Source organism: Coffea eugenioides, chromosome 2, assembly GCF_003713205.1.
Source record: "Coffea eugenioides isolate CCC68of chromosome 2, Ceug_1.0, whole genome shotgun sequence".
NCBI classification, from domain to species: domain Eukaryota; kingdom Viridiplantae; phylum Streptophyta; class Magnoliopsida; order Gentianales; family Rubiaceae; genus Coffea; species Coffea eugenioides.
The window spans coordinates 68,535,359-68,598,699 of NC_040036.1; the positions used below are offsets into that span (position 1 = coordinate 68,535,359).

Sequence of the window (63,341 nt, forward strand, 5' to 3'; positions counted from 1 at the left end):
TAGTAAAGTTAATATAGCAATTTAAATCTCAAATTTATCAAAAGACAGAGAGACAGAATTTTTTTATTAGAAGACAGAGAAATTATAGAAAGATTATAAAGTTGATACATGATAAAAAGCGACAAAGAGTACCTATTTTCATGAAAAAAAATCATGGTGGAATAAGGTATCTCCACCCCATTCATCGCGCCGTTCCCCATCTCTATAAGAGATATATACAAAAATATAGGTTAATTTCTACTTGTCAATACCCTATGTAACTGAATTTTAGTTAGTGTTTAGTTTGGTTGTGGTTGTAAATGAACAATATTTATGGCCTTGGTTTCAACCTTAGAAGTTCTATTTGATTGCTCTTGAATTTAGAGCTACAAACCAATTGAGTCTCTCACAAGCAGTTTGACTCCGAGTTCGAGTCAAATTCGATCAACATCGAGATCCAACTCGAGTTTAAGCTAATCAAGTCGAATTCGAGATAAAAAAAAATACCTGACTCATTAGTTTGCGAGCCTGCTCGATTATATATGTTTATTTTGTATTTTTATTTCTAATAGTAAAATTATATATATATTCTTAATATTTTATTATTTGTTAAAACATTAATATTTTATTTATTTTTTTAAAAATAAAATAATTATTTTTTTTTGTTCTTTTTAACTGGAACTTTACATTGAGAGTTCGAATTCGAGTTTCATAAAACTAAATTGAGACTCGGCTCTGCTTGGCCAAAATTCGACTCGTTTATACCCCTACTCTTGATTACCTCGTGTTGGTGCTGGTACCACTAGCAAGAAGGCATTACATGTACTTTATAGGTGGCAAATAAATCCATTTAGCTAATTTTACCTATACTTGTCCATGAATAGTTGGATATGGGTATATTAAGTTTTTACATATGGATATAAAATGGGTTACCCAACAAGTAGGATTTTGCCCATGCCTTAGCACGGACTTTTTTATTTATTTATTGTGAATTTATACAAATATAAATAATTTAAATATAAAAATTAACAACATTTCTACATGTTCATTCATATTAATTTTAAAAAATTACTGAAATTTAAATGTACAATTATTTACTAATTTTTAAAAATTTTTTATTCATTGTGAATTTATACAAATACCAATAATTTAAATATAAAAATTAACAATAATTTGACCTATTCATTCATATTAATTTTAAAAAATTTTAAAATTAATGTATATTAAATGTTCAATTATTTACTAATTTTTAAAAATTTGTTTACATGCTTTTACTATAATATGATAGTATACATCAAATAATATACCACATATCAAAAACTTGGTAGATATTCTTTTTTTTTAATAAATGTTCTTTTAGATAATTTAAATTTTTATAATGACCATAAACCTAGAACTATGTATTCATAAAAAGATCTAGCAATCCATTTTTCTTTGTCAATAAATATTTAGTTTTCAATAATATTGATAAATCTATCAATGTAACAGTTAATTCTTTTTTTACACTAAATTAATTCAAAATTAAGAGAAAAGATGATGAGCAATTTGAATACTAATCAATGATATAGTGATGAAATGAAGTAATTTATGGGATATGTAAGATTTCAATAATTGTGATTTAGAAAGGTTTTACTATACTTCTATGTAATAATTTGGTAGAAATAAGATTATGGTGGTGCAAGAAAGTAATTTTTTGGGATGTAAGGTTTCAATAATTGTGATTTAAAAAGGTTTTACTATACTTTTTTTTTAATAATAAATAGAATAATATTATTAATCATGAGATCAAATCTGCAACAAGTGCAGAACTAATAAAAGGTGGAGGAGAGTTTTTCCATATATACAATCTAAAAGATTAACAGCTTATTTGGCAAGGTTGTGAGTAGGAATATTAAAAGATCTAGGAATTCATGAACCTTCCCAACACATGAAATTTTGACATAAGATAATGGCATCATGAATCAACAAACCACATGATGAATCATCAAATTCCAAATGGTCCAGCATTTTAATGACCTTTTGTGAATCTCCTTCCAAAACAATCTTATTGAAACTGAAATCATGTAGTAATTGAAGAGCATGTTTGGCCGCATATGGTTCAACTACATTTGGCTCCAATATCCCGAGAATTTTTTTGGAAAGTCCAGCAATGAAACTTCCTTTATCATCTCGGATAATAACACCGACCCTTGATGATTTATCATCCATAAATGCAGATCCATCAAAGGTTTTACTATACTTGTATGTAATAATTTGACAAAAAGTAGATATCATTAAGATAAGATTAGTTATTTTTTAAAGTTATTTTAAAATTAAAGATAAATTTTAAACATATAATATAATCATTGTAATAATTTGATGGAAAACAGCAATCATTAAGATAAGATTAGTTAAGATTGTTGGTTTTTAAAGTTATTTTAAAATTAGAGATAATTTTTAAACACATAATATAATCCAAATAGAATTAGTATGGGTAAAATCCAAATGACCCGTAACCCGTTAATTCTTTTCAATTAAACATGCCACGTAGGAGTGAGAAATACTGTGATTAAAATAACTATTTTTACACATACACACACACACGTAGATATCCACTAAATCCAATTAACTAATTTAAAATTATTTTTAGCATGCTTGTTCAAGTAATTTTGCTAAAAATTCCATGTCCCACCCCGCGCCCCGATGCCATTCCTACTCAGGTCCCACAGATATCAAACTTATTGTCACTTGATCAAACAATAATGGGTAGATAATTACTACAAGAGAAGCTATGATCTATAATAACCATTATGCAAGGCAATTGGGGCTGATGCCCGGTGGATATATGCCCGTAGTCCGTACTAGGGATGTTTATGAGCCGAGCTACTCGCGAGTAGCTCGGTCAACAACTCGACTCGAACTCGGTCAACCCGAGTTCGAGTCGAGTTTCGAGTAGCTCGACTACAAATCGAGTCGAGTTTCGAGTCGCATTTTCCGAGCTCGGAGTTATTTAAATAAAATATTTATAATTGAAATAATATATATTTATTATAATTATAAAATGACCATTATGGGTATAAGTTATATGGAATTTACAATATACCCTTCTTTATAATAAAATCCTATAATGGCAAAAAAGTAATAACATAATTGTAAAAAACACTAAAAAGAAAAAATGTCTAAAAAAAAGGAAGAAAAGACTTTCTTCCTTCTCTGTTCGACTTTCTTCTCTGTTCGAAGAAAGCCTAGCAAAAAAATTCACTTTACCAGCCGGCAGCCACTGACTCTGACTGATTTAGATCTACACCCTCACTCCGTTCGTCGCCGACGCCGTTGCTCGCCGCATATGTGAGACTCCATCGCCATCGCCATCGCCATCGCCATCGCCTTAACAAGTCCCAAGTCCCAAATCGAAGCTGCTCTCTGCCTCTCCGGCCTCCGCCAGTCCGCCGCGCTCTACGTCTCCTGTCGGCTGTGTCCTGCCGTGCTGGTTCATCGCTGCCGAGTGTCGAAGACGAAGCACCAAGATCTCACTAGTTCATCGCTGTTTCATCACTGCTCATCTCTGGCTCACTTAGGTAAGTGCTCCTCTGTTTTTGGCTCTGTGTCTCTGGCATTAAAATGGGCCAAGATCGACTAGGAAACTTGTTATCCTGAATTGATAAGGGGGCGAAATCTGAGCTTCCAATTGCAAACTCTAACTGTTGTAGTAGTTTAGATTAGGTGTGATATAACATAAGCTTTGTATTTTATACACAAGAAGCTCTCTCCAGTTGTGCAGCCTTTAAAAGTTAAGGCCTTGGGGAAAAATTCCACCTTTTACCCGTTAGAAAGATTCATTCATTCTGTTCTTCCTATGGTGGTGGCATTTTTTTTCTTTTTTTTCTTTTAAAGTCAAAAAGGCACACTTGTGAACGAAGGAGCATGGTAGCATAGCTTATGCCGTAAACCATGCAAACCACGCTGCTTAAAGTTAAGAGCATTGATTATTTTTGCTTTGATAGTTGTGAGTGTTAACACAACAGTGAGATGGATGCTGATCTTGAAATGGCTAGGCATGTTGTATATGTCCACCAGAACAAAGAGTCTCCTGCTCTTGGATTTACTCCACTTGAACCATCTGTCCTGCGGTAACATTAAACCTTGTACTTTTGGTTTAAAACTGGACATTTTGGGATGGGATTTCCTAGTTTAGCCTGGTCATAACGTACTGAATGAAAAATATGAGAGACCATTTTTCTAACTTCAACATGATTTTTTTTCTGAACCAGGAACATATTTTTCTGACATGTTCTTGTTTAAAGCAGCTTTCTTTAGTTAGTAATTAGTGATATTTGTGGGGAAAAGGAATTTCTGGATAGATCTTGGCATTGGTTTCTGAATTGAGCTTGTGGTAGTTGGGATATTGTGGCTGTTTGAGATAATTGTTTGTCTCTCAATTTGGTGGCTCAGCTCATGTTTTGCTGAGTTTTGAAATTTTGTGGGGAATTTTGGTTAGTTTGGGTACTTTTGCAGCACACTTAGGAACTATGATCCGAGGAATTAGAATCATCCATATTTTCTGCTCTTGTGGGCACCTACCGTTGGTGGGTAATTGCTGAATTTGAAAGTTTCATGTCAAGCAATCCAGCAAGTGGGAATTTCCCTTTTTTCTTCTCTATTCTTCTTTGTGGTGAATCTGATTTTTAGGGGTGTTAAAGATGCTAACTGTGGGAGGTAGAATGTGGATACTTTTGGTTGTATTTGTATTGATGAATCATGGATTTTATGCCTCGTTTACTCCAGCTGATAGCTACTTGCTTGCCTTTGAATCTTCCCAAAACGTCACCTTTGATCTGGTTTTTTGGTCAAATCGAGTCAAAAAGCTTGATAAGACTCGACTTGATAAGGCTCGATTAAAGATCGAGCTTTATCGAGTCGAGTCTCGAGCCTAAAGGAAATTCTTCGAGTCGAGCTTCTGTTTGTATGAGTCGAGTCGAGCTCGAGTATAGCGATACTCGAGCTCGACTTGGCTCGATTACATCCCTAGTCCGTACTCTTAAATGCAATATTAAGTATACTTCCGAGAGAGACGATTATCCCATAGTGGATATATACCTTATGCCACGCTGGGCCAATATCATATGCCGGACCTTGGAATGGATAAATTCCACTAGTGCTAAATTTTTGAATAACCCATAGGGTGCGTTTGGGTTGTCAATTTTTAGTAAACTGTTTTTGTCCTTCAAAAACACCAAATGTTGTAGGTCTACTACATTTAAGTCTACAGTTAAATTTTACTAAAACTGTGTCGTTTTTACGTAGTGCCCAAAAGAGAGTTTTTAGCCACCCATTCGTTCGGACAGTTTCAACCCTAAACTACTTTCTCAAACCCGTCGAAAAGTGTGAACGCAGCAGAAAAGTGTAGCACCAGAGTAAGCTCAGAAGGCTGCAAAATGCTCCGGATTTGTTAACAAGTGACGAAGATCGAGTTAATTTACGCCGCGATACTACGTCGTTTCCTACGATCGACGCACTAAATCGCAACCAGTCTTCAGCTCCCGCAACGCGTGACAGTTCTAGCCTCTTCGCTGTGCGAGTCGAATAAGGTATGTTGCTGCTGATTTCCCTGCTTAATCTACCGTATTCTCAGCTGATTATGTGAGGTTTAAAGGGTGGGAGTGTTGAAGTTTTGCGGTGGGGAAGCTTCAGAATGAACATGGCTATTTTTTGTCTTGCCAGTTCCACGTGAGAATTATTGCCAACCCATACGTTATATTTCGAGCAGGAATGAGTAATAATCGAACGGATTGTGCGTACATTTTGCTGTCCGAAGTGGCTAATTGTAATAATTGAGCAGGTTGTATTTTGACTAATTGTATGAGGTTAATTACGGTCCCTATTTGGCTAGATATAGAGTGAAATTTTTAAAAAATGAATAGTGGTGTTTTGGTAAAACACTCCCAAAAACAGCTAATCCAAACGCAGCGATAAGTTTAGGGGTTATGTGAAATAAATTATTACCTCAATTATGAATTTTAAGATGACAAAATGATTAAAAAAATAGGAAAACAAAGATTAAAATGCATATTTTGCCCTTCTCTCTCTGTCTTTCTGTCCCGCCACCACCATATGCGCTTTGCTGTGCTTTTGCCATTTGTGCTTTGTCGTGCTTGTGCCAACTGCCTCAAATCACATCTTTTCTGAAAATTTTTTCTGCTGTGACTCTCTTTATATCTTTCAGTGCCGCCACCACCATACCAGCCCCACCGGCAAGGGTCCACCACCTTTATTTTGCCCAGAATTCCGGCAGGTGGTTAACTCAAGTGAGCTTCATCTTCCCCCTTTTTATTACTTCTATCATTTTCTGTAATTTCTTGACTTATACCAAATATGTGGCTGCTTCCATTGCACCTCTCTGCCTGACTCGTGTTAGTCCAACAACCTGCCTTCAATCCCATTTTCTTGACATGAAGGAAAAAGGGATATTTTATTTCTTCATTTTGGTGTAAAATATTGTTGGTTTTTTTTTTTTTGGTTTTTCTTCAATTTTATCTGAATATTGAAGTCAAAAGACAATTGTTCATATGGTATGGTAAAATGGCTTCAGTACATCACGGTTGCTGAATTCGGCGTGTACCTAATAGTAGCCATTCTTGCTTCTTAACTATCTACTATCTAACTTTCCTATTGTGCCATAGATTTAGAACTCCCCCCTATTGTTTTAATGTTACATCCTCAAAAAAAAAAAAAAAGAACAGATAAGGTTGCTTTGCAAGTCAGAAGCTTGATTAAGCACGTAAACAACTTCTGATGCTGCTGGCTGAAAAGAGAGAGAGAAAGTGAAGACTCAGAGTCTTTCTTGTGCCTCCTTTGTCCATTTTTTATGCTAGTTCAGTGTTGCAAAATAGTCCTAAAGCGAATTGACCTTGTTTTTTGGTCTCAGAAATTGAAGGGAAACAGAGGAGTAAAAAAAAATAAAAATAAAAAAACAGCTGGTTTGGTTTAATTTGATAGAAAAAGGCATTTTATCGCAGAACTGAAGGTCTTGTTTGGGACCCTCCTTGCGTTTCCCAGACCCTCTAAAGCAGAGAAATATTCTCTAACTCTTCTTAGTTTTTCTCTTTTATTAAATTTATCTGCTTTCAAATAATGTGAAGATTGCAACTGTTAAAAAAAGAAGGAAACTTTAATAGGTTGCATTCAGAGTTCTTATTATGATGATTATTGGATGATGGGCTTTTCATACTAATCTGCTATGGGTGTTCTCTCAGAATGCTTTGTTTGAGATTTACTCCGGTTAGTTTTACTAAATGGTGGGAACCGGTTCAATTTCACCGCATGAATAAAAATGTTGTGGTAAGTTTCTCCATTCCCTGCAGTACATATTTATTACTCTTTATTGGGTTTAGTAGTTTTCTAGGTGTCAGTTGTCTGTGACATTCTGGATAATGTATAGTACTATATAGGACAGTGCTTTTAAGTATCTGACTTTCAACAGTTTAAGATTTCTATCTAGATGTTTTCAAGCACTGTATTAGGACCTTTTCCATAATGCTAACAGTAGGACTTATTTATTGACAACTGCAGTACTTCTTTGCTTCATTATTTGGTCAGGTGTTAGAATTGGCTCAATGATTAATTTTCCTGCTTTTGTATATTCAAGGAACTTCAAATTATTGACAGAGATTGATTCATATGGTTTTCCTACTTCACAATTGGAATAAAGTTATCCACTATAGTTACCTGCTTATCCTAGGAATATGGTTTGTAGGGTGAGTAAGAAGTTGACTCGATTGAGTCATAACTCAGATGGTCGTTAATGTTCGCAGTCTGACAGATTATTTGCAAAATACTAGATGGACCTGTCTTTCTTTGTTCTCCCCTACTGTGACCAAAATCTTAGGTGTTACTCTGTCACTAACGGGTAATTCAGAACTTGTTTGTTGCATAAAATGTTATATGATTTTAGTCAAAGCTGTAGATTTTTAGTATCCTAATGGAACACTTCTTTCTTCCATATTTTGTTTGGAACCTTATCTCCATGGCACAATATGTTACTGCTCAGATGAAACTGACCTGGATATCATTAACTTGCAGATAAATACTTATGGACCTTAATAAGATTTTTACTCAAGGAATAATTAAAATTTTGGTTCAGAAGGGCCCAAGATATTAATTCAGTCGATCTTTACAAGCATTGTAAGTTAATTTCAATTTCTCAGATTGGGGATTTATATACATCACCTGTTTGATATCATATGGCACTTCTCTTGTTGAGTTTGCTGAATTTAAAGCTTAAAAGCTGTTATTAAACTAATGATCTATAATCTCTTATTTATCTTTTCTCATAAGCTATCCTATAGCGTAGCCTTGTACATGGCAAAATATGTTTGTTGTTGGATACTGTTCTAGTAAGCTACAACCTTTGTGTGGTAGTGGTCAACTGTATGGTACACCTGACTCATAATGTTCCCTCTCATGATCATAAAAAATATAAGTATATATCTATCTATCGCATTAGACAAAACTGGCGTCTCGTATGTCTTTATTCAGATTATATATAGGCACATGTCAGTCAACATCATCTGCATCGCTTTTGGAAATTTAATTATAATTTGGCTGGAATATGTACAGAGACAATGATCAAACTGAAACTTGCAAGTGAAAAAGGTTATGATGGTAGATGAGTTGATTCTAGTTTTTGTCATTGTGAGAACTTTGTATTTTTCTGTCTTCTGCTTAATACAGTTTAATATACCTCAGGTATGTGCTGCTAAAGGTCCTCGACCAAGGTATCCCAGAGTTTGGAAAACCAGAAGGAAAATAGGGACTATCTCCAAGTCTATAAAACTTGTTGAATGTGTAAGTTCTCTTTGCCTCTCTAGAATGTGATTTAGGTACTCTTTTATTGCATACCACTTTTGAGTTTTGTTGGACTGTTGCATATGGAAGAAGCTAACGGTTTACCTTTTTTTTTTTTTGTCAAAAATATGATAGCTATGACTAAGATTCGTAACAGCTTCAGAAACTATAATTTTCATACCTGAGCTAGCCATTCCATTTTGAGGCTGACCGGAAAACCGGAAAACAGAAAGAAGTTTTTAATGCATATTGAAAGGAAAACCATCATCTGTAGTCTTGTTCTGTGCGCAATGCATGGAACTTTGATGCTAGTCCAGCTAGGACAGTTTTGAGCGTGAATATAAAATTCCATACATTTTGACTGGAAAATCCCTAATGATTCTGTCTTGGAATAGGCTCAAATTAAATTTTAGGGAATTCTATCTTAGATAATTGGTATTGGTTCTATGGTATTCCAAGTTTACCTATGTAATTAATCACACATCCATGATTTCTTCTAGGGACTTACTGAAACTAAATGACTTATACTGTAATTCAGTATTGGAGAAAGGAAAAGACTATTTTATTGACAGGATAGTATATCAAACTGGAAGATATGATGTATCTTTGTGCTCGAATTAAATGAAATCTTTATAGTCTAGAATGTTCCTCAGCTTTCATGAGGTTCCCTTCATGGTTTTGCAAAGTCACCAGAATGCTTCTTGTGTTATGGCTTGTGATTCCTTTTTTTTTTTTTTTCAGCTGAAGCCAGAATTGAACCACTTCAAACTTATTTTGTTAACAATCCTTGTAGATAAAGGGATTATCGAACGTCAAGGAAGAAGTTTACGGTGCTCTCGATTCATTTATTGCCTGGGAACTGGAGTTCCCTCTAATTACAGTTAAGAAAGCTTTAAAGACCCTTGAAAATGAAAAGGAATGGAAGAGAATAATTCAGGTATTATGAATCCAGTGGCCCTTGCTGCTGTTTCAAGGGTTTTTGGTGTCCTTATCTTATTAACAAATTAATAGGACCCCTTTGATTGCAGGTCACAAAGTGGATGCTAAGCAAAGGTCAAGGAAGGACCATGGGAACCTATTACACGTTGCTTAATGCTTTGGCTGAGGATGGGAGGCTTGATGAGGCTGAAGAACTCTGGACTAAGTTATTCTCCGAAAATCTGGAAAGCATGCCTCGTCTTTTCTTTGAGAAAATGGTATCCATATACTATCGCAGGGAAATGCATGACAAGATGTTTGAGGTACCATTTTTGCTTTTTTCATTTGCATTCATCATTTGGTGCCTTTTTTCCTTTTTAGTTCAGTGGAATCTCCTCCTCTCTCTCTCCGCCCCCTGCCCCCTGCCCCCCCTCCAATAAAAAAAACCACCACCACACTCACACATGTTTTTCACATTTATTCAACTCATTTTGCATTTGGCCTGTGAAAGCGTATAGACCTGGCATTGAAACCAACAAATATAGTTAGTTCAGTTCCTAAATCTGCATGAGCTTGAAACTGGGAACATTACTTAGAAGTCAACATCCATTTCTAGTTCATGTAATGGACCAACTTTATTTGGCAAACATACAAGGTTAGACATACTATTGTATCATTTAACTTATGTCACTTTATACTTCATTGCTAATATTTTGATACCCTTAATATAACCTTTCACTCAGAAGATCTTTGGATGCCATTTGCTTTGCTTGAGTTGCTGTCTTGCATTCCTTTCTGAAAATATTTGCTTCGTGGAGTTCTCCAGTTCCTAATTACATCTAAAAGGGATTTGGCCTTTACGAGCTCCTGTATTAAACATAGGTATTCGCTGACATGGAAGAGCTTGGAGTAACACCTACTAGGTCAATTGTGAAAATGATTGGAGATGTGTTTCAGAAGCTTGGTATGATGGACAAGTGCCTAAAGCTGAACAAGAAATATCCACCACCAAAGTGGGTATATAGATATATCAAGGGAAAGCGTGTCAGAATTAAAGCCACAGATCTTTATGATTCTGATGATAGAAATTCTGTAGGTGATTCTGATGATGATGCTAACAGCGCTTCATCGGGGTCAACTGAAAATACTGATATTCAGATGGATGAGCAGGGTGAGGTTGACCATCATCAGAATCAAGCTACTGATGTACGTTCTTTGGAATCTGTTAAACCAATTGAATCTAAAGTCTTCTGAGCCCTTTTGTACAGTTAAAGTTATTTGATTATTCCAAAAGTCATGCTCAACATATGTATATTTTTTTGCCTGGAGAAAGTGTTGACTTGAACTCCACCCCATGTATGAGCCTGGAGGGAGAAAGGGAGAAATTTACATGGCTTCAGCATGCGTAGCTCTTCCTTTCCCTTGGTGCATGCAAAACTTACCAGAGTGAAAATATTTGAAGTTTTTATTACTAGAATGCACGCGGATTGATTATAAAACCCCAAACTTTTTATAGGCTGCAACACTAACTCTTTTTTTTTTTTTGGCTAAACAAAGGGAAAAGTTCACTTTTCGTCCTTTAACTTTGAGTTAGGGACAAATTTTGTTCCCAAATTTTTAGATGCACCATATTTAGTACATAAATTAACTATTTTGGATTACATTTAGTCCAAAAAGGATAAAATATTCAATTTGGACGGAAAAAGCTGACATGGCCGATGATTTTGATCGAGAAATTGTTTTTACTTAACAGGTATGTGTTAAACACGTGATTTTCTCCATTTGTATTAAGTAATTTACCATTTTTGGATAAAATGCGGCAAAAAATAATTAATTCATATATCAAATGTAATGCGTCTAGAAGTTTGGAGACGAAATGTATCCTTACCTTAAAGTTTAAGAACTAAAAGTGGATTTTCCCGGATAAACAAAAAGTTCAGGCGGATAGGCTTGATTAACAGTAGGCTATAGGTCGAACATAGGCTAGCTTCAGAATGAGCTACTACAAACAAGATTCCGGGGCATTTGAGAAAGGACAAAGCGTTTGTGTGAACACCCAGAAAATGAAAATTAGACTGATGGATTGATATCTGTAGAAAGGAAGCTGTAAACAACCAAGTCGCATAAATTCCCCTTGAGATAGCTATACTTTCTCAATGTGCCCTCCTTCAGAAACCCAGCTTTCTCCAGTACCCTTTGCGAGGCTATATTTTCCGCAGCAGCATAAGCCTGGAGCCTTAAAACTTCAGGGAAGTCCTTGAACACCTGAGGAACAGCCAACTTTAAAGCCTCAGTAGTGATGCCTTGGCCCCAATATTCAACTGCTAAAGCATATCCTATGTCTGCTCTGCATCTCTCATCCCCTGATCCAGGGAAAACTGATACAAAGCCCTTCGAAAGATCGTCGACACAGATCGAACGACGCCAAGGATGGGGTATACAGACTTCCCCGATGAAGGTCAATGCCTCCTCTTTTGATGCCAGAGTCTTCCATCTGATGGACCGAGTCACTCGATCATCACCTGCCCACAGAAGTAAATCATCCGCGTCCGACAGCCTGAATGGACGGAGCGTGATGCGTGAAAGGTCCATAACAATGTGAAAATGGAGGAAATGATTGCAGAACAAAGAGTGGTTAAAGAAAGGTCTCCCAAGGAATATACTAACCTTTTAAGTCTAATGGAACGTTATATATTGTTGTACAACTCAGTACTGCCATACATAAACAAATAATCAATCAATCAATCAAATTTATAGATAATGTGTCTCTGCTGTGCACTGCAAGAACACTTGTCAAGTCCAGCCTTATTTTACATCATCATGATTTGGGAAAAATGCACTTTTCATCCTCACTGTTTAGGGTGTTGGACAATTTTGCACTTAAAATTTCAGTCAAAACACATTTCATCCTCATAATTTTATAATTTTGATCAATTTCGTCCCTAAAATTTTATGCAAACACATTTCATTCTAATAGTTTCATAAATTTGACTAATTAAGGACAATTGATAGATTGTCAATCAATTTGAATGGAACATCATCACTTGACCATAGCATGTCGATTAGTAAAATACAGCAAAACATTGGATCAACAAAAACCTCAAAAATAATTTTTTAATTCACTTTATTATTTAAAAAACAATTTTAGCTACTATTACTCTCTTCTTAATCACAAATTGTACAAAAGTTTGAGAGGAAACAACATCATGGGGAAGAAACAACCCTATTATAGCCAATTGAAGAAAATTTTCAAATAATTCCATTGCAACCAATTGGAGAAAAATATTAATGTGAAAGAAAGAATTGTTTAGATTGTCATTTATTGCAAAATTTTGTTTTGTTGCATCATATACGTGTTTTTCAAATTGTTTACCTATCATCCAATCTATTTTTTATCTCACATACATCATATCGCAAATTTTAAAAAAACAAAATCTCTTTTCTGAACACGCTCAATATTATTTATGTAATTTAATAAATAACCGAATTAGGTATTAACAATACAATTATTAACAGGATATACTAGTCATGTGATGATATTCTATTCAAATTGGTTAACAATCATTTGATTGTCCTCAATTGATCAAATTTATGAAAATATGAGGATGAAATGTGTTTCATGAAACTTTAGGAATGAAATTTATCAAAATTATAAAATTATGAGGATACATTTGACTGAAACTTTAGGGACGAAATTGTTCAACACCTCATACACTGGGGATGAAAAATGCATTTTTTCCATCATGATTTCATTTAGACGAGTGGTGCATGCGTGACCATCACAATTAGCTAGCTAACAGTACTGATTAACACACTATCTCTATGAAGTACCGTGTTTAAATCCTTCATATACTAGCAGTATCAAATAGAGGTAATTATGTATAGGGGTGTAAACGAATCTAATAAAATCAAACATGCTGGTGTTCAAAGTTGTTTGATTATTTTAACGAGTTTAAAATTTTGTTTAAACTTGCTTTGTTTAGTCGCTGAATGAAATTTGAATGAATTTTTTTTTTATCAAATTTGAATGTTATTTAACATAAAATATTGTTCAAACTTGATTTGACTAATTGGCAATCCAAGTTCGAACAAATTCTTATCAAATTAGGGCTATCAACAGTTCGGGGTTACGGACCCAATAGTTTTTTCTGGGTATGAGTTGAGAAACAAATCTATTACCAAGACCTGGATTTGTTTACTCTAACAACAAAAAAGATCGGATACAGAATATAGGATTCTGACCCATATACGACCCTAACCCGGACAATATTTTAATAATTATAAAATATAAATATTTCTAAATACAATAATAATTCTTTTACCAAATTAACAAATCCTATTCTTGTTGTGGCCTTATTTCTAAATACAATAATATAAATATTTCTAAATACAATAATATTTTTAAATACATTTATTTTTGTTGGCCTTATTTTTTCGAGGCAGACCCGGGACCCATCGGACTTGGTTCCGGGACCCTAAGCACAAGACCCGTCGAGTATGCGGATCGGATCCGAAACTGGTACATTATAATGGGTTAGGGTTCGAAATTTTCAATTTCGTCCTAAACTCAACCCGTTGACAAGCCTATATCAAATCGAACTCGATTAGAGTATCGAATAGTTTGGTTCATCTTTCAATTTTAATTATGCACTTGATCAGTAATCCAATAGAAAAAGGGAAAAAAGGGTTATTAGAGTCTATGCTTTGATTCTCTTTTCAATTTTATCTTTCCATAGAAGGGGTGGAGGAGACCAAAGAGAGTGGCGGAGACCATTTCGATAAGTTCATCATTAGTGTGTTCATTAGGCCAAGCTCATCATTAATTTGTTCATTAGGCCCTAAGTTGTATCCATAATCCACTATCCCTCTGAATCACCGGTCTAGTCGAACTAACACAACCATTAATCAACCAAATCCAAATGGAGATATCCAAACTCTCAATCTTCCAACTTCTTGCTTGTGATGGGAGTTACATTTAAATGTTTAATATAGGTCAAAACCATTTTAGTTGATGTCATTGGTATAAAAAAAAAAAATTCTATACGTCATATATGCTGTATATTATATAAAAGTAAAAGATAGTTTGTTATTTTTATGAATATATCTATCAGATATAGAAATTTTTAATCTATCTCATAATTTATTTTCAGTTGTTTCTTACAGGCAAATTTAAAAACCTTTAAATTCTATTTGACGGTGAATGGAGAACACAATTAAAATAATAATGTATCAATTAAAATATATTTATCAATTAAAATAATAAAATTTCCACACATTTTTATAGTCAGGGGTCCACCTAAGACTTTTACCGGGTTTTTGCCCAATTGTAGTGGGTTGTATAATCCACATTTCTATAGGCTCTCCCGCTTTCTTCTCGCTCTCGGCATTGGCTCTAACAAGATCATAGCTTGTAAACTAAAGCCAATTCCCAATTCTTAGCATCATCGACGATCTAGGGTTTGTGCTTTAATCTCAAGCTTTTAAGGTAATAGTCCCTCTGCTTTTAATATTTTGCCAATTCAACACATTTCAGGAGAATATTGCATATTATTTTGGATTTTCTCTGCCTTTTTTTGTGCTGATTTTCACTGCTAAAATGGTGATATAAATTAGTATGAATTTTAGTAACAACAATAAACAATATTAAAAGAAACTATGGGGTGAGAAAAGGAACATGATTTTACTTGGGTTGGAAATTTTAACAGTGCAACTAGCATCTCTAAAGAAGAATTTTGTGTTCTAGTTAGTTATTTTCTGTGTCTCTGCAGTCTGGGTTCTGTGAATTATTAGAAACGGGATTATTAATGTATCTGAATAAATTTTCATTTTCAATTGATAGAAGTTTTGTCTGAATATTCGAGCATTCAGTGAAGGTGCTGATTCTTGCAATTTTCTTGGTACTTAGTTTTTTTTTTTTCAGTTACTTATTTTTTGTGGTTTTGATTTGCCAGTGCAGTGAATTTTACATTTTAAGCTAACCTGTTGGAGAACTGATATGGAGAATGAGGTGATGGACTACGATATAGGTTTGGGAGGTTCAGGAGGTGGAGGTGAAGATGATGGCCTGTATATTGAACAGGAAGAGGATGACCCAGTGGTTGATGGTTCTCCCACTGCTGCCGGTAGTAGTGCTGGTGCTGGTGCTATGGGTGGCTTCCAGGGCAGTGCCTCTTTAGAAACTTATATTCCTGAGGCAGACCCTGATCTAGAACCTTACGAGGGGATGGAATTCGAATCAGAGGAGGCTGCTAAGGCTTTCTACAATTCATATGCCCGGCGTGTTGGCTTCAGTACCCGCGTCAGCTCCTCCCGTCGCTCCAGGAAGGATGGGGCCATCATCCAGAGGTCCTTTGTTTGTGCTAAAGAAGGGTTCCGCAACTTGAATGAGAAGCGCACCAAGGACCGAGAAATCAAGCGTCCCCGGACCATCACCCGTGTGGGTTGCAAGGCCTCTTTATCTGTCAAGATACAGGACTCTGGTAAATGGCTTGTGTCCAACTTTGTCAGAGAGCATAATCACCAGCTGGTCCCCCCAGACCAAGTCCATTGCCTCCGTTCTCATCGCCAAATCTCTGGTCCTGCCAAGACCTTGATTGATACCCTTCAGGCTGCTGGCATGGGCCCCCGCAGAATTATGTCTGCTCTCATTAAGGAGTATGGCGGTATTAGCAAGGTTGGATTCACGGAGGTCGATTGCAGAAATTACATGCGAAATAATCGTCAGAGGAGTCTCGAAGGAGATATTCAGCTGCTTCTGGATTATCTGAGGCAAATGCAGGCTGAGAACCCCAATTTCTTCTATGCAGTTCAGGGAGAAGAGGATCACGCTACTGGCAATGTCTTCTGGGCTGATCCTAAGGCCAGGGCCAACTATACTTACTTTGGGGATATTGTCACGTTTGACACGACTTACAGGTCCAACAGGTACAGATTACCCTTTGCACCGTTTACTGGGGTAAACCATCATGGACAGCCTGTTCTGTTTGGTTGTGCTTTCCTGATAAATGAGTCAGAAGCATCATTCGTATGGCTTTTCAAGACCTGGCTTGCGGCTATGTCTGGTTGTCCTCCAGTGTCCATCACCACTGATCATGATTCTGTAATTCAGTCAGCTGTCATGCAGGTTCTTCCTGACACTCGTCACCGTTTTTGCGAGTGGCATATATTCAAGAAATGCCAGGAGAAATTGTCCCACGTATTTCTTAAACATCCAAATTTTGAAGCAGACCTCCAAAAGTGTGTAAACTTGACAGAGTCCATTGACGAGTTTGAGTCCTGTTGGTTCTCTCTTCTTGATAAATTTGAACTTAGGGATCATGAGTGGCTTCAGGCACTTTATAGTGCTCGCAGTCAGTGGGTCCCTGTCTACCTGCGTGATACATTTTTTGCAGAAATGTCTATTACCCAGCGTAGTGACAGTATGAACTCATATTTTGACGGTTATGTGAATGCATCAACAAATTTGAATCAGTTCTTTAGATTGTATGAAAAAGCATTGGAAAGTCGCAATGAGAAAGAAGTTAAAGCAGATTATGATACAATGAATACTTCACCAACTTTAAGAACCCCGTCTCCTATGGAGAAACAAGCATCTGAGCTTTACACAAGGAAACTGTTTACGAGATTTCAGGAGGAGTTAGTAGGCACTTTGACTTTTATGGCATCCAAAGCAGAGGATGATGGAGATGTCACTACGTATCAGGTCGCGAAATTTGGGGAGGACCACAGAGATTACTGTGTCAGATTTAATGTTTTAGAGATGAAAGCTTTTTGTAGCTGCCGAATGTTTGAGTTTTCTGGCCTTCTTTGTAGACATGTATTGGCAGTCTTTAGGGTGACAAACGTTCTTACTCTTCCATCACATTACATCTTGAAGCGATGGACGAGAAATGCCAAGAGCAGTGTTCTATTAGAAGAACATATTAGTGATGTATTTAGCAGCTACCTGGAGTCACATACTGTTCGATATAACACTTTACGGCATGAAGCCTTAAAATTTGTAGATGAAGGAGCAGAATCTGTTGACTTGTACAATGTGGCAATGGCAGCTCTGGCAGAGGCTTCTGAGAAAGTTGACCTGGAGACAAAAAATGAGGGGAGGATTTCTGCAAATAATGGACGTTTTAGGGATGACTCTAGGAGGAATGGGATCCAGGCAAATCATAAAAACCGGGATCAAAATAAAGGCAGCTTTGCCCAACAACTTTCTGAGGTTAGCCGTTAATTGTTTTTTTTTTTTTGTTGAATTTTCTTTCTATTGGAATCACTTTTACCTCTTGCTCCAAGCAAGAGGCATCCCATGCTTTTTCAGACCTTGCTGGAATCTCCTTTTTTCTGTTTCCATAATATAATAAAGCGATTTAGATCAGGCTTTTAAAAATTAAAGATATTAATGTAGGTTAACTGAGTTGAATCCTGATTTATATCTCTAGTGATGCCGTGGTTTTGACTGGGATTTGAAAATTCAAGAGGTTCAGATTGCTGCAAAGTTTGATAAGATGATAGCCTTCTGTTCTTAATGATGTTGTGGTGGTCTTTGTTCATGAATTTTGGTGCAACTTCTACAGTATTTAACTCATCTAACAATTTGTTGCTTGGTTTAACTTACTCTTCCCAAGACAAGGTTCCTTACTTTTCCCTTCTTACTTTTTGATTCTTTAAGAATGTCTATATGTATCATTCCAGATTTTATATCAGCTTCATGATGTACTTCTCAAACTATGTTCTGCGGATATTTTGGCTTACAATTTTCTGCAAGCTGTTATGCTTATGAGATCATGGATTTTTTTTCTGCATCTTTTTATTCAGCTATTTTGAGGAAATGCTTGTAATTTGGCTATATTAAGGATTCTTATTTCCCAAGTTTCTCTTTATCAGTTCAAGCTGTGAGCTGTAATTTGTATTTATTGACCACTTAACCTTGTTTAGTAATTGTATTTATTGATCACTCAACCTTATTTCTGGATATCTTGTTTTGGTATGAGTGTAGATCACTCAACCTTTTTTCTGGATATCCTGTTTTGGTATGAGTGTAGATTGTTTCTTTGGTTTTACTTTATTGTTTTGCATTTTTTCCCTTTTTTACTTGATACCTGTACTTATACATGATTGGAAATAATCTCCATTTTCTGTGGACTTTTTTTTTTTTTGATTAAATGTTTAAGTTGTCCTCATTGACAGGTTTAAAATCAGCATAAAATTGATTTGCAAAATATTCTTGGGCTTTTGAATACATGGAGAACTACCTTTGAACATTGAATGGTTGGAGATTAAAAATAGAATATTGAAGCTCAATAAAATAGAAAACATATGTTTTGCAGTATTTTCCCCACTTCGTGTCTAGTAGAAGTTGTTATACATTCCAAATTATGCATCCATAGTAAAATGTTGTATTCTGTATTTTGATTAGAAAAATATCTGTGCTTAATAAATTTCTTCACAATATTGTAGGAAGACATGGATACGAAAATTCATGAACTTATGCAAGAGGTGGAATCTGCTAATCGAAGATGTGAAGTTTATCGTGGAAATCTTCTCTCGGTTTTGAAGGATATAGAGGAACATAAGCAGCTACTGTCCATTAAAGTCCAGAATGTCAAACTTAGCATGCGGGATGGTCCTCAAAAGGTGAATTTACACCTTACAGAATGTGATTGCTTGATCTAAATATTTGTGTGTGCAAATTTGTGTTGATGTAGGCTCTTCCAAGGAAGTCCCTCCTATTCTGCTTCAATTCTTCGATTTGCCACGGCTGATATTCTTGGTTTATAGTTGTGCAAATAATTTTTTTTTTGGGCTGTAGATGTGTAAGTATATAAATAGAAGACTTGTTCTAGTTGTTTGAAGTTTCACTATGCACTTTTTTTTTTCATTTCTTTTTCTCCACAGTTTAAGGACTTATTCTAAGGCATAACGCATAAACCTTAAAAGTGGAATTTTTTTTTGGAATGCTGAACGCCCAGTACATTTTCATATCCCCCTTCTTTTCTTAATTTTCTTATGATTTCACAATTTTTTATCTTCTTGTTTCTTCTATAGTTAATTTTCTTTCTTGGGCTAAAATGAAATGGAGATTGTGGAAGTGGGAGTGGTTGAGAATCATGGGTTAAATCGTTTGGGTTGGTTTTAAAATATTTCTGCCTTTGTTGTAAAAATGCTTGAGAGGAAAAAAAAAAATCCAATTTCTACTGTTTTGCTTGTGAAATATCAACAACTGATGATGTTTCTCTGAGTTTCTCAAAGCTTTAGTGGTTGTTTTGGATGAAAATCTTTGATTTTGGAGACAAGAAACTACACCTTTATGCCTGGGTTTTTCTTGGTTGACCTGATTCGGTCCCTTCCTTTCAGGCTATTTTGTCTGAGTCTGTCTGGAAAACTAGGATGCTGAAGGCATAAAGATTGCTTATCGTGATTCATTTGGGTGCTGACCCCATGTACGTTAAGATTTAGGGGCTTTGGATATTCTGATTTAGAGCTTCAGTTCATGTTCTTCTCCTTGTTATAGTTGATTGTCCTGAGATTTACATTCTGTTTGTTTAAATAAACATCTTGACTTAAATTATGCTTGATTGGGAGAAAACTCTCCAATATTGCCCTTGTCGTGGGCGATTTTGTGTGGTTTCTCTGTTTTGATAAGTTTAGGGTCAAAATTGAGATTTACTCGAAAATTTGAGTGGGGTGTATGTTTTTGGGTAAAACCCATCTTTCAAAGTTGGTGACCCTTGGTGGTGCCATTGCCAACAGTGTGGCTGCTGCTAACACCAGTGGCAGCTATGGCTGTTTAGTCTATAACTACCTGCACATATGGTATTTGAACTACCACCTCAAATAAGAGGCCATGGTGTTTCATACTTGCAAGAATCTTCTCTTCTCCTGGTTTGTGCTTGACATTTTCACTCTGACATGTTGACTGGTTATCTTCTCATCTTTGTATTGAAGAACTAGTTTCGAAATTTTGTTTTTATACCTCTTAAGTCTTGAAAACTCATATTATGTTTTTTGGGTGCTCAAAGAAATTTATTATAAAGTTTACAATAATCTTTTGTTTGCTGTGCAGTTTTGGCATATAATTGTTCATTCAGTCCCTGCTTCAGAGGTGTAATGATATCTTAGACACTAATTTCATAGATATGGTTACTTAGCTGACATCTGAACCCTTATATGTGCAGATACTGGAAGCTTTGTCTGTTGCTTCCTGCCAGGACTTTTGATGTGGAAGAGTGAAGCTATTGGGTGGTGCTTATATGAAAGGGTTGTTAGTCAATCTCTGTTTCTCAAGTATCCCCAGAAACATGAAGGTTACTCACTTAGATGTGGCAGCAAATTTTCATCAACAGGGTGATGCTTAAGTATGCATTTTTGGTTTGGGGCTTAATGGCTTAAGCCAAGCATTTAAGCAGATGGGTTTGCTCCATCTATGTTAGCCTCTCCAGGACGCTGCCCTTCCTTGAAAAGGACTCAAAGGAAGGTGAACCATTGTTATTTGATCCCCTAATTTTGCATGACGAGAATAGGGCAGCTAAAACTATCAAAATGATGATGTGCATCAAGATGAAGAGTTGAAGGTGGTGAGCCGGAAAATGATTCAAGGTTATAGAGATTTCTCTAGCAAAATGCTGGCAGCTGTTAGGTGGAAAATTCAGCAGCGAATTGGATTGGCATAGATGCAGATGTTGATCTGAAGTAGAATGAGCATCCTGATAGGTCCAGATTGGTCCAGAGAATGTTGTGAGGTGTATCAACTTTGATTTGCTGGAAACTGCTTTGCGCATCAAATTATCAGTTGGAGAAAGAGATGTCAGCTGCAGGCTTAGGAACCTCCAGTTTAAAGCCACTGGCTTGCAGTTGGCTTTGGCTACTTTAAAAGCCTATGTTGATGGTGTTCTCGTGGGATCAGCTCAGAATCATCGGAAGAAAATGGCACAGATTGGCTGCCCAAAACGCCCTTGTTACGCTAAATGAGAAGGCAGCTGAAGCGAAGAACAACTCTGATGATGGGGAGAAGAAAATTATAAAAAAAAAAAAAAAAGGAATGGCAGCCAATTTGCCTTTTAAAAGGTAATTGTTTTGGAAAGATTGGCCAATCCCTTTTTTCGGACAAGGAAATGAGTTGCCAATCATGTTTTTGTAGTGTGAAGTGAAATTCTTTGCTTTAGTTGTAAATTCAATTTCTTATGGTATTTTGACTTAGGTCCTATCTTCCATTCCATTATTTGTAAATTTTCTTTTCCTTGTACTTTCTCTCATTAGTCCTTCAAGGAGGTATCCTCTTCTGATCCATTATTCGTAAATTTTCTTTTCTTCCTTAAACTTTCTCAAACTAGTTCTTCAAGGAGATATCCTAGAACCTTTTGTACAATAATAGATAGAATACCACAAGTACCATAAGTATACTGGTTTGGAATAAACTGGACCAGTTGAGAGTAAAACTTATCAATTTGCAGCACTTGCTTTTGCCGCTGTCAACGCTTGCTGTACTTTTAACAGCAGGTGTGACAAGAAGCACTAGCAGAAAGCAGAAAAACTTCAAAAATACAAGTTTGAATTATCAATGTTGGATTAGGATGTAACTACAAACCCATGACCTGAGACTTTCATGGTCTCCAAAACCATATATTAATCAGTAATACAACAAGCGAAAGAGAATGAAGTAAAAGGTCTTGAAAATCTGGCTGAGAGAGTCCTTAAATCCACATGCTGTTTTATTGAGTTTAATGAAATCATATGTGAAACCTGCTGGATATAGAGGATTTCTTGTTCATAATATGAGCCCACAAACTCTGATTCAGTGCTCTGGCGCTAGGTCTTCCACCATATCAAGTTCTCTTTCAGACAAAGGACAACCTTGGTAGGAATTATTGTCCTTGCAGTACCACAAAAGCTTATGCCAATAAAAATCCTGCAACAGAAAAGCAACCAATATGATCTATGCAAAACCCAAAAAAGCTTATGCCTATAAAGATCCTGCAACAGAAAAGCAACCAATATGATCTATGTACAACTTACTGGCATTACAAAGTTGGGTTTACGTCAGGCGGTGCAATTTGTTCATATGTCATACAGCTCAAGAAACTCAATATGTTGAACATAACATGTAGTACCTGTTTTGGAAGTTTAGCTGACCTTTTTCTTGTTTATATGCAGCACTCTATGAAGAAGAAGGCTTTTAGGATGAAATGAAAACATGGCAGGAATACTACACAAACTGAAGATGTGGTTTTATGTGATTAATTTATTTACTTACTCTCTGCGTTAGCTAAGATCAGAAATTTCTCAAAGTCAGGAGAATAGCATGCTAAGGTTGCTTTAGCATATATGTGTCAAGAGCAGTGGCAAATTTTCCTAGAGCCAGACGTTTTTTCTGATGACAAATTCTACGGGATAAGGATCAAAATAAAACAAACCATGCAGAAATCAAAATGATCTTTTACCAGTTATGTGCCTCGGAATCAATTGGGGGATTGAGGTGATTATACAAACATAATTTAACGAGTCGATTTATGTCCTATGCATTTTCCAAAAGCAAAGGCATAAAAAAGAATAGGGCAACTGATACACAAGCACAAGATGTGGTTCATAAGTTGATTAGATATAAGAGTACAAATATATTCTCTGGCTTTTCTACTCCCAAGATCTCTAAATAGTCCATAAATCTGTATATCTTTGTCAGTCAACAGTCCTGGAGCAGGCACAAAATTCAGACAGACAGACACAAACAGAAATGTATGACTTTGTAAGTGAACTAAAGTATCTCCTGCATGGAGGCATTATATATGTAGTTGGACCATAAGTGCTAATACCATGTTTCTTTTTGGCTTTTAGATTTTAACAGCTGGTAAAACTCACATGAAGCTGCATTAGACACAATAGTTGGATATCCGTTTTTTGAGGTTCTTAAAGTTGGAGAACTGCGAATTATATCTATTGCCTCTTCTTGAAATCTCTAAGCAAGAAATTAGAATTCCACCTAAATTCTAGCTGATCACAAGACTGACATAGAAACAAGTACATCACATCCAGGTTAACTGATAGTGGTGCTCTGTTGTTTCTTAAGGCATTTTTCGCCAGACGGTATCAGCAGAAGGGAACCCTAAATGTATGCAGAAAAGGACAGACCAGACACTCGGCATGATTTCCTTGGCTTTGATGACCAGAGACTAGTCAAATGTTTGATTTTTAACACATCTGACACCATCAATGTTATGCACATTATCCAAAGGCATGAGAGTATAACAAAAATGTAAGAACTAGTAGAAGTACAGATGAAGCAATTGAAAAAAGAATGAGGAAGTCTAATCTAACATTAGTACCTTACTGATAATGTGTGGATTGCCCACTATGACAAGCAATGATTTTGCACGTGTAAGTGCAACATTAAACCTTCTAGGATTAGTAAGGAATCCAAGGCTGAACGTTTTGTCATGCTCGTTGTGTCTGCTAGTTGACCGGACTGTAGAGATAATTATAACTTCTTTCTCTTGTCCCTGAAACTGCTCAACACTCCCAACTTTAATGCCAAATATATCTTCTGATTCAAGTACATTGACAATCTTAACCACTTGTTGACGGTAAGGTGTTATTACACCAATGTCTCCTTCTCTTAGATCTGACAAGGCTCTCAGCTTTATGATCAAGTTAACCACCTTGCTTGCCTCAATCCTGTTAAACCATGAGGGGTTGAACCCTTCTCTCTCATCACATCCCTGAATGCCAACAAAGAGAATAGGAAACTCTTCATGAGGAAGAATACCTAGCCAAGACTTTGCCGAAGAAGTATCTTCTTTGCATGCAAGCAACTCCCCTTCATAGAATAGTTTTGAGGGGAGATGAAGAATTGCAGGATGACATCTATAATTACTAACTAATGTCGTGATGAAATTTGGATCCCCACGTGAATAGTAGTTACATTCAAAAAGTCTTTCTAAGTAAGATTTTCCCAAGCCATAAGTCATTGCATTTCTGGAAAATACAACAGGGCCTAATTGCTTGGGGTCTCCTGCAAGAACAACAACAGTTTCCCTTTGACAAAGGTTGGACATAGGTACCATGGTTTCTGGTTCTGAAACTTGACCAGCTTCATCTAAGAATATATGGGAGAAGTGACCACAACTTATACCTTCTGCATAAAGGAGAGATGAACTCATATAAGTAGAGATGATGATCCTGTAACACATTAAGGCCTCCAAAGGAGGACATTTGAAAATAGAGTCCTCAAAATAGCAAAACCGAATGCAATCTGGCCGAACATCTTCATATTGACGGCTGGTGGCATTGAGCCTGAAGATCTCTTTATCTTTTACTTCAACAATTCCATTCATAACAAGTTTCTCTAAAATGTAGTCGGCTGCACTGTTTGAAGCAGCACAAACAAGAATGCGGGTATTCTTTCTTGTTGTATAAAGTTGTAGGATTGCTTCTACCAAAGTCACTGTTTTGCCAGTACCTGGAGGTCCATGGATGACATAAGGAGGTGCCCCTTCAGAACTAAGGATCTTCTCAACAGCTTGCAGCTGCTGCTGATTGAGACTTGTAAAAGGCGTGACTGGCATCCCATTACTTGACTGTTCTTTAAGTTGGGAGGGGAACAGGAAATCTATGTCCAGGTATTGTGCAGATTCAACTGCTTGATGTAATCTCTGCAAGTTTATCCTATTGAAAGTAAACCAAATATTGTAAAAACTCCCTGGGTGATTTTGCATGTGAAAGTCCTTGCCAAATTTCAAAAGAACTTCATCAGCCTCAATCCGGTAGATGGAACCCTGAAAGTATACATAAATCATATTTTGATCTAATTTCTTATCTAATGCTTTAAAGAGAAGAATACGATCTTGCATATGGTGCTTACCTAATTTTGATACTCCCTATGAATTGCAGCTGAAGGCACAAGACATAAATGAAGGCATAAAAAGGAGGATGACAGATACCAAGCAAACTGGATAATTTACTAATAAATATAGTAGCCCACCAAGAAGATTAATGAAACATTTTCATGTTATCAAATTCATGATAGGATTTCCAAATTAGTAGTTTTAACTTCATCTAATGATAGAATCTTTGCTTTTTATTTAGAGTTTCTCCTTTGAATAAAAGCTCAAGAATATTCTTTGCACAAATAGGAAAATTTATCTACCCCTGGGCTTCTAATGTAATCAAAGAAACTCTACAACAGCTATTAAGAGATGAATTATGACAAAGGAGATCAGTGCTTTGCGAGCTAGTTTCTGGAAAAATATCATCTAAAGCACGAACTTTTTCAAGAAGCAAGGTTCAGGAGCTTATGAAGCTAGGATCATAATTAACTACATGAACCCAAATATAATCACTATATATTATGCCAACCAAATACTGACTTTGGCAAAAACAGTGGTACGGTTCTAGAAACGTATCATCTGTTACACCAAATGGTGATGTATATCCAACTAAAGTTGTCATGATGTCTTCATGAGACTAGATAAAATAACTTAGAAGAACTTGATACGAGATGTAATTTAAACTCAACCAGGACAGAGCAACCTGAAGTTTGGGAATCCAAAATTTTGAAGTGCTTGCTACTTCTGAAGTGGTAGAGTTCAGAACTTTAGCCCCTACACATATTCATGTTTGCAAAAAGAAATTAACCTGATACTGGAAATTAAGACCATTTCTCTGCTGGTAGGCTGGCTCAACAAATACAAAGTCACCATGTATAAGTGAAGGCCTTCTCTCTGCCAGTCCAGGGACCTCAATAGCCATTAAGTTACCCTTCCTTCGTCTCAGTTCCACAGTCCTCATGTCGTAATTCCTCATTTCTTTCTGTTTGCAAAATATTTATAACTTTATACCAACAAAAAGGAGATGAGAGAGCCATAATGTTTATAACTGAATGAAAGTTACCTCCAAATGTAGCTCTTCCATGTATAGTAAGGTGCCGAAATAAGAAGCATAATTCTCCTTCGTTAAGTTTTCTAATATAACTGCAGGGATTTGCTTATCTTCTAATAACTTCCTAGTTCCTTCTGGCATTTCAAACTGACGAAGCTTATATTTCCACCCTCTGCTGGATCTCTTTGCTGTATATCTAGCAAATGTTTCAGAAGTAGATTGTCTATTTCTTTGATATTTCGCATATGACTTCCTTGAAGCCAGAGACTGGGAAACCTTGTCCTCAGCCAAGAGAAATATCACACGCTCTATCCTTTCATCCCCTACATCAAAATGCACTATACTTGTGTGCAATCCAATGTCTTTAGGTTTGCAAGATAACCAAATGGTGAGCGTTTTTTCTGGCTGAAGGGTTCTATCTTCAAGAGAAAATCCCTCCAGAAACCTTTTAATGTATTCATCATCAGAATCCATTGAAGGTGGTTTCAGCAGTGATATAGTGAACGAGTCTGCAGGGTTTGAACCAAAAATTTTCACTCCCCAAAGTGGCACAGGCTCTCTAGTTGTATTAGTTATAGTGACTGCATCATAAGAAGTCTCCCCAACAAAAGCAGACCGAGGCTTCCCTCGGGTAAAGGGAAAAGGAGTTGAGATTATCACTGGATCCTCTTCATTTTGGTCATCAGAGCAAACAGGACCATCAAGCTCAAAATCGATAAAGCTGATCTCACCTTTGTCTCCAATAACAGAGCATTCATCATTCCTGTTCACCTTTTGAACTCTACTCATGCTTATGTTGTTTCCAGTAACAGTGTAGTGCCGCTAGTGCAACCAAAAGAAATTGCAAAAACTAGGTCACATGATCAAGTAATAGCAAGAAGCAAATTGAGTTTGAACATGTTATTGTTGTTATTACAGAGTATACAGAAAATTTGCTATCGCACTGGGTGTTAGCTTTGAATTTCTCATGAGAACATGGTACTTCAAGAGGAAAGAATTAAGAATATGCCCACCAAATAGTTTAAAGCAGGCCTTGTCATCTGCTAGATTCCAACCCTATTTTAATGTCAGAAAGATTAGAGAATTTGCAAAATATTATAAAAAAAAAAAACCAGAAAGAGTGGAACTGAATCATTAAGACAAGTAAAATTTTTACTCTTATGTTGTAAAGAACCAAAAAAAAAATCATATCTGCGTTTGTGACCATATACTTATGAGTTATGACAGCATATACACAAGTAAATGGAATATAGTAGTACATGTAATCAAGTGGAAAAGGAGAAGATGTGCAAGCAATTAAGGAAACATCAGAAGACATGCATTCCAACTATTGACAGCAAAATCAAGTAAGAAGGAATTCAAGAAACATGGCTACAATTTAAACCCTTAAGGCTGTCAATTAGGAAAATCATGAATTAAGATTTTTTGAGCAGCATTGCCATTCAAGTATTATCCGTCTCTCGTTCAAAAGTTGCTTCAAATTCTCTATTTTTTTGCTCCGTACTTAATAATCTTCACCCTTTTTTAAGTAGTAACAATGATCGGACCATTTCATGCCACACTCATTCATCAAATGCATGCATGCATAAACAAATATGAAAAACCATCTGCAAATGCAATTCAAATTCACAGAACCAAAATTGAAACATCAATGATGCAAATCTTTAATTCTTACAATCTGCAGAAAAATGCCAGGGAAGCCTTCCTTATTGCCTCAATGCCTTGGTTAAACTTCAGCGATCAAGAAAAGAATCAAGAAAGTAAAGACTAAAGAGAACCCACTACCGGGATGGACCCAAGGGAAGACTAGAAGTCAATAGCAACAGGAAATAATGCAAACCTTTTCCTTTTCTTTTTCTATTTTCTTTTCCTTTAACTTGCAATCAATACCAAGACACGGTTGAGTACTTCAAAATAGTGCATTGTACATGAAAATTTAAACATGAACAAATACAATTCATTTTGTTTCTCTCTTTTTCTTTCTTATTTTTTGGGTTTTTCCGTTTATTGGGTTTGGGTGAAAAATTGTTTAGTTACAAATTTCGTGCTGTAAATTTAGCACTTTCGTCAATGCCATACATGTGGAAGTTTGTCAATGCATGTTGGTGGACATTGGTGAATTATTTTTGGTAAGGTTTTTGATGGAACTGCCAACCAATTAATCTTTGTAGACTGAAATGTTCTAAAAGTTTTTAGCTGAAACTGATTTCAACAACATTTCAGAGTAAATAAGACCTCTTTTTCCTGGATAAAGTTACAGAATTTCTAAAACTATCAATAGAACTCTTGTTTTAGGTTGAGCTGCATTATATGCACTCCATTAGAAAAAAAAAAAGGGATTAATGTTCTGTACACAGATAATATATTGTATACTTTTACCACCACTGAATGTATGACATATAATTTGAATTTGCAATCTAAATTTTGCATATATGTAGTGCATCCAATCGCGATAGTGCATACAATATCAGTGTATATAAGATTTACTCAAAAAAATAAATGAAAATGTGTATACATAATTTGTGTGTGTGTACCTTTATATGCATGAATATGGGAAATTTGACAAAAATGTTTTCTAATTATACTAGTTTGAAGACAATATATCATCATATTATTCAGGATCCTTAAATTAAGTAGAAATATCTACATCCACACAATTTTTCAAAGAGAAAATAGCCAACACATGGAAAGGCATTTTTACCATACATTTTGAAAACAATAATTTTGAGTGTTGAAGCAAGGAACATGAAATAGATCTCTTCTCTATTTTGTTTTTACTTTTTTGGAACAGAAAATTACTTCTTGTTGATATGGATTCTTGTCAAAATAACCTTATTCAATTATACTTCAGAAGAATCTAAAGCTAGTGTATTCTGTTCTAATCTAAACTAATAAAAATTGAGTAAATAGCATCTGTTTTATTATGACATCAAGTGTCCTGTTCTAATAAATGATCCTTCTTTGAATTTTTGATAGCAAGATCACATTACAATGCTTAACTGAGATTTTTTTTTTGCTCAATAAACACACAGCTAAATGAACTTGTTCATAAAACACATAAACATATTTACGGATTGTAATGCTAAACAATGGAATAGTAGATTGGGACATATTTTTGCGACATATTTGGAGCATTGGACTTAGCAAGTAAAAGATACAGAGAATAGAGAGTGAGATCATTAATTTTAGTCGATCAACGCACAGCATAGTCACATAGTCGTGACCGTTTAGTTCATCATTTTTTTTTTTCATTTTACAGTTACACAAGAAGTTAAAAAGACTAGGTATAGAAGGTCAATTTTGTTATTGAGGAAAATTTGCCAAATCGGTTCCTCACATTATCAGAAAAAAGAAACTTGTATAAATGATGAACTAAACGGTCACGCCTCTCTCAGATGTCCATAATTTCAAGGACAAAAAATGAAAACACACTTCGTTTCCTTTTAAGGAACACATCATCCATTAAAACTCTAAATATAAACCTTTTAAGAAACACATTGGCCGATTGATAGTCTCTAACAAGTCAAATATTATTGATAGCGATTTACTGCACAATAGGGGATCATACCACTTGAACTAACGGCAAGCACGATTCACCTAAAATACAAGAATATCACGTATTAAGAACCAATTTTCGCCCTATATCAAGAACCAATTTTTTTAAGACAATCAAAATGAAATATGCTCAAACTTACTCCATAATTTGGGCAGCTATAGAATCTCCCTCCCAGATTTGTAGGTTTCCAAGAAGTTACAGTCATGGATTCTTTGTCACATAGCATTAAATATTGTTTGCTTCCATTGTACTCTTCAACGAGTGAATTCCTTTTATATCTTTTCTTGCTCTTTTCTACTACTTGCACGTGACCGTACTGAAAATTTCTTCTTTGATTAGAGGCTTGGTGGCTTAGAATTAGGATTTTGGTAGCTGAAAAAATAGGGGAAAGGGGGAAGAAAGTGTTTGGTGACTTACATTTTCTTCTTTTTTTTTTTAAGAAAGGGTTTGGTGGTTTACATTTCTTCTTTTTTTTTTTTTAAAAAAAAAAAAAAGAGGAGGAAATAAAGTGTATTTTCATTTGCCCTTGAAATTATGGGTGGAAGAGAGAGGTGTGCACTTTTTGGCTGAAAAAGTAAGCGAAAATGAGTTTTGAAATCAATCAGGTGGACTTTTTTATATTTGAGGGACTATTGTGACTGATTTTAAATTAATGTGAAGGATTAAAAAAGTTTTTTTCTCAAAACGCGAGGACCAATTTTGTAAATTTTCCTTTTATAAAAGTCATTTAAACCATTTTGATTCATGAAAAGATAGTAATGGAGTTTCCAAAGCTAATTACGGAGTACCAAAATTGTTGGTTTAGACCAAATAGAAGAACAAAGCAAACATCGTGAGAATGATACAATTTAAAAGTGAAAAATACCCAATACATTGCCATTGCGGTGCAATTACCAACAAGTGAAACAGGAATGACCAAAATCTATTATCATTGAGGACTTTTTTGATACCCATTTCAGAGTGTTTACCAAACAGGTGGTTGAGTAGAGCTGTGATTGTGTAGCCAACTAATCATTGGAAGATCAAACTAAGATTTTAAACCAAAAACCACTTTCTTGAGGTTTAATCTTTTAAAAAAACAGAAAAAACTAACATTAAAATTCTAGGAATTTTGGTATGGACAAGGGGACACCAAGAGGTTTTGTCAACAATTTCGTAGAAGCGAATGAATTCAAGCGGACACAGGCCCTGTCTCTAAATATATGCATTGAATCAAACTAATGAAGTCCTCTGAAAAATTCTGAAGGAATAAAAATCATATATTCTCCCCTCTAAGAACGTATGTAGAACCAAAATTTCAGCCTCTAGCAAGAGCTTAAATCTTACAAGAATGTCATCAATGTTTCATGGAACCTTGGATAAGCCATCACAGAAAAATAAGACTTTAGAATCCATTTCAGTAATTACTTTATCGAAATGCCGAAATAAATAAAGAAAAAATTTGATGGGGTTTCTTACCTTTAATTTTTTTTTTTTTTTAAGGTTTAGTTGATGGGATTTCTGACCATTGTTCATCAACTATTCGAAGGTTTTCTTGAACCCGATCAAAGTTGTTTAGTGTATAATTGAGGGAAAAAAAAAACAAAGGTGAAACGCTGTATTACTTGTTCATTGACTATACAATTTTTAAGTGAAAAAAAAAGAAAGAAAGAAAAGTAACGAAGCCAGGAACACCTTAATATGAGAAGTTCGTACTTTAAATAATACATAATCCTAAATTAAAATTATGATTTTAGTGTATTCTCAAACTATTTTAGTTTGCCAAAATTGTAGATATCAACTTGGAGTCGTGTTATATTAAGGCAAGCAAACAACTTAGACAAGAAATTAAGAAAATGGTTACAACCTCCAAACATCTTTTACTAGTAGTATTATTGCAGTATAATCTATAGCTTCTCAGGCCATTACATCATGTTATAAGGAGATTATAGTTTACAGGACTTTCTTAAGCATGAATATTCGTCTGAATAATATGCAATACATATTAGACAACGTTCACCCACATCCCAGTACTAGGTATATCTTCATGCACCACGAAGAGCATGTAGTATCCTTTTGGTGCAATCTCAGGTGAGGATGGTCCAATTGCAGTAATCCTATAAGTACTTGAGGCAACATTAACGGCCTCAACAAACTTCAAAATCACCATTCTTTGGTTCATTGAGAAAGAATGTGTAGTAAAAGATGGTGCAATGATTCTCACTGATAAACTTGCCACTTTCAGAAAATTGTTGACTGAGAAAGTCACTGAAAACTTCCGCTGGTATGTTATATTTTCAGCCATTCCAACAATCCTCGGTCTCACTGGATCATGCAGCTGTGCTGAGTAAGGTGGAGAAAAGGCTTCCAAGCTCAGGTCAGTTGGAAATTGTACACCAGTAAATTTGTAGTATACATGTGGATTGCTTCCTCCAACTAGCACTCTTCCGTCAATGAGTAGTGTAGCAGAAGAATGGTACATTCTTGGCCTTTGTGCAGTTTCCATAACTGAGAACCGATTATGTTGCATTGCGTGGGGCTTGTAGATCACTGGCCTTGTGACAGGATTTCTTGCATTTTCCCAACCTGCAGTTCCTGAACTTGCACCATTGATTATGATGACATCTCCAGTAGGAAGAAGTAGCATGTCACCCATTACTCGTGCCATGGGCATTGTCTCCATTTCCCAGGCAGGATTTTGGTCAGTGACTTTTAGGCGACCACATGTGGAGCTTGCACGGATGAAATATCCCTGCCTTGCACTCGTGAACGCCCCGTGAGGTGCACCGCCGCAGACCATGATCTCTGCCTCTATTGGACCATTTTCGTTGATAGGAAGCAGCACTGATGAGCCTGAACTAGGATAGTTCCTGGAAGCATCACCAGGAATCTGAGGAAACTCCCTGACAACCTTGCTTTGACGGTAGTCAAACAAAATGGACCTTGTGTTTGCAAAAATGAACAAGTTTCCGTCTGGTAAGAGATGGAGAAATGGATACAAGTTATTCTCACCTTCATCCTTGGTTTCTTTAAGAAACTCCAGATCATAGGAACCGGTTGCAGGTTGAGAATAAAACTCATAATTAAACTGTCCTCTCCCCCCAACTATGATTATTCTTCCATCAGGCAGAATCTGATTTGTTGCATACCATCTACGTCTCATAAGAGCATTTGGAAACTCAACCCAATCACAATCTTCACCACCACAAGGGGAAAATTTTCGTACAACATGATCTCCATCATTGTATCCACCTGTTTGAACCAGTGTTCCATCTTCGAGGACTGCCCCTGAAGAGCACCAAGTATCTGTCTGTACCATTAACGGCCTAAAGTTATTGGTGCCAATGTCATACAGAACAGAGTGAGCTGTGCAGTCCGTTTTAAGTGCTACGTCATGTGGATCACGACGACAGCGCCCGCCCGGAAGAGAGATATTAGAATTGCCAAAGTCAGTCCTATCAAACATAATAACTCTGTTGTTGTGCAAGAGTTGCATATGCATTGCTGATATGCCAATACATTCCTGCAAGAGACGCCATTCTCCTTGAATAGCTGTAGCCAGTGAGGTTGCTGGGAATCTGGTTGTTGCCAGAACGAGATGGAGGGAGAAAAAGAATGGCAATAGAACGAGGGTGACAATTTTTGTACCCATAGCAGAAGGGAAAAAGCAATTATTTTGGTGTTCTGTTGTTAGATTTTAGCGTTCGAGTAGGTGCAATGAAGTTGATCAAATTTAGGAACTGTGTCAGTCTACAAAATGGTTCACGGAGTGTGGTATTTACAATTCAATTATGTTATGATTAAATAGTAATGGGTGCAGAACATGCAGGACTTCTTCTGTGAAGATCAATCCAAGCAGAAATTCAGCACCATCAAGAAATGGTGACCCGAAAATTGCATGAAATAATGACTCTTCCAGGAAGCAATGCCAAGAACCCCTTCGCCCTATTACTGCCGCTTTCATGATGTCCGGGATTACAAAATACATGTTTTTCAACAGCATCTGATGGATACTTGTATCCAGTTCTCAGCTGGCGCCGATAAAAGTTGCAAATTTAGGTACACTGGTCACTGGCGCTCTCTCATAAATACATATAATTTCCAAGTGAAAGCATTTCTCTACATTCAATTTCCACTATATAATTATTTTAGCATTCAATCTATTTAGTACCCATATTCCCATTGTTCTTATTTTTTTTTTCAACATTACTATTTGATAAAAAGTTGAAAATCACATTTAAGCTCGTCAATCGGGCCATTTGAACCAAACGTTAACAAACCCAGACTCGACTCATCTAATTAATAAGACTTTCGGGTTTCAAACCATGAGTTTTGGATTAATAAATGTGAACCTTATACTTGACTTACAAAACATTTGGGTTTTTAAGTTTAATTCAGACTTAGCCCAAACTCACTTGTTATTCCTTAATTTCTTTAATATAATTACTATAACTATAAATTCGTAAAGCTAATTTAACATCCACAACATTAAAACTATACACGAACCAACAATAGTCCATTAAAAAAGTATATAAATCAAGAATTTTTCAATAATAATTATCTAATTCGTTCAAAATACATGAAAAATAGTAATAAAATATGATTATCAATCAATACATATTCAAAGGTTGGAACTTCTCCAAAACCTTCTCAATTTGCACCTACTAATATTTCTCCACTCATTTTGTTTATAGTGTCCAAATTTGAACAGAAATACAGCATTTGAATCCAAATAGAAGTAAACAAATTGATTTGTCTCATGAGTCATGAGTCATACAAGAACCTACAAGAAAGAAGAAAATAGACCAAGAAATGATGGTGATCAATTCAGGTTGAGATTAAGCTAATGCTTTGTCATTGAAACTACCAATGTATGCTTTACGGATGTGGAGATTGGAGATTAGAGGTGAAGATTGGAGAGGCCAATCGTACAGGTGGAGTGGAGATTGGAAAAATAGAGGCTAGTGTACTAATAGGAGAGGTGAGAAACCAAAGGGATTAAGGCTCTCGTCGTTCCTTTGTCTAAATGTATAGGCACAAATTAACGGACTTAACCTATATCATATTTAAGTGTAGTAAGACCCAAACTCAGCTCACATTTAATTCTATATCATATTTAAGTCTAGTAAGACCCAAACTCGGCTCACATTTAATTCGGATCTAACATTTAAATCTAGACTTAACACAATCCAATGAAAGGTTAGGTTCGTCGAACTTTTTATCAGGTCGAATTGACTGAGTTCGAGTTGACCCGACCCTATTAACAGTCTTAATCACATTTTGAACTAATCTAATCAAGCACAATTATATTACATTTTGGACTAATCACATTAAAAAAAAGGTTTGTTATATGGCCCAGGATTTTTTTTTTTTTTTTAAAAAAAACGTTTAGTCATACGCACGATAATTTATTCACATTCTCAGATGACAATCTTGACATGCAGTGATCTAGAGAAAAGGTATTGCTTCTTTTTTTTTTTTTTTCCAAACAACCGAATGTGGTGTTACGATGGAGGACTTGCCAAGGCTAAAATGCTAGTCCCCAAATTCCTGCTGTGTTTCGCATACTCCAGCTATCTTTGTTGTCTGTTTATCTTTTCCAATGTTGCATCTGATGGAATCTTCCCTTCTTAATGGGAATTATGGGTGCAAATGTTATCGCCATTACCTCCAAGAAATCTGACAAACACAGGGATTTAAACCATTGCCAAATTCCTAAGGTGGACAATTTCAAGTGCAGAATGTCCAGCCTATCTTTTCAATATTCTAGGTTGCTTCATTGAGAGCTGTCTCGCATTCATCAAACACTATATGCATTCACCGTACTTTAAAGAAGAAAGGAGGAGATGAAAACAGACACTATTAACAGTGAGAAGATTAAGTTTTTAAGACTGAAGAGCAGTTCCTTCTCGTATAACAGACACTATTCATCAAACACAATTTAGTGCATTATCTAGCTTTCTTTGAAGATCTCAGATCATGCATTTCTCAACTTGCTTTTGATTCTCTCGAAAAATTTGGTAAAAGTATTCACTAGGGAGTAAAATGCAGTCTTTCAGGAGGGAAGAATAGAACAGTACAAGAGGAGGATAAGGGACTTCGTTATTCACTTCCTGTGGAAAGATTAATTCACTTTTGTTCTAAAGATGCAACTTACAAAACTTCATCTGATCAGCCAATATGAGGTACATCCGTACTCTGATCAGAAAAAGAAATAATAAATCCAGTCTAGATACCTTCTTTACTTCATTCTTACCAAAGATCAACTTCAGGTTTACCTTTCTCCAAAATCTCCATCCAGAATTCATATAAGAAGCATTCTCTGTACTTATAGCTTTGTTTGACCTAAACTTTTCCCATCCTTTCCGCAGCACCTTCAAAGCAAACATGAGAGATAAGCCTTGAAATAACAAAATAAAAAGTTTTTGAACATTCGTTAAGGTGAAACAGTGCTCCTAACTACAGAGACTAATGGGAATACCAGTGAACATTTTCTATGCGATAATGCCAACATCACACCACAAGATAGTGTCCTTCAGTTGTAAAAAAGGTTAAAATAGATGGTATAATTGATCACAACAACTTCCATTGTGATATTTAGAGAAAGTTGGAATTAATGGAAACTTGTGAGGATATGAAATACAGTAAGCTAAAGTTCACAAGTTGTAATGAAGTTCAAAAATAAATGATATAATTGATCACACCGACTTCACGTTTTGGACATTAGGAGAAAGTTGGAATTTATCAAATCTTGTTAGGAAAGAAAGTAAGATACAATAAGCTAAACTTCACACACTGCTATCAAGTTCGGGGTTCGGCAATTGAATTGTTCAAGGAACTTCCCCCAGGAAACAATTCAAGTAAACTAGATACGTATACTTGGATTATGCCCCTTGCCTCAACTGTAAATGTCTTGCAAAACTTGCATCAAGTAGATCTTTCCCTCCTTTACCTAGAAAAATAATGCATTTGCTATAAAAATCAAAACTGAGAATAATATGCACTGAGACAATCTGTACTGGAATGTCATCTCTGGTCCTTTGTATTGTATAAAGAAAACTATGCTACTACCAGCCCTCAAATCAAGATGCATCACTGAGAAAAGATAACACTGTCAAAGAAAAAAATCATCCAATTGAGGAAGCTCGTCTTCATATAATATTATTTTGACTTTATAAAATTTTTAGAAACTGTCCTGTCTCATATAGCATCTCAAGTGCATCATGGTGCTTTATTACTTAAACAGCAAAGTCTGAACCACTTCTCAACATGAAGAGTAAAACTCTCAAAAACACAGTATTATTCATCAACAGTTAAGGAGAAGTACCTTTTGTATAACTTTTTGGACCCACAAGGACAAGGTGCATTCCTACTTATTTGCCCACTCTTAGCCAAGTTTGACCGAGCAACATCCATTGGGGTTGATCCCATCAACTTCTGGACCTATAGATAAACGAAGGCAACTAATAAAATTCACCTATTGTCCATCAACTACACCTTGCGGCCTTCTGAATCTTCATAATCAAGGAAGATTATGGTAAAATTGCTCCATCTTTTTAGCAGATTTTATGAAAGGAATCACATCAACATAGCAATGAAAGAATGGAGAATGCTCTATTATAAAGTCTCTTCCCCACCCCCACCCCCCTTTCACCAGGTCAACAAAACTGGAAATGATGCGCAAATCAAAGTGTCTTTTCTCATAACATCACTATCCAACTTCCAGAATCATAGAACAGTTGATAAATGTATTATCCAAAGCAACTACTATAATCTGGCACTTTTTTGGTTCCGATAAGCAAGCAACACAAATAAATACTCATGTTCCTACTGTTCTTTAAGCAACAGCATCTCTATTTTGAAAAGTCACTTGACGATAATTTCTCACAATTCACCTTGGTTATCCTTTAGAAAACGAACTGTTCAAATCTTCAAATGATTGATATTCCATAGATAGAACAAGTATTTGTATGGAAAAGTTTATCTAATGATTAAGCTATCAATTTTTCCAGATGTAGGCAATTGCTTTTCAGTTGAAAAGAAAACACATTACAGAAACTTAAGCATTAACTAACATTTCACCTCAAAAGTAAGATGCAACACATGTACTCAGGAAATCTCACAACACAGACTAGATTGGAGTGGCCATAATGGTTTGCAATTCCTATATTCCCAGATAAATTTTTTCCCCTCTTCTTTCCTTCTTCTCCATGGTGAAGTATATCTCACACAAGTTACAAAAGACATAGTAGATCAAACATTTCAGGTACCAAAATCTTGTTATATCCTATTACACTAGAAAAAAGTTTACCAAAAAAACACAAAACAAAAACACAAAATATCCATGATAAAAACAAAGTGAACTTCAAATAACAGAAAAGCATCTTCACTTGACAGAATAAGCCAACTGCCAAAGCAGACAGGAAAGATAAAACCAGCGATAACTATCAAGTTCTTAAGTCCTGAATTAGCAGTATTGAATAGCTCAAAGGATTCAAGCACCAAGATGATGGAAGAATATGCACCACAAAAATTTCTTTTCCAATTTTTGAGAGACCACCAAATAAGACCCCAAGGCTGTTTGGAGAACAGTGAAAACTGAGATTTGGTATATATAACTAGTCAGGTCAGGAATACCAGGGAATAGATACAAAATTAAGTTATTGCGATGCAATTCAGTAAATCCACTTGTTTTTGTTTAGACAAGCATGGTTATTTGTTTAAGATGTTTTATAGGTATTTTGGCTGGCTGACCTTGGATTCACCCGCTGTAAGGATTCTTTCAGTGCTTATGAAGCCTTGAACAAAGAAAAGCTCTTAACTCATAACTGAGAACAAAATTCAGACCTCTTCAAAAAAATAGGAATATTGCTACCCCAAAAAATTCACACAAACTGAAATGGATGCAACCGCATAAAATTAACATAGACATCAATTAGAATGCATCAGTTAACTCACTGGGACTCTGGAACAAATGCAATCAACAATTTCTGATCACATTATTACAAACTTAACCAATCACATGCTTACACAGAAAAGAGTACCAGGCTCCCAGCCAGCACAAGCACACCCCTTCATACAGAAGTATCCAGGATGTATAAAGAAAGATAGGTAAAACTCTTCAGAGCAAAATGAAGACAACATTGTTCGTAAATGAAAAAAAAGTACCTCATCCAAACTCTTCGGCATTGGTTTACCCTCTTCCTTTAACTTCTCAATTTTTCTCTGTGCTTCTTTAGCCCATGTAAACTTTGCCAGTGCATTTTCAACATCTGCTATTGTGCAATTACAGTGCTTTGCAGCCTCTTGCTTTTGGCTTGTTAGGAGATTCTACAAAATGAATAACTTTATAAGGAAAAGTGTGTAAAGAAAAGCCCCATGAACAATCTCAAAAGGCAAAAATAATAAAAGATATGGATGTGCCAAGTTGGGTATGCTGTTCAGTTAAAATATTGGTTAAAATTTGCAATTATGAACCAATATCAACTTCAAATATTTTTCCAGTACAATAACTCAGAATGCATCAGCATCAAGACCTACTTATCAGAAAAATCATGAAAGAAATGCCTAACAACATGGTTGATTTTCAACCCAACAAGTAGAAATTCCATGGGTGATTAAGCAGGAACAGCTTCGCAATTTTTAGGTGACAACCATGGGAGTAGGTCAGATGCTTGGTTATGGGAAAAAACATAGTCCATAGTAGCTATTTACAAGCTTACATGTTCCCAAGGTTTCCATCTGAATGTACACTTGACAATTGAAAAGTTTCAGATGTTCATCTGCTATGTAGTATGTAGAGGTTTAGTTTTCCATTTTATTACAAGCTTTCCTCAATCATCTATTGTTTCTTTTTCCTCTTTTAAAGTGAAGATTGGGGGCTAGAGGGGTTTAGTTTTGGCAGGGCTACAATAGAGAGAATAAGCCTTACTAGATCCAGATACACCATTTCAAGTCTGTAAAATTCTGCACATTGACAACTTGATATGCACAATTGGCCAGATGCAGGATAAGAGTAATAAAGAAAAGCATTAGACATGTTTTAAGAGTTGAAGTTTGCTGTGGTTTCGGCATATATCTCAGTCTCATAAAACTAATCCTCATGGAAAAGAGTTTGTCTTTATACAAGCATTTTCTCTACACTGTCTTGCACTATCAATTTTTTCCAGTATAAGGCAGAAAGCTGTTCACCATTGAAGAACAATGGTTATACTACATTTGTGAAGAAAGTATCAAGCATGAAAATCCGACAGTACATACTCTGCAACATCAAGTGGTTGCCACCTTTCCATGGGTTCAGTTATAGCACCTTCTCAAGTAAATGAAACATTACTGTCATGAAAAATTATTACTTTCATAAGCATCCGGTGTTCTTAGGTGTAACAGTCTTTGTGTTTGCCAAAGATGTCCTCATCACAGAGGCCCATAACCTGCACTCACTACATATATTCTAATTCACAGATAGCTCCCTAAAGTTCCCTTTGTCAGTTCTTATATAACAATGTATTAAAAGAAATTTCAATTTTGACAGAGTAAAGCACGAAGTATGAACATGATGAAAATGAGCACACAAGCGTAAGTGACGTTCAGCCACGAATCCACATATTCAGAAATTCCAGATATCCCACATTATCCTAACACCAAAGAGCGACCTCAATCCATACTGTAAAATCATGACAACTGTTTCCACAAAGGAAAAACAAAATCTCCATCTGCTAAGACTTGTGCAAATGTAAATCTTACATAGAAAAGTAGTCAAATGGCTACCTCTCCAGTAGCGTCAAAACCCCCTAGATAACGAATTATAGCTTCCTGCTTTTCAAAAGCGTCTGAAAAAGTAGCTTCACTACTTCGCCCCACTATATACTGCTTGAATGCCCCTACCTTCCTAGCTTTGCTCAACTCATCCGCAAACCCTAAAATCCATCAACTCCAAAATCTCAACAAATTTGGTACACATGAAAAAGAAAAAGACAAGCAACATAACATATTTTCTAGTGAATACACAACTCATTTACGTACAAGAAAAATAATAACCATATATTAAGCAGTCGTAGCATCCAACAACTTCCTTTAGCCTGTCTTATCTACCTTGATTGTATCTTAGATGCCACCTTTAGCCCTTCTTATCAAGAGATGATTCTCACTCCTAATTCAAAATTCCCCACAAACAGGGAAAGCAGCTGAAGTTTAAAAATATCTGTCCCCTTAAATTTTAACTCCGGTTTTCTGCGATTCGGAGTTTTTTATCCTATTATAGTCCCAAACTTCCATTCTGCCCAAGGCAAACCCACTCATTATTGTCTACAATGGATAACCTGTTTTCTTTTTCTTTTTTTTTTTAAATTCAATTTTATTTTCTCATAACTAAATCACATTTTTTTTATATAAAAAAACTTCACTATCTCAAATATCAAAAATCTTTCAGCATAAAAAAGTAGATATTATCAATAATGAAAATTCAAACCAACCAATTACAAGAAAAGAAAATGAACATTAAAAAAAAAAAAAAGGGCAGCGGGTTGACGGTAGGAGCTTACGGAGGAGAGTGAAGGACTCTGAAGAGGTGGAGGTGGTATCGGGTGAAGTCTTTTGACCGGTGAAGACCCCTTTGATCTTGTCCATCCACGAGAAATGGAGCTGCGACGTGGAGGAGATCCATCGTTGCTGTGAAGGAAGAAGGTGGCCGTGACGGTGATGGAAGAATGCGGAGGCTGAAGAGATGAAGAAATTTCTCGGACGAAGCATTTTGATAACTGAATCAATAGTATTAGTTTGCAAAAAAAAAAAAATTTGTTTAATGCAGAGTTCGGAGTGGAAGTGAGGAAGAACCGAAGAAGCGCAAAGAAAAAAGGGTTTTAGTTCAAGGGTTTTGGAATAATAAATACGACGTCGTCACAAGGATATCAACTTTTTATTTATTTGTTTTTCTCGTTTTTGGTTATATGCTCTGACATTAGTCCCTTAAATTTGAAAAAATGTTTTCTTCATCCGAACTTTTACCTTCTGTGCTTTTTATTTTGGAGGTCGAATCCAATTTTTTGAACTACTTTAATTTAGGGTGCGTTTAATAAAACTGAAATCTGAAAATTGAAGTATGAATCTATTAAATTATAAAATTATTAAGTATTAAATTTAATACATTTGAGTGCATATCATATTCAGTGATAAATGAATAGATTATCACATAATTTTGAAAGCAAATTTTGCCTAAGAAATTCAATGTCATTTAATTAATTCAGATGTTCAATTTTTTGTTGTCAAACGATCTGAATACATTAATTTTAAGTGTTGAATTAAGTTATTAAACAAGGCCTTAGATTGAGAAAATACACCCATTAAATAAAAGCTTTAATTATGTAAGGGACTAAAATGTAACATTTTCAATTTGAAAAACTACGCATGACTTGAGCAATTTTTTCATAGCTTTAACTAATGCATTTTTGCGAAAGTGGATGGACTAAAAGAACATTTGAGGGCTCTTAAAATTCCGATTTTACGAATATGGATTCTTTTTTTTTTTTTTAAAGAATACGAATATGGATTCTTGAAGCATTGAAATGTCTATTTGCAAAAGACACTTGTAGTAATCGTCTAGCTTTCTTAGTCAAGTAGTTGTAGGCATTAGCTATGATCAACCACAAAGTTTGTCCTAAATAAAATGGTTTATACAAAAAATGAAGTACCCTTTGACATGAGCAGCCCTCCTTGATGCAGGCTGCTTCAGAACCAGAGCTTAAACATGGCAGAAATCAGCATATCTTTCATCATTAAGCAAGCAGAACAGTCATAGAAGTACAAATGAAGTCAGTCAGAATGGGGTTCCGTGATGACAAACAGAATTTGGATCACTGATCGATGTCCGTTGAAATCATTGACCATCGTCCAATATACACTAGAAAGAAATGCAGGTCAGCAGATGTTTCCAGATAGAACCCTCTCCAGCATTTCAAACATGGATAAATGGACCACCAGCTGCGTATAATTTCACCTCCATGACTCTACAACCAGCATCTGCACATAGAATACAAGCGCATGTATACCCACTTTCTCATGAAAAACGTGAAGCAGGTGTCTTGTCACTTGAACAAAGTCATAATCCACTCAGCTTATCTGTCGTAGAGAATGAATCCGATTCTTCTTATAATAAAGATCAGCAACAGACGACATGTATGCAGCACAATAAGTTGCACAGAAAAAATGCCTCAACATGGTTGATGTCACTGCAGCAAGTTTTTGGGGCAGCCCCATCGAGCTTCATGATGCCATGAAATTTGGCTACAAATATTCTGTCTAACTCAAAGTTTTGATCGCCTAAATTCATACCAGATCTCATAGTGATTAAAAAGTAAACTATCATGAGTGTGCTTTCCAAGATACTCGATTCCTAAATGATTTAGCCTTCTCGTGCATTCTTCTCCTCCCAGCCGCGAACAGAACTTTATGTTGTGTGACACAAAAATTCTACCTTCTAAAGGTTTCAATCTATTCACTAACCTCTCTAATCCAACCCAGACAAGCTTATCTGGAATATGGAGAAAAACGGCACTTGCATATATCAAATCGTACAAATCTTCAGATCCAAACTTACTAAAGTCCATGTCATCACCTCTAACAATCAGAGGACGCTTATGCAGTAAACCTTGAGAAGGAAGCTCGTACCTAAATGCCGTCATTAGAGAGAGCTCATCTCTCTCTAAACAATGGAAATGTGTGGGGTTCAAGTAGCGTATAAAATGCGAGCCGACGCGCAGTGTTCCACATCCAATCTCAAGAACACGAGAGTCAGGAGTCAGATGGATTGACTCTGCAAGGAATTCAAAAACATCTCGGCCTCCAGCCCAAGGCTCCCCATAGTTGCTGTGGTGCTGTTCTACGAGGAGCTCACTAGGGCATGGAAGAGCAGTGTGATTTTTTCCTTCCTCTCCTTCATAGTGTGATATGCCCTTAAACCTGAAAAATGGCAAAAATAATTCAATCATTTATCAAATATGGCCTGGAAATGGACATTAAAAAGCTAACTGCAACCGTACCCACTGCTCAAAAGTAAAGAACAATTAAAAGATTTAGAAAAAGAAAGGAGCAAAGATATAAGAAAAAGTCAAAAGCAACATCCAGTGTTGAGGTGTAGCTTGACAGTCTAATTCTTTCATTATAAAAATATGAAAAAAAATTGTTCATATATATTTTTAAAATAAGTCCTTAAGAAAGACGATATGGCTAGTTAAAAATAGACCCACACAAAAGAAGGTAATTTAACTAATGAGACATCAGGCATCATCAAAGGAGAACCATATAACAAAGGCAAATACTTGGGTAGGCTTTGTCTTGGTATACTCATCAACAATGTGGAAGATCCAAAGATTCAAGAGTCTCATGGTCATGGTGATTATAATATTATGCCATTAGGCTACGATCCATATAGCAATCCATGTTGTCATCCCCTGCCATTCTCACCTCTAATCTTTCTATCAGGCAGAGGCGCCAAAAACCACCATCAACATAATCAAGGTGGCGACAAAGTCAATCAAACAGCAGTAGTGGGGACAACAGAAAAAAAAATTACAAACCCCTGCCACTTACACCTCTAATCTCTGTATCAGGCAGAGGTGGCAAACACGGAGCAAATCAAGGCAGTTAAGAAATCAATCAAACAGCAGTACTGGGAAGAAGAAGAAGAAAAGAAGAAAACAATAACACTACAATCCAAAGGTCCACATAACTGCATAAGAAACAGAATCAGAATTTTGTTCTATAACGAACAAATTTGTCAGAACCCAAGTTACGATTCCATTACCTACTAGTATCCATCAGTATCAATTCAACCACAGTACTTAAGGGCATAAAGATACCTACGCACAAGAGGCCTGTCAAAGCCCAAGCGCAAGACAAAACACCCCATTTTAGAGGAAAATGCATATTATACACATCACCTATGATTCTTAGTTAAAGCGTACAACGATATACTATCAACCCATTTTAAAGGAAAGTGCACATTATACAAATCACATATGATTCTCAGTTAAAGCATACAATGGTATACTAATAATGCATGAAATCATCTAACATAACATCCTCCTCTCACATATCAACCAAACCTGTCTAGCATCGGCTAGTGCAAATCATTTGAGTTAACTACTGCCCTAGTAACTTGATGGTTAGTTGGCCTGTTAGGGGTTTTCTTCATTTCCTAGATGTTCATCCCCAGAACAGGGTTCCTTGACTGCTACAAAAGCCCTGTTTCACATCCTCTATATTTAACCACAACATATGACCTAGCATATATGGCGAATTTTTCTCAAGCCAAGCATTAAGCTACCGACGAGTAGCTTGAATAGTTTGCACTCCAGGCTTATCCACAATTATAGTACCTAACAATTCCCCTAGGCTCGAAAGGCTGGCCAATAACACCCCAATCAACACATATGGAACAATTATCCCTACCAAAAAAAGCGCAATACAAGACTCAAAAGTTTCCTTGCTAACATCAAAACCAATGCAAACCCAACAATTTACTACAACCGCTGATGCTTAGCCTAAAATTGGAACTTCATAAACTTACAACACTTCCAATATCGTGAACCCACTAATTGGATAAGAAAAACTATTTAACCACCCTCAATTTCACATCTAAGATGCAACGATTACATCAAAAAGAAGGAAAAAAAATCTTAACATACATTGCTAAAACCTCGTAAAAGCAAATTAAAAAGCAGAAATATCCCTGATTTAGTTATAAACACAAAAAAAAACTGAGGAAAAGGGTACTCACTGGAGGAGATCCTGGAGCTGTTGTTCGCGGGTTCTGGGATTAATGCCTTTACGGAGCACATTTTCGGCCATGTGGAGGCCATTGGCATCGATCTGGCATTTAACCCAATCTATGTCCTCTTTTGAAGCCGAGATCCGGCCCGAGAACCCAATTGATTTATCATCAGTTCTTGAATACCCCGTGGAAATAGGAGTGGTGGGGCAGGAGCAAGGAGGAGGGGAGGAAGAAAGGGAGGATAGTAGGAAGAAGAAAAAAATTGCAGCGGTGGCTACTGAGAGAACCAGTACTGGGACTGATATCACCACCCCCTTTGGTGATGTTGCCGATGACAGAGCCATAGTGAGTGAGAATTTTTAGTGATTGCCTGTTGCCCTGCTAGGCTCTGTGCCCGTATGGGCGGATGCTTGGGTGGGTTTTATTAAGGTTTGGGTCGTGAGAATATGAATTTTGGGTTCTTATTTCTAAGGTTCAGGTAAAGATTAAGTATTTTTGGAAATAACTAATTCTTTTTTTTTTTTTTTGCCAAACAATAACATATGCATATGTAACTGTAAAAGCACATCTTCTCCAAGCTAGACTGTCTAACCAAAGAGGGAAGTAACCTTCCGCACAACTTCACTAAGCAGGTTTATGGCATATTTTACCAACTTGTGATTGACTTGGTTGCCTTGCATTTTAAAAAAGGACAAGTAACACTTATATAAGATTTTTCCTAAGCACTCTGATATCCTAGAGAATTGTACCTATTTTTGGATCATCTGTATTCTCCAAATTGATTTTTTCCACCACCACCTTGCAAGCTGACTGAATTTTCACCTTCCTCCGACCTTCTAATTTTGCTTTGATAAGCGCATTCCTGATTCACTTGTTTCTTCAACCAGTGGCATCTTTGTTCAGGTCCACCCAAATGCATATGACTGTTCCATTTGCTATTCTAGCTAGAATTCCCCATCCAGCTTTGCCTTTTTTTTTAATGTCTACTGCAGCATCAATGTTGAGCTTGATTATGCCCTCCTGTGGTGGTTGCGATTTGATCTCTACTCTTATATCTTCATTCTTCTCTTTTCCTTCATCTGCCTCCTCCTGACGTGCTTTATGATGTTCTAGCCATTCATGCATTGCCTTGTTAACTATCATACCAGAACATTTCCTTTTGCTGTTGAATTGAATTTGGTTTCTCGACTTCCAAACCCATCATAGCGTATTAACCATCAGTATGATATGATCTTTCCCCTTAGGTCTTTCCTTGGCTTCCAAAATGCTGTTCCACCAAAGTCAAAAGTTATTTTTGAACTCCTAGATTCCTTCCCATTTTATTGGAGCAGCTTTCCATATCAACTCAACATGTGTACAGAAGAAAAGTATATATTCAATTGTCTTTATTTCTTCTCCACAACACCTGCACTTATCATCACCTTTTCATGTCCTGCTTTTAATCACCTCATTCACTAGAATGATTTTGTGGAGACATTTCCATATGAAATGTTTGAGCTTTTGCTTCATATTTAGATTCTCTTCTTGTTGTATCCTTTCCATTTTTTCCTTCTGCATCTCCTTTGCTACGATATATCCCGTTTTGATAGTATACTCTCCTGTAGCTCAATAGGGCCATAATAATCTGTCTTTTCCATTGCATAGGCTAACTGTGATGTTGATAATATTCTTGTAGTCTTCTTCACTACAGACTACCCTTTATCTTATCCACATTCCATTTTTCATTTTGTATTAGTTCATGCACATTCTGCAATTGGCAATTTGATGGCTTTGATGTAGATACCTTTCCTTTTCCTCTATCTAGTATCCATCTATCTCTCCAAATGTCTATAGTGGGACCATCCCCTACTCTCTTCCTAGCACCTCTTTCAAGTAAGTCTCTAGCACTGATTATACTTCTCCAATGGTAGCACTAATTCAGACATTTATTTTTTTTTGTTTGCACCAATGTGGTAATACTAATTGTGAGGCGAGAACTAATAGGGCGGGGTTGGCACAAATTTGGCTCCTCTCCAGTGATTTCACTCCATTTTCTACAACACATACCTGAATACGTATCTTTATTATTCTACATAAGTAATAAAAGAGTCAAGAGTTTTGTCGTTCTACGTGTGAATTTCATTGTCCTCACATGACTCTCCTTTCCATTTGTTTGAGCACATTGCACAGACTTAAGTTATTAGACCTCTTCTACTTATAAATCAGACTCAAGCCTAATTTAGAGAGTCAAAGGCCATCTCTCATCTTCTCTCCATTTTTTACTTTGTCTCCATTCCTCTAATCCTCTGTCGGCGACGTAGGGTTAGATACGACACCTCTTTCTCAAACTTTCTCTCCGCTCTATTTCTCTTCATCTCTCTCTCTTGCTATCACTCGTATTGTGCATTTCCCAACCTCTAAAACTTTTCCTCTTGCTTTTGTTTTCTTTTCCTATTCCTTTCCAGGCAAAATATTATGTAGCATTTGGGTCCTTTAAAGGTTTGTAGCGGGGTTCAAACAGGTGTCTTTTTCTTTTGTTTTTCTTAATTTTTTTATTCATTTTCTTTGCGCTGGCCTAATATAATTCTTTTCTCTTCTCTTCCTTAGGCTACATTGGTTGTTTTAAAGTGTATAGAATCACTGATTTTTTCTTAATTTTTTTGTTCGGTTGCTTTCTATTGGCCTAATATAATTCTTTACTCTTCTCTTTCTGTTTCTCTCCGGGTGGAATATTAGGCAGCATTTGGGTGTCTTAAAGGACTGCAGAAGTATTGAATAGGGTTAGATTTGGTTTTTTTGAGGGATTAGAAGTTTTTAAGTTTTTTTATTTTTATAATTTTTTCCTCTTCTCTTCCTATTTCTCTACATGTGAAATATTAGGCAACGTTTGTGTGTGACATTTTTATCATTTTTTGAGTTTTTTTTATTATGATTTTTCTCTTCTTTTTATGATATTTAGTTTTGGTGTTTTGAAATATCTGAAAATTCAGGGCACGAAGAACTGATGATTTAGTGGTTTTTTCCCACTTTGTTTGGTTGTATTTCTTTTCCATTTTTTCCCTTTTCCCTTCTACATTAGTTAAGAGGGAATTTTTTGCTATTTTTAGGGAATTTTTTGAAGAGTTCGTGGTGTAGTGTTTTCTTTTTCGTCCTACTTTGCTTGATTGTGTTCTTTTTGCTACTTTGCTTAGAAATAATTTAGCTCATTTTTCATGCTCTCTACATTGGTCCGAAAGATGATACTACCAGAGCAAAAGATAGGATTCAAAGCAAATTTCACTTCACAAGACAACTTTGCCCTTCCTTATATTAAGAATCATTCTTTCAACTAAATTCTCTAGACCCCATGACAAACCTTTTTTTCCTTTTCCTATTCCCAACTACAAAAAGTTTTCGATTCTTGATCATCATGATCGCCATGACAATAAAGCCACTATCACTGCCACAACCATTAATCTTCAACCCAGCTTCATCTAAAAAATTGAACAAAAGCTTAGGGCTGCGTTTGGATTGCAATTTTTCAACGGAAAATCACTGTAGTTTTCCACCGGAAAATCACTGTAGTTTTCCACCGGAAAATGCGGAAACTTGTTTGGATTACACTTGTTCAAATATGTTGTTTGGATTGCATGATTTTTCAACAGAAAAATATGGCGCCAACCTTTTTCAAATAATACTATGCTAATGACTGGCTCCTTATGCCTTATTATGACCTTGGTCTAGATAAAAAGCAAAATGAAGGTGAATTTCTGGTTAAAGGCACTACAATAAGGCCCCCACATATGTATGACCAGAGTCTCTGGTGAAGGCTATGAGGTGTAGCTATAAAAAAACAGCATCCATACGCGTTCCTGGTAATATCGTGATTAATAACGATTGGACAAAATTGGCGGTGCTATTGGTAAATGCAAACATGTTGGTGAACATGAGATATCTGCAAGCAATTTCGATGCTTGCATATGAACATTGCTTAGGTTGCTATAATGGAACTAAAAGGTGCACTTCAAACTCGTGTACAGTTACTAAACACGAGTAGCATGCCAAAAAGGTTACCAAAGTTGTACAAACCTGCATATTGTTGGTTTAAATTTTGGGCTAGACCCTCTAATGACAATGCCTTTAGATAAAGGATTGAACGATGGTATATATCAGGCCATATGGTCTGCATTAAACCAAGGAGAATCAGAGACCAGTTTGAGCCTGTGTTGAAATGGGGATAGCATCCTTATGCAACATATAGGTAAATGTAAGTAATCAATCATATCCAAAGTGGATCAGGACAGTGTGATCAACATGTCGTCAAATGTTTAGAAAAAGTGGAGTCCATCAGGGAAAAAGGCAAAAAGATTCAACTTAGGCAGCTAAAGAAGAACACCACCTTTGGTTTTTTCTAACGTGAAACATTCATCAAAGCATCACATCTTCAGGACATACAAGCTAAAATAACGAATTCCGGACAAATTTTCAATTACAAAAAGGATCTAAAGCACATGAACAAAGGTAAGTGTACAAAATTAGTGACATTCAGGTTGTTTAAAGCCAAAATGGACCACACAACTGGCCATGACTTGCTTTCATTTGGGTAGCACATTCATGGTACAAACTTATCTCGGCTAAGGTTCATCCAAAAAATAAGCAATTACCCCATTGCAGTTAAATACACTTGGTACAGTGTTTAATTTTGTTGACTCCACGCCGCTAGTCTGTCTTCGATGGTAGACAATCAACCCTCGACAGCATTCACTCTCCCATTTATCCTATCAACAACTTCACGCATTCCACGAACCTCGGCAATCACAGTTTGAAGGAGGTCGTGAATGGTTGGGCGATTGGTAGCCTCAGATAAGCCTGCTGCAAAGGTTCGCCGTCGCGGCATATCGGATGAATATCGAGTGATACATATATTATAGTATATAAAAATTTTCAAAAAATCTAAAAAAATTACTAAAAATAGAAAATACCATAAAAAGCACAATTATCAACTTAAATTTACTAAATACCTACTACATTATCATATATAGTTACTAATTATTAAATAAAGTAATGTTGTCATTACCATAAGGGCCTATAGCATTAGCAATAAATGATTTTAGAATAAAGTGTACGTTCTAATTCTATTTTATATGAGATAAAAAGTATATATAAGAATAAAATCATCATATCTTATATAATACAATACAAATCTCAGTACACAAAGGAAGTAGCGGTGTTTAGTTTAATACAATAAACAAAAAAAAATAGGGTAAAAAACAAAAAAGCCCCCTGTGGTAAACCTAATACACAGAAAAGCCCCCCATGGTTTCAAAATATACAACACGACCCCTCATGCTTTGAACTAAATTGTAAAGGTGACGGAATCCGTTAAAGTTAACGGAAATGGACAAAATGACCAAAATACCCTGATATAATTAAGCAAAAGACAGCTCAAAAAAATCATTTATTTTATTCTCTAAATAGAGAGAATTGAGGGTTAAGGGGTAGAATAGGTATATTTGATAAAAATTAAGTATAAATTTTTTTTTTTAGGTTTTAATAAGTCATTTCCGTTAAATTTAACGGATTCCGTCACCTTTACAATTTAGTTCAAAGCATGAGGTATCGTGTTGTATATTTTGAAACCATAGGGGGCTTTTCTGTGTATTAGACTTACTACAGGGGGCTTTTTTGTTTTTTACCCAAAAAAATAATTGCTACACGGTACAAAAGCCCATCTTCTGTTTAGTGCAGCCGCACCTCACTAGAGTCTTCCCCGAGTCTTTCTTTTATTTTTAGCCGTATCTTCCTCTGACTCTTCCCTTCATTTTTTTCCTAATTTTCGTTTCTCACTTTTTTCACCTCCTTCACGGCCAGATAATGTGGAAATTGAAGAGCCGGCCGTCACTTTTATTGTTTCTTTTGCTTTCTCTTTCCCGCTATTGTTGTCTTACTCCAACAGCCTACCGTCACCTCTGTTTTGAGCCGCAACCGAACGATGAAGAAATTGAAGAACCGATCGGCTTGTTTCTCCAGCCGACCGTCACCTTGATTCTGGAGTGAAGCTCAAAAGGTAGTGATGGATTATGCAGAAATTGCTGGTATGGTTCTCCCTTTATTCCCACTTTCCCCTAAATTTCTCCAACCGGTTGTTTTGAGCCCACTTTTCCCTAAATTTCTCCAGCTGATTTGAAATTGTTGGTATGTTTTGAACCCTACTTTTTCCTAAATTTCTCCCTTTCTCCAGCCGGTTGTCTTTGTGGCTGAAAAATGAAACAATAAAGCATGGGAAAAGACTACAACAACCGTATAGCTGTGGTGGACCATTTTTTGTAATTGTAGGACAATAATTTACTTCTCTGTTTGAATTTTATTTGGTTTTGTAAAAGGCTCTGCAACAGCTGTAGCTAGCTGTGGTGCGATGCCTTTTGTGTCCTTTCGGTGTTTGTTCCTTTTTTGTTTTGTTATGGCTTTCCAGTTGCTGTTTAAACTTGTTTACCAGTACATATCCGAGTCGAATCCGAGAATTTGGCCGTTATCTTGCTACATGGTTCTACTTCGGACGATATTGGCTGATTCGGATGGATTCAAATCGGATATGGTGTAATCGGTGTTTCGAGTATTGGTATCAGAACGGCACCTGCCATTCCAGTTATGACTCGGCCCAGCCGTCTCGGACTCGGCCGAGTTGGCGAACCTTGCCTACTGCAGTGCTAGTTTGCTTGTGTTCTTCTTCATCTTCTTCCTCTTCGTCTCCCAATTCCTCTTCATGGAGATAGGCGATTCGATTGATAGTGGCTTGGTTCACTATGGTTAATGCAGTGTTGTACGATTCCCCTGTCAAATCTACACAAAAGTGCTCAAAAATACGCGTCAAGGTTCTAGCATATGGTAGTGCTTTCTTAACCCCTTTAAATGCTGCAGTTCTTGACATGGCCCCGAGTATGATTGTAGATATTGGAATCCCTGATACATTGCCTAATCCAGCCTCCAATTTGTCTAAGAAGTACACATCCAATACCCAGACTTCATTTTTACTGTTTGAAGTCGAAAGAATGTTGTGATTAAATAAATACACTAATAAGCTATGTCGCAGCCTGAGACTCTTAGTGGAAATAGATGATGCTTCCATTCTTACGTCCCCAGTCACAGGATCTACTACCTGTTTAAAAGAATTAAAGCTAGTGCTATACTTAGGGAGAGTCATCTCTGTGAGGACCCAGACCGTTCATAAGTTGATATTAGGGTTAGGGCTAAGAAGAAAACCCTAATTTATGAGTAAATATAGTTCTTAGATGATTTTTCTAGTATTGGTTAGTTTTTGAGAAATTAAGAACGTATATCGGATGTGGGACCCACTAGTGTGGGAAGGTATAGGATTTAATCCATTTGGTATAGGTTAATTAATTTTAAGAAGGTTAGAAACCCTAAGTGAGCAAAATCCCTAATGTTATGATTTATTAGAAGTTTTAAGTGGGTTTAAACCTAATTTTGTCCTTGACAAAAAAGTTATTGTTTAACTACTTTTATGTGGGATAAAGTATGCTTAAGTGTAAGTGACTAAGATGAGAAAGTGATTAGTGAAATAATTAAGCGTGATTATATGTTTTAGATTAGATTAAGTTATGACTTATGGAGTAAATTGAAAGGTTATCAAATGTTTGAGGGAAAATGTATATGAAAGAGAAAGTTGAAGTGCAAGGGTGAAAACAACAAATAAAGCATTTTTGTGATTGGTTAGCTATAAGAAATATCTCCCAAAGCTTTGACTATATGTTGTCTTACAACTTATAAGAAACAAGAGAAAACAAAACTAAGAAAAAAAGAAAGGAAGAGCCGAGAGAGAGAGTGAGAGCCGTGAGAAGAGAAGAAAAAAGAAAGCTTGCTTTGGTGCATCATTTTTGTTCTTCAATCTTGAGTTTGGATCTTGGAGAAACAACTTGAGCACTTGATTGTTGTGGGTGATCATCTACAAAGCTTGAATCAAAGGTAAGAAAGTCTATTTGAAGACTTAAGTTGATTATTGTTTGATGAACTAGTGGTTATTTTGGCATAGGACCCTAGTTGTGCTTGATTGTGGTACCTCTTATGCCTATCACATGTTTTTATGGAGTACTTTGGTTAATTTTAGTGTTATTTGGTTGCTGAAAATTCGGCCAAGAAGAGGAAAGAATTTGGGTTTCTTGCTAATGCTTTCCTTACTTGTTTTAGTTGAGAAATGGACTTGTAGTGGTTATGTTTGATGAATTGCCTCACTTGATTTGGTTGGTTACTTGCAAAAAGCTGATTTGGGTTAAGAAACCCTAAACTCCATTAGGCTAATTTAGCTCAGCTTATGGTTAGTGAGATAGAGTTTGGTTAGTGAGAGGTTGGATTAAGTTCATTGGTGCAAATGAAATTTGGTTAGGGATTGTGGTTGATGATTGTTAAATTTGGTATTGACTTGGGAGGGGAATTTCGGACCATTTGTAGGCCATTTAGATGTTAGTATATGTGTGTTTATTTGGTACAAAAGTGGTTGAAAAACCTGCATAAGAACCATGAAAACGAACCATATGTTTGCGACATTTGAAACCGGCAAAATGGGTAAACAGGGCAACCCAGAACCTGAATTTGAGCTCCATTTTTCTTAATGTTCCGTGCTGATTCAGAAGTTTCGTAAAACATGAAAGTCGTAGCCCCTTGAGTCCTGAGTATGCCTGAAAAATTTCAGGTCAATCGGATTAGCGTAGCCTGAGTTATCGACGAAATGCTCAAGCCTGTTTTGACCCTCTGGTTCTACGCGTTTTCTGATTCTGTTTCTGCCCATGACTTTTCGATTTTTATAGAGTTCGATCTGGGTGCCGACTCCTTCATAAGAAGTTTAGATCTTGATCTCAGCTTCGAAACGGTATAAAGTACGTCGAAAACCGAGTTCCGTAGCTCCGGTTATGATCAAAACAATATCGCTCGTCAGAACTGCCTTGTATTTGGACAGTTCTGACGGGTACTTTGGCACTCGAATTTTGTTTTGTTCTGAATAGATTCAGGTCTTGGCCAAAACATGAAAGTTGTAGCCTTATGTCTCAGCTTTCTAATGCCTTTGGAATTTCTTAATTTCGATTTCTGAGCCGTGAGTTACGGCCTTGCAAACAGGGCCTGTTTGGTAACTCGCAATGAAACAGCTGGAACTGTTTCACGCAATGGGTTGCGATGTCTTCATGAACATTGTAGCCCTTCCTCTTAGCTTCGTAACGGTACCTCATGTACCTTGATCCGATATTCCTAGCCTAAATTTTGACCAAAACGGTTTGAGATGGCCGACTTGGCCATTTCCGTTTGCCGTTCTGCGCGGACGTGTGCGGCCGTTTTGCCGTTTCCGCACTTGCGCGTGCCAATTTTGCCGTTTGGCTTATTTCAAGTACGTTAGTTGCCGTTTGTGATATATTGTGACATAATCTTCGATTTCAGACAGTGGTGAGCTAGGCGGTGCCGGTGGGGCCCACTACTAGCCAACACACAAAGTGAATTCCGCCTTTATACTACTTTTGGTATTTTGAGTAAGTATTCAGGCCGCTCTTATGTGTTAGTTGTTTATGTGTTTCGTTATGTGTAAAAAGGGTACCTAGACGAGGGTGTACTTTATCGCACTCGATCTAGACCCTAATTTACGCACCAATTTGTACATGACATATGTATGTGAGAAATTTTGGAACAAAAACCCTTGAGCTTGTGGCTCGGGGTGACTTTTGAATACTTTTGTGAATTTTGTGAGTTTGCGGTTGAACTCAATACCTAGATGGACTATTCGAGCCGGTTAGGGCTTGGTCGAAGTCAGTCCAACTTGGTTTGAGGTCACCAAGTTTGTGACCCGAGCTTATGATTAAAGCTCAAGTTTGTGATTTCGTTCGCCTGGGCAAGTTTGTGAGGTGACTGGCCAGTGAGGGTGATAAGGTGTCGGTGGGTGTACAAGTGAAGTTCTACGGACCTTATTTATGGTCGACGGAGTGTCGACAGGAGATCAAGCATGGCAAATGAATTGGCTTTGGAGCCACCCGTATCCTTATTATGTGATGTTACTTTTCTGCTTTTGCTTTACTCTTACTGTGTAAATGTTGCTACGTGAAATTTACGCTTTTGCCCCTGTTTACTTACTAAGCTTTTAGCTTACCCCATTCCGTTTGTTTTCCTTAGCAGGGGCCGACGCGGGTACGTTTGGGGCTCACACACTAGTTTAGTAGATTGGCTTGTAATAGTTGAACTTTTAGGATGTTTGTTTTTATTCTGGTGGTTTGTATTAGGACCCTTCTTAGGGTCTCCCTTTTGGTTTTGGTTGTAAGTATACGGATGTAATAGTAAGAGCAGGTACTTTTGGAGAATGTAATTATAACTCTTTTGGGATTGTATATAGTATGTATAGTACTCTTTTGGATTTTCTGGCTTTTATTGCTTTAAGTTTTGAGTCCTGGCGCGAGCTAGGCAGGCGGCCCGCCGATACCCTTGGGTTCGCCCTTGGGAGAAGTGGGGTCGTCACAGTTGGTATCAGAGCGCCTAGGTTAGAGGACTTGGGCAATTGTGGGACATACGCGACAGGCATTAGGCATATTGGATTCTTTTAAGTTGAATGATATCTTTTAAGTTGAAATGCCGGTTGACTGACGACTTAATGTTTTGTAGGTATGGACCCAGGCAGTTCGAGTAGGAGGGGCCCAGAGGATCGACCGCTGCGTAAGCGGGCTATCCGTTATCGACAGAGGCTGGGAGAGCCTTACACTTTGTACTCCCCCTTCGGCCAGGTGTCGCGCCGACCCTGCGCGTGTTGGTATACTTACGGCTATCCCGACGAGATAGTCTTAGCATTGGATGATGAGCGTTATCACCTCGACAGGACGGTCGAGACTCTGAGGAAGCAGCTTGAGGAGGCTAGACAGTTTAGCCGCTGGCAGGCGTTACGCGTTAGGGACCTGGAGCGGGACCTCCGGGACACACACCAGCACCTCTTCTCTTTGAAGAGGCAGCTTAGGGAGAGGGCCCGGAGTATCACGTTTGACTGCGGGGTCTTGCTAGATATGGCCGCGGAGGCACCCCCGCGAGCTACTGGGCCGGAGCAGATAGGCGAGATTGGTACTTTAGGTTCCGTTGGGGACCAGGGCCCTAGGGGAGGCGTTTAGGGTCGCTTTCGTCTTTTGCTTAGCTGGTAGATTCCTTTTGTTAAAACTGGCATGACCACTTTCTTTCTTTATTTGGTTGGCCGACTAGATCTTGGAGCCGGAGTGTTCATGTGTACATTGGGTTTTGTACCGACTGGAGGTCGGTAATCTGTAAATCTTTTGGTGTGATTTTGTATATCTATGTATATATTTGAGTAGCATTTTGAATTTATCCTTTGTGTGTCTTTTGTTCGTACGCTTTACGTCCGTACTTTTGCTCATAGTCCGGATAATAAGTTTATGTGTAATGTTACGATCTATAGACGTTTGCACTTAAATGGCCTCCGGTACGCTTTGAAGGTACGCTTTGACCAACGAATTAATTTCGAGGACGAAATTGTCCTAAGTGGGGGAGATTGTGAGGACCCAGACCGTTCATAAGTTGATATTAGGGTTAGGGCTAAGAAGAAAACCCTAATTTATGAGTAAATATAGTTCTTAGATGATTTTTCTAGTATTGGTTAGTTTTTGAGAAATTAAGAACGTATATCGGATGTGGGACCCACTAGTGTGGGAAGGTATAGGATTTAATCCATTTGGTATAGGTTAATTAATTTTAAGAAGGTTAGAAACCCTAAGTGAGCAAAATCCCTAATGTTATGATTTATTAGAAGTTTTAAGTGGGTTTAAACCTAATTTTGTCCTTGACAAAAAAGTTATTGTTTAACTACTTTTATGTGGGATAAAGTTTTAAGATGAGAAAGTGATTAGTGAAATAATTAAGCGTGATTATATGTTTTAGATTAGATTAAGTTATGACTTATGGAGTAAATTGAAAGGTTATCAAATGTTTGAGGGAAAATGTATATGAAAGAGAAAGTTGAAGTGCAAGGGTGAAAACAACAAATAAAGCATTTTTGTGATTGGTTAGCTATAAGAAATATCTCCCAAAGCTTTGACTATATGTTGTCTTACAACTTATAAGAAACAAGAGAAAACAAAACTAAGAAAAAAAGAAAGGAAGAGCCGAGAGAGAGAGTGAGAGCCGTGAGAAGAGAAGAAAAAAGAAAGCTTGCTTTGGTGCATCATTTTTGTTCTTCAATCTTGAGTTTGGATCTTGGAGAAACAACTTGAGCACTTGATTGTTGTGGGTGATCATCTACAAAGCTTGAATCAAAGGTAAGAAAGTCTATTTGAAGACTTAAGTTGATTATTGTTTGATGAACTAGTGGTTATTTTGGCATAGGACCCTAGTTGTGCTTGATTGTGGTACCTCTTATGCCTATCACATGTTTTTATGGAGTACTTTGGTTAATTTTAGTGTTATTTGGTTGCTGAAAATTCGGCCAAGAAGAGGAAAGAATTTGGGTTTCTTGCTAATGCTTTCCTTACTTGTTTTAGTTGAGAAATGGACTTGTAGTGGTTATGTTTGATGAATTGCCTCACTTGATTTGGTTGGTTACTTGCAAAAAGCTGATTTGGGTTAAGAAACCCTAAACTCCATTAGGCTAATTTAGCTCAGCTTATGGTTAGTGAGATAGAGTTTGGTTAGTGAGAGGTTGGATTAAGTTCATTGGTGCAAATGAAATTTGGTTAGGGATTGTGGTTGATGATTGTTAAATTTGGTATTGACTTGGGAGGGGAATTTCGGACCATTTGTAGGCCATTTAGATGTTAGTATATGTGTGTTTATTTGGTACAAAAGTGGTTGAAAAACCTGCATAAGAACCATGAAAACGAACCATATGTTTGCGACATTTGAAACCGGCAAAATGGGTAAACAGGGCAACCCAGAACCTGAATTTGAGCTCCATTTTTCTTAATGTTCCGTGCTGATTCAGAAGTTTCGTAAAACATGAAAGTCGTAACCCCTTGAGTCCTGAGTATGCCTGAAAAATTTCAGGTCAATCGGATTAGCGTAGCCTGAGTTATCGACGAAATGCTCAAGCCTGTTTTGACCCTCTGGTTCTACGCGTTTTCTGATTCTGTTTCTCTGCCCATGACTTTTCGATTTTTATAGAGTTCGATCTGGGTGCCGACTCCTTCATAAGAAGTTTAGATCTTGATCTCAGCTTCGAAACGGTATAAAGTACGTCGAAAACCGAGTTCCGTAGCTCCGGTTATGATCAAAACAATATCGCTCGTCAGAACTGCCTTGTATTTGGACAGTTCTGACGGGTACTTTGGCACTCGAATTTTGTTTTGTTCTGAATAGATTCAGGTCTTGGCCAAAACATTAAAGTTTTAGCCTTATGTCTCAGCTTTCTAATGCCTTTGGAATTTCTTAATTTCGATTTCTGAGCCGTGAGTTACGGCCTTGCAAACAGGGCCTGTTTGGTAACTCGCAATGAAACAGCTGGAACTGTTTCACGCAATTTTCACCTATACCCATTGAGATCTGGGTTGCGATGTCTTCATGAACATTGTAGCCCTTCCTCTTAGCTTCGTAACGGTACCTCATGTACCTTGATCCGATATTCCTAGCCTAAATTTTGACCAAAACGGTTTGAGATGGCCGACTTGGCCATTTCCGTTTGCCGTTCTGCGCGGACGTGTGCGGCCGTTTTGCCGTTTCCGCACTTGCGCGTGCCAATTTTGCCGTTTGGCTTATTTCAAGTACGTTAGTTGCCGTTTGTGATATATTGTGACATAATCTTCGATTTCAGACAGTGGTGAGCTAGGCGGTGCCGGTGGGGCCCACTACTAGCCAACACACAAAGTGAATTCCGCCTTTATACTACTTTTGGTATTTTGAGTAAGTATTCAGGCCGCTCTTATGTGTTAGTTGTTTATGTGTTTCGTTGTGTGTAAAAAGGGTACCTAGGCGAGGGTGTACTTTATCGCACTCGATCTAGACCCTAATTTACGCACCAATTTGTACATGACATATGTATGTGAGAAATTTTGGAACAAAAACCCTTGAGCTTGTGGCTCGGGGTGACTTTTGAATACTTTTGTGAATTTTGTGAGTTTGCGGTTGAACTCAATACCGAGATGGACTATTCGAGCCGGTTAGGGCTTGGTCGAAGTCAGTCCAACTTGGTTTGAGGTCACCAAGTTTGTGACCCGAGCTTATGATTAAAGCTCAAGTTTGTGATTTCGTTCGCCTGGGCAAGTTTGTGAGGTGACTGGCCAGTGAGGGTGATAAGGTGTCGGTGGGTGTACAAGTGAAGTTCTACGGACCTTATTTATGGTCGACGGAGTGTCGACAGGAGATCAAGCATGGCAAATGAATTGGCTTTGGAGCCACCCGTATCCTTATTATGTGATATTACTTTTCTGCTTTTGCTTTACTCTTACTGTGTAAATGTTGCTACGTGAAATTTACGCTTTTGCCCCTGTTTACTTACTAAGCTTTTAGCTTACCCCATTCCGTTTGTTTTCCTTAGCAGGGGCCGACGCGGGTACGTTTGGGGCTCATACACTAGTTTAGTAGATTGGCTTGTAATAGTTGAACTTTTAGGATGTTTGTTTTTATTCTGGTGGTTTGTATTAGGACCCTTCTTAGGGTCTCCCTTTTGGTTTTGGTTGTAAGTATACGGATGTAATAGTAAGAGCAGGTACTTTTGGAGAATGTAATTATAACTCTTTTGGGATTGTATATAGTATGTATAGTACTCTTTTGGATTTTCTGGCTTTTATTGCTTTAAGTTTTGAGTCCTGGCGCGAGCTAGGCAGGCGGTCCGCCGATACCCTTGGGTTCGCCCTTGGGAGAAGTGGGGTCGTCACAGTTGGTATCAGAGCGCCTAGGTTAGAGGACTTGGGCAATTGTGGGACATACGCGATAGGCATTAGGCATATTGGATTCTTTTAAGTTGAATGATATCTTTTAAGTTGAAATGCCGGTTGACTAACGACTTAATGTTTTGTAGGTATGGACCCAGGCAGTTCGAGTAGGAGGGGCCCAGAGGATCGACCGCTGCGTAAGCGGGCTATCCGTTATCGACAGAGGCTGGGAGAGCCTTACACTTTGTACTCCCCCTTCGGCCAGGTGTCGCGCCGACCCTGCGCGTGTTGGTATACTTACGGCTATCCCGACGAGATAGTCTTAGCATTGGATGATGAGCGTTATCACCTCGACAGGACGGTCGAGACTCTGAGGGAGCAGCTTGAGGAGGCTAGACAGTTTAGCCGCTGGCAGGCGTTACGCTGTTAGGGGACCTGGAGCGGCGACCTCCGGGACACACACCAGCACCCTCTTCTCTTTTGAAGACGGCAGCTTAGGGAGGGAGGGCCGGAGTATCCACGTTTGGACTGCGGGGTCTTGCTAGATATGGCCGCGGAGGCACCCCCGCGGAGCTACTGGGCCGGAGCAGAGTAGGCGAGATTGGTACTTAGGTTCCCAGTATGGGGACCAGGGGCCCTAGGGGAGGGTTTAGAGGCTCGCTTTCGTCTTTTGCTTATGCTGGTTAGATTCCTTTTTGTTAAAACGGGCATGACCACTTTCTTGCTTTATTTGGTTGGCGACTAGATCGTTGGAGCCGGAAGTTGGCTCAAATGTGTACATTGGGTTGTGTACGAACTGAGAGGCGAAAACGTCGCGTAATCTGTAATATCTTTTGGTGTGATTTTGTATATCTATGTATTTATATCTTAGTAGCATTTTGCAATTTATCCCTTGGTGTGTCTTTGTTCGTACGCTTTACGTCCGTACTTTTGCTCATAGTCCGGATAATAAGTTTATGTGTAATGTTACGATCTATAGACGTTTGCACTTAAATGGCCTCCGGTACGCTTTGAAGGTACGCTTTGACCAACGAATTAATTTCGAGGACGAAATTGTCCTAAGTGGGGGAGATTGTGAGGACCCAGACCGTTCATAAGTTGATATTAGGGTTAGGGCTAAGAAGAAAACCCTAATTTATGAGTAAATATAGTTCTTAGATGATTTTTCTAGTATTGGTTAGTTTTTGAGAAATTAAGAACGTATATCGGATGTGGGACCCACTAGTGTGGGAAGGTATAGGATTTAATCCATTTGGTATAGGTTAATTAATTTTAAGAAGGTTAGAAACCCTAAGTGAGCAAAATCCCTAATGTTATGATTTATTAGAAGTTTTAAGTGGGTTTAAACCTAATTTTGTCCTTGACAAAAAAGTTATTGTTTAACTACTTTTATGTGGGATAAAGTTTTAAGATGAGAAAGTGATTAGTGAAATAATTAAGCGTGATTATATGTTTTAGATTAGATTAAGTTATGACTTATGGAGTAAATTGAAAGGTTATCAAATGTTTGAGGGAAAATGTATATGAAAGAGAAAGTTGAAGTGCAAGGGTGAAAACAACAAATAAAGCATTTTTGTGATTGGTTAGCTATAAGAAATATCTCCCAAAGCTTTGACTATATGTTGTCTTACAACTTATAAGAAACAAGAGAAAACAAAACTAAGAAAAAAAGAAAGGAAGAGCCGAGAGAGAGAGTGAGAGCCGTGAGAAGAGAAGAAAAAAGAAAGCTTGCTTTGGTGCATCATTTTTGTTCTTCAATCTTGAGTTTGGACCTTGGAGAAACAACTTGAGCACTTGATTGTTGTGGGTGATCATCTACAAAGCTTGAATCAAAGGTAAGAAAGTCTATTTGAAGACTTAAGTTGATTATTGTTTGATGAACTAGTGGTTATTTTGGCATAGGACCCTAGTTGTGCTTGATTGTGGTACCTCTTATGCCTATCACATGTTTTTATGGAGTACTTTGGTTAATTTTAGTGTTATTTGGTTGCTGAAAATTCGGCCAAGAAGAGGAAAGAATTTGGGTTTCTTGCTAATGCTTTCCTTACTTGTTTTAGTTGAGAAATGGACTTGTAGTGGTTATGTTTGATGAATTGCCTCACTTGATTTGGTTGGTTACTTGCAAAAAGCTGATTTGGGTTAAGAAACCCTAAACTCCATTAGGCTAATTTAGCTTAGCTTATGGTTAGTGAGATAGAGTTTGGTTAGTGAGAGGTTGGATTAAGTTCATTGGTGCAAATGAATTTGGTTAGGGATTGTGGTTGATGATTGTTAAATTTGGTATTGACTTGGGAGGGGAATTTCGGACCATTTGTAGGCCATTTAGATGTTAGTATATGTGTGTTTATTTGGTACAAAAGTGGTTGAAAAACCTGCATAAGAACCATGAAAACGAACCATATGTTTGCGACATTTGAAACCGGCAAAATGGGTAAACAGGGCAACCCAGAACCTGAATTTGAGCTCCATTTTTCTTAATGTTCCGTGCTGATTCAGAAGTTTCGTAAAACATGAAAGTCGTAGCCCCTTGAGTCCTGAGTATGCCTGCAAAATTTCAGGTCAATCGGATTAGCGTAGCCTGAGTTATCGACGAAATGCTCAAGCCTGTTTTGACCCTCTGGTTCTACGCGTTTTCTGATTCTGTTTCTGCCCA

At 36.9% G+C, this 63,341-nt stretch overlaps 7 protein-coding genes across 12 annotated transcripts; 2 read left to right on the forward strand and 5 right to left on the reverse strand.

Moving 5' to 3' along the window:
- The first annotated feature begins 3,172 nt into the window (after positions 1 to 3,172).
- Positions 3,173 to 11,150, forward strand: LOC113763305 (pentatricopeptide repeat-containing protein At4g21190). 3 transcript variants are annotated; one of them, XM_027307070.1, is made up of 8 exons: positions 3,173 to 3,536; positions 5,263 to 5,546; positions 6,182 to 6,263; positions 7,212 to 7,296; positions 8,704 to 8,802; positions 9,596 to 9,739; positions 9,831 to 10,043; positions 10,603 to 11,150. In XM_027307070.1, exons 4-8 carry the CDS (start codon positions 7,213 to 7,215, stop codon positions 10,972 to 10,974), a joined length of 912 nt encoding a protein of 303 aa, XP_027162871.1. In that variant the 5' UTR covers positions 3,173 to 3,536; positions 5,263 to 5,546; positions 6,182 to 6,263; position 7,212; the 3' UTR covers positions 10,975 to 11,150. The 3 variants fall into 3 exon arrangements, with proteins under 3 accessions (XP_027162871.1, XP_027162872.1, XP_027162874.1); XM_027307071.1 differs by lacking the exon at positions 5,263 to 5,546; XM_027307073.1 differs by lacking the exons at positions 5,263 to 5,546; positions 6,182 to 6,263.
- Positions 11,151 to 11,585: 435 nt separating this feature from the next.
- Positions 11,586 to 12,425, reverse strand: LOC113762930 (uncharacterized N-acetyltransferase p20-like). The gene has a single exon (XM_027306572.1). It carries the CDS (start codon positions 12,310 to 12,312, stop codon positions 11,791 to 11,793), a length of 522 nt encoding a protein of 173 aa, XP_027162373.1. The 5' UTR covers positions 12,313 to 12,425; the 3' UTR covers positions 11,586 to 11,790.
- A 2,663-nt stretch (positions 12,426 to 15,088) lies between these two features.
- Positions 15,089 to 21,963, forward strand: LOC113764102 (protein FAR1-RELATED SEQUENCE 5). 2 transcript variants are annotated; one of them, XM_027308161.1, is made up of 5 exons: positions 15,089 to 15,205; positions 15,672 to 17,932; positions 19,171 to 19,347; positions 20,068 to 20,153; positions 20,889 to 21,963. In XM_027308161.1, the coding sequence occupies exons 2-4, from the start codon at positions 15,716 to 15,718 to the stop codon at positions 20,113 to 20,115; spliced, it is 2,442 nt and encodes an 813-aa protein (XP_027163962.1). In that variant the 5' UTR covers positions 15,089 to 15,205; positions 15,672 to 15,715; the 3' UTR covers positions 20,116 to 20,153; positions 20,889 to 21,963. The 2 variants fall into 2 exon arrangements, with proteins under 2 accessions (XP_027163962.1, XP_027163963.1); XM_027308162.1 differs by lacking the exon at positions 20,068 to 20,153.
- A 281-nt stretch (positions 21,964 to 22,244) lies between these two features.
- Positions 22,245 to 28,336, reverse strand: LOC113763580 (probable RNA helicase SDE3). Of its 2 annotated transcripts, none has more exons than XM_027307423.1 (5): positions 28,256 to 28,336; positions 26,593 to 27,399; positions 26,338 to 26,511; positions 24,030 to 25,478; positions 22,245 to 22,618 (listed from the first exon to the last, which is right to left on the reverse strand). In XM_027307423.1, exons 2-5 carry the CDS (start codon positions 27,367 to 27,369, stop codon positions 22,505 to 22,507), a joined length of 2,514 nt encoding a protein of 837 aa, XP_027163224.1. In that variant the 5' UTR covers positions 27,370 to 27,399; positions 28,256 to 28,336; the 3' UTR covers positions 22,245 to 22,504. The 2 variants fall into 2 exon arrangements, with proteins under 2 accessions (XP_027163224.1, XP_027163225.1); XM_027307424.1 differs by having other exon boundaries at positions 26,593 to 27,402; positions 28,256 to 28,287.
- A 3,784-nt stretch (positions 28,337 to 32,120) lies between these two features.
- LOC113760093 (aldehyde oxidase GLOX) lies at positions 32,121 to 33,767 on the reverse strand. Its single transcript, XM_027302667.1, has one exon. The coding sequence runs from the start codon at positions 33,765 to 33,767 to the stop codon at positions 32,121 to 32,123; it is 1,647 nt and encodes a 548-aa protein (XP_027158468.1).
- A 2,357-nt stretch (positions 33,768 to 36,124) lies between these two features.
- Positions 36,125 to 41,894, reverse strand: LOC113763673 (protein translocase subunit SecA 1-like). Of its 2 annotated transcripts, none has more exons than XM_027307566.1 (5): positions 41,656 to 41,894; positions 40,883 to 41,031; positions 39,284 to 39,445; positions 37,443 to 37,558; positions 36,125 to 36,489 (listed from the first exon to the last, which is right to left on the reverse strand). In XM_027307566.1, exons 1-5 carry the CDS (start codon positions 41,861 to 41,863, stop codon positions 36,444 to 36,446), a joined length of 681 nt encoding a protein of 226 aa, XP_027163367.1. In that variant the 5' UTR covers positions 41,864 to 41,894; the 3' UTR covers positions 36,125 to 36,443. The 2 variants fall into 2 exon arrangements, with proteins under 2 accessions (XP_027163367.1, XP_027163368.1); XM_027307567.1 differs by lacking the exon at positions 36,125 to 36,489 and adding an exon at positions 37,037 to 37,067.
- A 964-nt stretch (positions 41,895 to 42,858) lies between these two features.
- On the reverse strand, positions 42,859 to 46,298 carry LOC113762382. The gene is made up of 2 exons (XM_027305820.1): positions 45,888 to 46,298; positions 42,859 to 44,068 (listed from the first exon to the last, which is right to left on the reverse strand). Exons 1-2 carry the CDS (start codon positions 46,223 to 46,225, stop codon positions 43,414 to 43,416), a joined length of 993 nt encoding a protein of 330 aa, XP_027161621.1. The 5' UTR covers positions 46,226 to 46,298; the 3' UTR covers positions 42,859 to 43,413.
- Positions 46,299 to 63,341: the final 17,043 nt, after the last annotated feature.

What these genes read in the sequence shown, in the direction of transcription:
- LOC113760093 (XM_027302667.1), bottom strand. Translation starts at nt 33,767, where the DNA reads ATGGGTACAAAAATTGTCACCCTCGTTCTATTGCCATTCTTTTTCTCC.
- LOC113764102 (XM_027308161.1), top strand. Translation starts at nt 15,716, where the DNA reads ATGGAGAATGAGGTGATGGACTACGATATAGGTTTGGGAGGTTCAGGA. An exon ending in TTGCCCAACAACTTTCTGAG is followed by an intron (nt 17,933 to 19,170) that starts GTTAGCCGTTAA and finishes ACAATATTGTAG; the next exon opens with GAAGACATGGATACGAAAAT. An exon ending in TGCGGGATGGTCCTCAAAAG is followed by an intron (nt 19,348 to 20,067) that starts GTGAATTTACAC and finishes CCTTCCTTTCAG; the next exon opens with GCTATTTTGTCTGAGTCTGT.
- LOC113763580 (XM_027307423.1), bottom strand. Translation starts at nt 27,369, where the DNA reads ATGAGTAGAGTTCAAAAGGTGAACAGGAATGATGAATGCTCTGTTATT. An exon ending in TGGAAGAGCTACATTTGGAG is followed by an intron (nt 26,512 to 26,592) that starts GTAACTTTCATT and finishes TTTTGCAAACAG; the next exon opens with AAAGAAATGAGGAATTACGA. An exon ending in ATCCACACATTATCAGTAAG is followed by an intron (nt 22,619 to 24,029) that starts GTACTAATGTTA and finishes TTTCTGTTGCAG; the next exon opens with GATTTTTATTGGCATAAGCT.
- LOC113762930 (XM_027306572.1), bottom strand. Translation starts at nt 12,312, where the DNA reads ATGGACCTTTCACGCATCACGCTCCGTCCATTCAGGCTGTCGGACGCG.
- LOC113762382 (XM_027305820.1), bottom strand. Translation starts at nt 46,225, where the DNA reads ATGGCTCTGTCATCGGCAACATCACCAAAGGGGGTGGTGATATCAGTC. An exon ending in CAGCTCCAGGATCTCCTCCA is followed by an intron (nt 44,069 to 45,887) that starts GTGAGTACCCTT and finishes GCCATTTTTCAG; the next exon opens with GTTTAAGGGCATATCACACT.
- LOC113763305 (XM_027307070.1), top strand. Translation starts at nt 7,213, where the DNA reads ATGCTTTGTTTGAGATTTACTCCGGTTAGTTTTACTAAATGGTGGGAA. An exon ending in AATGGAAGAGAATAATTCAG is followed by an intron (nt 9,740 to 9,830) that starts GTATTATGAATC and finishes CTTTGATTGCAG; the next exon opens with GTCACAAAGTGGATGCTAAG. An exon ending in TGCATGACAAGATGTTTGAG is followed by an intron (nt 10,044 to 10,602) that starts GTACCATTTTTG and finishes TATTAAACATAG; the next exon opens with GTATTCGCTGACATGGAAGA.
- LOC113763673 (XM_027307566.1), bottom strand. Translation starts at nt 41,863, where the DNA reads ATGCTTCGTCCGAGAAATTTCTTCATCTCTTCAGCCTCCGCATTCTTC. An exon ending in GTTTTGACGCTACTGGAGAG is followed by an intron (nt 39,446 to 40,882) that starts GTAGCCATTTGA and finishes TTCATTTTGTAG; the next exon opens with AATCTCCTAACAAGCCAAAA. An exon ending in TCCAAAAAGTTATACAAAAG is followed by an intron (nt 36,490 to 37,442) that starts GTACTTCTCCTT and finishes TTTGCTTTGAAG; the next exon opens with GTGCTGCGGAAAGGATGGGA.